Source organism: Rissa tridactyla, chromosome 2 (genome assembly GCF_028500815.1).
Source record: "Rissa tridactyla isolate bRisTri1 chromosome 2, bRisTri1.patW.cur.20221130, whole genome shotgun sequence".
In the NCBI taxonomy this organism is placed as follows: domain Eukaryota; kingdom Metazoa; phylum Chordata; class Aves; order Charadriiformes; family Laridae; genus Rissa; species Rissa tridactyla.
The window spans coordinates 13,358,693-13,430,249 of record NC_071467.1 but is presented as its reverse complement, the minus strand read 5'-3'; the positions used below and the strand labels follow the sequence as shown (position 1 = coordinate 13,430,249).

General features: G+C 42.0%; 2 protein-coding genes across 2 annotated transcripts; one reads left to right on the top strand and one right to left on the bottom strand.

Moving 5' to 3' along the window:
* Window positions 1–4,421: 4,421 nt before the first annotated feature.
* ANXA13 (annexin A13) lies at window positions 4,422–30,282 on the bottom strand. Its single transcript, XM_054193521.1, has 12 exons — window positions 30,268–30,282; window positions 28,501–28,575; window positions 16,803–16,881; window positions 14,419–14,513; window positions 11,825–11,995; window positions 11,137–11,170; window positions 10,972–11,051; window positions 9,145–9,213; window positions 8,824–8,925; window positions 6,846–6,921; window positions 5,915–6,027; window positions 4,422–4,733 (listed from the first exon to the last, which is right to left on the bottom strand). The coding sequence occupies exons 1-12, from the start codon at window positions 30,280–30,282 to the stop codon at window positions 4,614–4,616; spliced, it is 1,029 nt and encodes a 342-aa protein (XP_054049496.1). The 3' UTR covers window positions 4,422–4,613.
* A 6,192-nt stretch (window positions 30,283–36,474) lies between these two features.
* FAM91A1 (family with sequence similarity 91 member A1) lies at window positions 36,475–64,768 on the top strand. The gene is made up of 24 exons (XM_054191298.1): window positions 36,475–36,658; window positions 38,482–38,566; window positions 39,291–39,442; window positions 40,352–40,409; window positions 42,071–42,138; window positions 43,366–43,479; window positions 44,514–44,604; window positions 46,853–46,915; window positions 47,623–47,729; window positions 48,140–48,178; window positions 48,284–48,396; window positions 49,313–49,431; window positions 49,854–49,966; window positions 50,163–50,249; window positions 51,422–51,554; window positions 52,254–52,402; window positions 52,876–53,010; window positions 55,133–55,246; window positions 57,065–57,137; window positions 58,406–58,555; window positions 59,065–59,172; window positions 59,460–59,583; window positions 60,599–60,668; window positions 62,082–64,768. The coding sequence occupies exons 1-24, from the start codon at window positions 36,587–36,589 to the stop codon at window positions 62,256–62,258; spliced, it is 2,514 nt and encodes an 837-aa protein (XP_054047273.1). The 5' UTR covers window positions 36,475–36,586; the 3' UTR covers window positions 62,259–64,768.
* The last annotated feature ends 6,789 nt before the right edge of the window (window positions 64,769–71,557 follow it).

Sequence of the window (71,557 nt, the reverse complement as noted above, 5' to 3'; positions counted from 1 at the left end):
AGACGGAGACTCCACCACCTCTCTGGGCAGCCTGTTCCAGTGCTCTGCGACCCTCAAAGTAGAGAAGTTCCTCCTCATGTTTAGGTGGAACTTCCTGTGTTCAAGTTTGTGCCCGTTACCTCTTGTCCTGTCCCCGGGCACCACTGAAAAGAGCCTGGCCCCATCCTCCTGACACCCACCCTTTAAGTATTTATAAGCATTGATAAGATCCCCCCTCAGTTGTCTTTTTTCCAGACTGAAGAGACCCGAATCCTTCAGCCTTTCTTCATAAGAGAGGTGTTCCAAATGATGCACGGGATGTTGGACAGGTAACGGGCTGGTCTGAGCACCATATGCAAGTGGGGAAGTGGATTCATTTGCAGGTTGTGTGACCCAGCACCACTGTGGAACATGATGCTGCAGGTTCCCCATAGACCTTCAGGGAGGCTGGAATCGTTGGGGGCTGTCAAAAACCGTCACCCTCTGCAACTGCTGCTGTATGAACTCCGTCAGTGGCTAGTTTCTAGAAAATGGAGATGCCTACCAAAGAACAACCGCTTTGCCGCAATGCTGTATACTCTGTATACGCACCCTGCTCCTTCTGCTCTCTCTCCTGAAGTGCTCGGGATTGCTCAGTTTTGGAATTAGGATGGCTGAACCTTTGCTCCAACCCAGAGCAGCTCTTCTTATGTTTTAATGTAATGGGATGATGAAATGTCTATTATCAAGCACTAAGCAACAGACTGGAAAAAAGCTGTAATCTAATCAGCCAGCAGACAGGTGCACAGAGAAGATTGGCGATGTCAGATAACTTCTAAAACTCATACACTGATCCTATTACAATTCAGGTGAAAATGAACAAATATGGGTAAGGAAAAAGGACTGTTCAAGGCAGAAACTTTGCTGAACTTATTCAGTGTTACGTGCGCTGCCTCAACGCCTACCAGCTCCCAGTTATCAAGAGAGAGATCATCCCTTTCCCCAAATTTGCAGTCTAAATACATACAGGGACAAGAAAAAAATGTTCCTTATTATGGTCTTTATAAAACTGGGAGAGGGAACAAACCCCAGAATTAACATTCCTCACTGTAAAAAGAGACAATTACAGGGATCATAATTAATCAGATGCCACGAGCTGGAGAGGATGGGAAGATGCCGCAAGCAGCAGTGGTGTCTGGCTGGGGTGACAGCCTTCCGCCCAGGCTGGGAGAGCAGCCAGCACTGCCCGGGATGCTGCCGGCCCCGGCAGCGTGGGGCTTGGTCAGTGGGCCCTGACCAGGGTGAGGTGGGCACCTGACACCATTTTGCTTATTATAAGCTGGAGGGGAGAGAAATATGGGATCAGAAAGGAAGACTAATGTGTTGGGGAGTTATAAGATTTATGTATTGCGTATTTACGCATCCATGTAAACATATATAATGAATATGTGGATTAAAAGAGTAAAGATATGTCTACACTAGCAAATTACTATGAAGAGATAGCATGGATCAGGACTGTTCTACTCAACACATGTGTCTGTATCTCACCCAGCTGATACCACCACCAGGAGACCTAACTCCACATGCGATGTCTGGGCCAGACCTGTGAAGGAAATGTTTCCCTACACCCAGCACCCAGTTTTGGACTCATCCTGATACTCCCCACTGAATCAGCTTCCCTGAGTCCTGTCCACGCTCAGCCAGAGCCCAGCGCGGATTTACTATTTGCTTCACTGGGTTGGGAAAAGAGCCCTTTTACCCTGTCCTCTAGCTCGCTGGTTGACATCTTGGGTTTACTGAAGGCAATGAAACTCCTCAAGCTAGCAAGTAGCGGAGAAGACATTGAAAAGTAAACAGAATCCAGTGTGAATATGGGGAATTGATGGACAATTGTACATGACAATAAGATGAAGTCCTTCGTGTTACTTCAGGCAACAGAAATACAATGACTATTCCACACAACACTGCCAGGTGTGGTCTCCTGCTCACAAACTACCTAATTCTCCTAGAGTCATGGGAAGATTGGGTTGGGGAGCCCCTGGGAGCTCACCTAGTGCAACCTCCTGCTCACAGCAGGGCTAACCTCGGAATTAGGTCAGGTTACTCAGGGATTTGTCCAGTTGAATTTTTGAAATCGTGAAAGGTGGAGATTTACACAATCTCTCTAGACAATCTGCTCCAGTCCTGAACCACCACCAAAAGACTTTTTTCTGTAGGTCCGATAGGAATTTCCTTTGTTGCAACTTGTGAATGCTGCCTCTTGCCCACAGAGGTCTGCTAACTTCCTTCTGCTGCAACTAGTTGCCAACTGTCTGCTCTTCTTCCTATTCTTTAAGTCCGGATGCCCTTATGATCCTTCTCTCTCATTCCTCTCTAACTATTGCATTACTCATTTTCTATTTAGCTGCTCAGCAAACATAATTTCCCTGAGTGCCCTATCACCACAGCTGTCCTTCACATTGGTGTGATATTTAATTGTGAACTAAGGCTTAGTTTAAGACTTGATCGAGTCTGAGTTTGGTTCTGATTTTGTAGGCGAGGTAGCAGACTACATCTGGAAACACCGGTCTTGAAACGTGAACTTGAATTGTGAGCCCCTGACCTAAACTTTTGTTATAGAGGCATAGTGACAAGTTTTACTCATACAGCACTGGAGACACAGAGCAACTTCACAAGTGTCACTGCCACCACTCTATGTATTGTGCCCAGATAGAGAGATACAGCATGTAATTCAATAATGACTTTGGCCCAGTATGCGTGGGTGTGAAGATGTGTGGGATTCTGGCATGGTTTCAGGCCAATCTCTAATTAAAGAGTGAAAGATTAAGATGAAAGCAATTGTACTCTTCCTTCTTTAGTCAGAATGACCTACTAGCGTTAATTAAAACAGTCTTCAGGCAAAAATAAATTTGGCTGCCAAAGTTATGCGCTTCACATTAAATTAAGGTTTAAAGTGTGCTGAGCTTCTAGAGGTTTCCCAGAAGCCACTCATATAGCTTTAGGCACTCTTATTGGAATATTTTAAAACAAATCCTTTGCCTAAACCAGCTCCTTCATGTGCATTTCAGACACCCGCTGGCTTTTTCTTCAAACTACATCCTTTGAGAATGGGTGCCGGCCAGCTTATCTTGGATTGAACATACAGTGTGACCTCTGGAGGATAAAATATCACCGTGAACACTGGACACCTAAGTAGATTATTCATCTATCCTTTCTATAGTCTCTGGTTACAAGAGCCCCATGGCAACAGCAACAAGAAGATACGCAGATCCTGCACTGCTCCACTCTTTCTGGGTCTGAACATTAAAATGCCTTTGATAAAGGAAAATCTGGAACCAGATGCTTCATTTCAGGTTCAGTATCTGCCTCTGATATTTTTAGGTTGCTAGAAATCTTGCCAAAGGAGGATCAGGCCTCTGAAATGCTGGAACATCCTGTTACACCTGTGTGACACACAGATCATCCTTCTTAAAAGCACTCCATCCTTCCCATCTCCCATTTATTTTGCCCCATCTTTACAGACTATAACTAGGCGTCCAGGTACTAGTGCTGTGACGTTGACACAAGCTGGGAGAAACAGGTCCAGTGCTTCAGAAATACTGTTTTCAATGGGAATTTCATGCCATCAGCCATCACACCTCAGAGGATCTAGGTCTGAAAGACCCTTCCCTTTGCGGAGCAGTACACTCAAAAGGGGGAAAGGGCCAGACACAGAGAAACGCTTACAAGCTCATCTCCTTGACACAGACTCTCCTCTCTTTCTTCTTATTTGTCAGGCCCTGTCATGTTGTTTTTCATCTACATCTTTTGTCATTTGATTATAGAATTTTAGGGTAGTTCGGGGAGGAAGGGACCTTCGGCAGTCTCTAGGACAACCTCCTGCTCAAAGCAGGGTGAGCCATGAGATCAGATCAGGTTCCTCTTGGAAACCTCCAAAGATGGAGACCATGCAGCTGTCCTGAGGCCCACATCTGCCTCTGTGGGAACAGCATTTCCCTGCCTGACCGATCCATCTCATGAAGCCCCATCCCTTCCCCAGCTGTGCTCCTGCACCATATCCCAGGAGGTGGTCCCAATGTGGACTGCAAGTCCTTATCTCCTTCGTGGAATAACTTAGGAGGTGACTATGCTGAGAGGGCAACTCACTGACAGGGAAACCACTCCGACCTTCCCCACTGGTAGCAGGATTTTAATCACGCCCTGACTTAAATCATTAATTCACAACACTCAGGTTGTTTAAAGAGCTGTGATAATGGGCTGAGAAGAAATTACCATCCATTTTCTCTTGGCAGGACTGTAACGGCATGACATGGCACCCGTCAAATTGGGGAAAGAACAGGGATAATTTTCAGAACCAGAAAAAGACAGAAAATCTACCCAGAAGAAACAATGACAGAAGATTCCTCCACATAGGCAAACACAAAGAGGTCAATTTAGATTTAGTTTTTTTAACATGCCTTTATTGCTTAAGGACATTTGGCGAGATAGCCATAACATAAACCTCATGTCCAACATTACTTGGCAACACATTTCCCAGCTGGAAAGAAAATAAATTGGATTTTTTTCTTTGTGCTAATGCCACATTTTTTGGATGCTATTTTGGAAACTAATCAAGAGGTGGCTGCTCAGCATGCCTCTTCATTCTTGATGGCTTTTTAGTGCAAAAGAGCCAGCAGCAACTTTCTGAAGTCCCCAGAGGTATCAGACCGGACAGCTTCAGCTAACGACTTCTTGTACATTTGCTGGAACTTCTCCTTTATTGCTGGCAGGTCGCTCTGAGGAGACACCAGGAGTCTCTTTAGAAGAGTGGGATGTGCTTTGAGTAATATGCCCTGCTCCTACCAGGACCCCTGGGGTCTGCTCCAAGCTCCACCGCAGCCGGTGGGAGGAGGAGAGGAGAAAGCAGGAGGCCTAAAAACTTTGGAGGACTTTCAGCTTAATGTTTGGATTTAAGGTAAGCTCACATCAGATGGTGTGGTGAGGGGATGCTAGCTGCAAAGAGGGTCTGAGCGGAGAGCCGTGCCGGGGTGGCCAGGGGCATCTCTGCCCAGTGCTCAGCGGTGCCATGTGGGCGCAGCCTTGGACAAACTCACACCAGTCACTGCCAGCTCCTGAGGCCACTCCGTGGTGGCAAGCAGGGACAGAGGCACCTCAAGGAGTACGGCTAAAAGGGAGTTTTGTTCCACCCACAGAAGTAATTTTCTGGTTACCACAGTGGGGAGAATTAAATGCCTTGTCTCGAGCTTTCCTGTGAAATGGCACCCATGGCACGGCTTGATCTTTATCACTGGGGTTTTAAATGTTACTACGACTGGACCGTGTCTTAACAGAGAGACTACCCTGGAGACTAATTTCTCACATTGCCGATCATTGAGAAATAGGCTCTCCTTGTCCCTGTGAATGACTTCTCCTCTATGTCAAGGCTGAAACAGCCCTGCAGTTACAACCTACACAGCTTACAAGGAAGGAAGACTTAAAGACTGTGTTTAAGATCTCAAATGTTTTGTGCAGTTTTGTGCTTTTTAAAATGACAATTATCTCCTTTGGCTCTTTATTTTTCTTCCCTTCTCCCCATCTGTTTTTCCCAGCTGGAATCAGAGAGAATTGGCAACATATGTTTATAAGCAATTCTCAATTTGGGAACTGCTGCTTTATCATTACTTAACGAGGAATTTACTTTTAACATCCTATTGGGGCCAGACCTCCCCATGGGCTAGTTTTAACCAGGTACAGTTGACTCCACTTGAAATTGCCTGCATGCTTTCTGGTTTAGTTCTTTTGAAAACAGAACTAGATGCAGTATCAAAATTAGAGTCGCCCGGGTACAAAAGCAGAGTGTCACTGAGCTGAAATGGGTTGACTGAGCACATGAGCTACCAGGACTCACTCCATACCCTCTACATTTGTATTTCTCCCAGAGCTGATGTGAGGTATTACAGGTCGCAGGGTACCCTACCTCGGCCCTAGTCACAAGGATGCGAATCAAGGTCTCTTCGTCAGTCCCGGCTCCTTTCATTGACTTGTGCAGAAGTGTAGCGAAGTAACCTGGGCAGTCTTTGGCACAGCTGACTGGAGAAAACAGTAAGAGCCTTCATTATACTTGTATATTTATACTTTGTGATACATCTTCAATGAGAAGGAAATAAATAAGGAAGAAATAAAGGAAACTCCCTAGGGTTTGTGCTCAGACAGACATATGAGCTGGTGGGGCTTTCATTCTGTGACCGGTCCCCCATCGGTATGCAAGGAGAAGTCTTAAAGTCTGAATGGGGACGTACGTTTCTCCACGGGGAAAGCATGTTACACAGGGAAATGATCAGCACTGAGTACTCTGCCATTCCCCAGTGAAAATGAAATGAATGAGAACAAGCATTTGCCCCTCTGGAGTTCCGCTTGCCCATCCATTCTTGGGGTAGCTGCTCACTCCACAGCTCACAGGGGCAAGATTTGGGAGAGCCCGGTTCCAGACTGATAACAGCAATACCAGAAAGCTAGCCAGAGCCAGGGGACAGGCTTAAGTGCTGGTTACAGTCATCCCCAGTGCTAAATTGCTGTCAAGGGCCCTGTACATTTCCGTGGTGGCTGGCTAGCACATTTCCGATGATGCCCAGGCATCCTCTGGAAGTTATCAACAGCCATGGCCTTGGGAGCAGTTTGGAGATGGCCACCCTGTGTTAGAGGGCAAATAATTTAGCTGTGTGGAGAAAAGCTGTGTCTAGCAAGTCCAAATCACTATTGAAAACTGGCTCTTCTTTTCCTGGCAGATATGTCACCTCAGTTTAGGGTTATCTCGATGTCTGTCACCAGGCTGTACACAATCCCCAACAACCAATGTCAGATGATGGCAAGAACTAAAAAAGAAAGCTCTTGACACTTTTTTTTTTTACCAAGGGTGAGATAAGCCTTCTCCAGATCTCCAGATGTTTCACTTTTAATGGATTCTTCTATGTCCTTCCCACACACCTATGAGGACAACAAAAAAGGAGCCATCAGAGCTGTCTGTACATGCCATCCCACTGCCATAAAACCAGCATCAGACTTAGGATCCAATGGCAAAAGGCCAATTCAGATCCTTTAGAGCCTTTCCAAGGGAGTAATTCAAGGGCAAATTAAGTTCTCCTCCGGCGTAAGCACTCACGGATCCACTGGCACCAAGTTAAGAAGGTCTATGTGGCCAGGTAAGGCACAATGCTTAAGAGATGGATAACCTAAATCTAGCAGCCGCATGTATCTGAGGGCTTCTAGGACAAAGAAGCTGTAGCTTCTTCTTGAGTGACCCCTGGGCAGGAGAAACTGTTCGAGCTTCCTCTAACCCCTCTATCAAAGGCTCTGGATGCCTCCCACAGAAATAAGATAATTTTTGGACCTTTACCAGCTCTATGAAGTTTTGTTACTTATTGTCTTTGGCTTCCCAGGGAAAGTTTATAAGCACTGCAGTTGTTCCCAAGTTTTTGTATTATTCTCTAAGAAAGGGGAAAAACAGACTGTCACTTCAAACCAGAGTTTATCCTGACTTTTGTGAACTTCATGAACATCAAAGCTTTTTACTTTGCTCTGTTTTGCCTATCAGGATGGCCCTACATGGTTCAAGACTCTAGTGGACTTTTAGGTCAGAGCTGGGAGACCACGGGTACAAGGCGGGAAGGATTTGGGCTTAAGTTCTGCAAACCCTCAGCCTGGTTTAGATCTGGGCCTATTTATCTTTCCAAATGCAGAGAAGGTCTGATGTTTGCATGGCTCTAATCTTGGCCCACTTCTACTTCAAATACAGCCAGGCAGGATGTGGTAGACCGGTTTGGGCAACCTGATCTGCTTGGCTTTAGGAATCAAAAAGCCAAGGTAGCTTGGCTATTGGAGCATTTAACTGAACCCCCAGGGTTTGGGCCACTCCGAGGGAGAGAGTATCAGTTAGTGACTGGTTTTGTTCTCCTGCCAGCAACAAACCAAAACTTGGATTAAGCTGCAAACATTTTTCCAACTATGGGTTCCTTATTGTGCTGACACTGAAATATGGCCTTGACTGGAGTTTTTTTCCATCTTCAGTGCCTAGGGTTACAGTTTCCTGACAAACTCAGAGGAATCCTTGGGGAGTTCAGGACTATGAGCCAGAGGCTGGAGCGGGGGACCCTCTCCTGAGAATAAGTATCTCTGCTGAGCTTCCACCTTGCTGCCAGGAGAAGGATTTCCCATTGCTTTGACTTTCTCAGGTCATTTCCAGGCAAGAGGTCTCAGTGGAGGTCAGCTCCAGGCCCAGGTGTGAGTAAAATGTCCCTGGTGGGTGACACAGGGCAAAGTACCAGACAGCCGGGATCCTGCTGCCTACCTTGCCTTATATTTGGAGACAGAGGAGAGTGAATCAAAGTACCTGCACAGGCTGTCTGCCCAGCGCGGGCAGAGAGGAAGAGGCTGGAGATGTGCCTCTGCCCAGCCAAAATGAGCATGTGAAGTAGGGGGATCAGGAGGAGACACCTTGACAGGCTCTGCTTTGGAGAAGGAGAGGAAAAGACCAGAAAAAGCAAAACCCTGCTTCAGGGCAGGAGTTTGTGAACTGGTCTTCTTGCAGGAGTGGGGACACCCACCATGGCGCAGCTGTGGGAAGGAAGCAACATCGCGACATTTATTTGGCTGGATGTTGCGTAGGTTATGAAGGGGAATAGGTTCTTCACTGGCAGAAGATACAGCTTTTATTCCCTATTTCCAAAAGATCAGGATCCAGTTGTATGAAAATGTTTTCCAAGATTCTTGAAGCTTTCAAGAACTTTTAAAATGGCAAAGAAAGGATCTCTTGCTCTACATGTCATTTTAGGGTCTGCAAACTACACGTCAGGCCCTACGCAACTCACATTGCAGAAGAGAATAACTCACCTTTTCGTAGGCTTGAAAAGTAGCTCTCAGCTGACTATAGCTTCTCTTTGCTAGGACCACATTGAAAGCCAGCTCCTCTGTGCCCCACCGGCCTTCTCCTGCCTTGAAGATTACATGTTATTTTTTAGAAGCATTTGCTTATTCACAGTAGACACAAAAAGTCAGCCAGAGCCCTTGATCCACCAAGCTCCAGCCTGTGCCCTCCTCGCTTCACGCCGTTACACTGCCATTGCCCCCCTGCTTGGTGTGTTTAGTCACCCCCCAGGCAGCCCTTGCTGCGCAGCACAGGGGAAACAGGGATTTTTCCACAATTGCACTTACTTTATACAGATCTGTGGCGTCTTGCTCAGCGAGATCCGCATTGACCTGTTGGGTCTCATCTCGGCTTGCCTACAGGAAAGGACATGACAGTAAAAAAAACCAGACCAAGCGCTGATTACATTTTGTAGTGGAAGGGAAGATTGTCAGCTCGTGGCCCTCAAATATTTTGGTTATAGTTTTGCTGCCATCTGCTGACAAACGCCTAGTAAAGGGGCACGGTGGGACTTGGTGGTACAGCTTGGAACGGTCTGTTCATGTTAACCGCAGCCCCTGATTTTCCTGACTTTACAGGTGAAGCCTGAATGCTAGGGCTTATCTCCCAGTTTTATTTGCTGCGTGCTGGGACCCTAATGAGATTGCAACTCTGAGATTGCTTCTCTGGAGCAAGAAGGGACTATCGGGGCTCAGTAGCTGCACAGCAGTAGACTGTACTCTGTGGATGCTCCCCTCTAGCTGGTCCCCCTTGTCCCCAGCGTCCTTGCCATCCCGTGCTCCCGCTCCCTCTCCCAGCTAGCACATGTCCAGAGCAGAAAACAAAATCAGCAGAAAACCTGGTCTGGGTTTAGAGTTAGCCTGGCTTTGAGGAGGGCCAGACCAGAAGAGCTGCAGAGGTCCCTGCCCACCTGGGTTGTTCTTGTGTTCTGCTTGCTGCTGGGTTTCGCGGGTATTTTTCCACCGGTGGGAAGCGGCAGCATGCGTGGGCAGGCACTGGGGTGGGAATGGGGCTGAGCTGTGTACACATTGCTGGGGCAGGACCGTCCCACCACGGCCTTTGGTTTCATCCCAGAGGGCTGAGCTGCTGGACACATACAGCAACCCGGGCTCAAACCACAGTGTTTCTTAGGAAAGCAGCTGGTGTATCCACCGTCCAGCTACTGAAAAGATGTTCCTGGTACCTGCAGTGAAGTGCTGCTGGTTTTTGTGGTGCTGGATGTGCCCTGATAACTGCAAGATATTTTCCTGACTAACCCATGTACTCTGAGCATTCACTAACACTGTAATTCCTGTTATTTGAAATTACGAAGGACTAATCTATGACAAAGATCTGAATAATTATGAAAAATTATTTTCACTCCTGAAAATATACCCCAAGTGGTGAAGAGAGCTGTATCAGTGCTCTCCAGAATGGGAATCTAACTGCGGTGTATTTAGTGATGTGACCTTTAAAGATCTTTAAAGCTTATTCTATTTAATGAATCTTTTCATTTCTCAGGGCTGTCTGATCAGACTGGCCATCATGTTGCATTTCTAGGTGTGATCGTATTCTTCTTAGTTAGTTATATTGTGTCTTCATGGAGATATTAATCTTTTTCTTTATTTTGTGTAGGTAGTTTAAAACAAAGTGTGTTCTAATGGAAAATATGCTTTTTTGGTCAATGGAAAATTAACTTAACAGCAATCTCTTTCTTATTTATTCTATATCTATCTGAATTGTAAATTCCTTAGCTGAGATGGAAGTAAGATTTTGCTGGTTTGGGGCAGAACTCAGCATAATGTAGCCATGACCTTGAACAGGTATTCTAGCCATTACCATGGTATAAATAATAATAAAACAATTCTCTTGTCTTCAAAGTATTGGAATTTATAAAATTACCTGTGATTTTACATAGCCCCTTTAGTTATATTAAAAAACTATAGATATAGAAGGGTCTCAACCTGAAGAATGCCTTTTGCTTATTATAATTACCTCATTATTATATTCCATATCATAATTACATTATTGTAAATACCAGCTAATACTTATTATGATTACCCAGCGTAGATAGGATAAAGAGAAGGAGCTGACCCTATCAGGTAGACGCGTAAGAGGAAAGCCCCCAGCCTTACCTCTAGCACAGTGACTAATACCTTCTTCAGGGAGCCACTTGTGTCACTTTTAACATCAGACTCTAGATCCCTATCAAAGACTGTGGAGGAAAAAAAAACATCTGTGAGGTCTGACCCAGTGATAAAGGCGTTAAATGAAAGTGTTTGAACGACAAAACTACTTACGCCGTTTGTATGCCTCCTTTATGTTTACAATTTCCTAGGCAGATAAATCAAATAAATAAATAATCAATTTAATAAATATGGCAAATGAAAATAAACAAATGTAATTAATTAATAAATAAATAAGCGACCAAAACCCCAGCAAGTCAGTACCATGCTTGTGTTGCTTGAGGCATAGGAGGCATGGAGGGGGGAAAAGCCGAATTCCCACTTCTCGCTCAGGGAAGAGACACGGCACAAACCCAGCCTGGCTCAGGACACATCCCGATGGATGCCTGACTCATGCAGGTGTCCCTCTGGTTTCAGCTGCGTCTAGGCATAAGCTGAAGGGCTTTTTGAAGAGGATTGCATTCCTGAACCTGGCAGGAGCCACCTCTGAACGGCAAGAGTATTGCCAACGCTGCCTTTAAACAGGCACCTGGGGCTTTCTCTGTCATCGGTGTTGCTTCTGTGCCGTCCATGGGAGATGGGAGTAGGACCAAGGAAGGAATTTTAATCATACTACAATTAACTCCTCCAAGAGTTTCAGCCTCAGTATGGCAACCTTATGGCTGCAGCCACGACAACAGGCATTTCAGTCATGGAAGCTGGTCTGATCCCTCCTCCTCGTCCCCGGGGGGATGCTCTTGGTGAGCTCTTTGCCCTGCGACCCAGGGAAGGTCATGCATAAAAACTACCTGGGTGTCCCAACCTTATTGTTTCGTGTGCAGAGAATCTCAATCAGCAGCGACTCATCCGTCCCAGCGCCCTTCATTGCCTTCCGAAGCTCTCGGGCCTCATACTCGCAGGGCAGGTCCATCAGAGCCAGCACAGCCTTTTCGAAATTCCCGCTCAGGTCTCCCTTCAGGTCGTCTTCCAAATCCTGCGGGGACAGTCAGAAGGGTTAGTGCAAAAGCTGAGCTGGGGTTTTTTATTTGTTTCAGGGAATTTCATTATTTCAAAGCTTCTTCTGTACCAAAAAGGGACAAAAACATAAAAAAGGCTTTAAATACACGGACTTTTTTTCACAAAATAAAATCCCTAAAAATTTTTGTTTCATATTGAATTAAACGACGGTTCCATCTTCAAATACCAGTCAATATCAGTCCAGTTTTGACTCTTACTTGTTTAAACAACTACTTACTTGTGTAAGTAACTACTAACTCGTTTAAAAACACTAGACTGCATAGTCTAGTATTTTCAAAAGCTTAACAGGAGAGTTTGCTCTGAAACACAATGCAGAAACTTTCTGCTTCAAAAGAGCTGCAACAGAAGGGATCAAACTTACTAAACTTCTCTTCCAGTTTTGGTTAAAATTGATTTATTGGAAAAAGCACCAAATTTGTACAGAGTGCTTCGGTACCAAGCAATCAGCATTTTTTCCACCAAAAAAAAAATCAACCTTCTACTAATGATCTACTTAATTCAAAATTTAATAAGACCCCAGAGAAGAACTCGCTAGTGTATGCATGCTGAGAAGGATGCCTGCTGATGATTTATTTGAAGCTCTATCTGCAGTCAGCATTTCCTGTAGTACGGGAAGTATTTGACAAGTTCAGAACAAAAAACCAGAAGCCCAGCTCAAAGTCTATTGTTCTTAAATACCCTCTTACACAATCACAAGTGAACACTCAATCAGTTCAAGTCAGAGGCTGACGTGGGTGTCGGAGCAGTTTCAACGCGTGCACCATCAACCTCACTTCCTTGAGCAGCAGGAGCGAGAAACGGTACAACTTGTGGCTCCTTAGAATCAGAATCACAGAATTGCCGAGGTTGGAAGGGACATTTCAGATCACCGAGTCCAACCATCAACCTAACTCTGACAAAACCCATCACTAAACCATGTCTCTAGGCACTATGTCTACCTGTCTTTTAAACATCTCCAGGGATGGTGCCTCATTCACTTCCCTGGGCAGCCTGTTCCAATGCTTAATAACCCTTTCAGTATAAAAATTTTTCTTAATATCCAATCTAAACCTCCCCTGGTGCACCTTGAGGCTGTTTCCTCTTGTCTATTGCCTATTACTTGGGAGAAGAGACCAACCCCACCTGGCTACTACCTCTTTTCAGGTAGTTGTAGAGAGCGATAAGGTGTCCCCTCAGCCTCCTTTTCTCCAGGCTGAGCAACCCCAGCTCCCTCAGCTGCTCCTCACAAGACTTGTTCTCCAGACCCCTCACCACCTTCTTTGCCCTTCTCTGGACCCGCTCCAGCACCTCAATGTCTTTTTTGTTGTGAGGGGCTGCCCAAGCCCACGAGAAGGGTTGCTCCATGCTGATGTAACTGGGATGTCCCATGGCATTTTCTCATTTCTAATGCCTATTTTTATTAATCCTCACTATAGAACTCAATCTACAAGATTTATGTAACCAAAATCTTTATCATGCTTGCTGTAACTGTTACATACTGAAGACGGTGACGCACTGGCACAGGCTGCCCAGAGAGGCTGTAGTTGCCCCATCCCTGGAAACATTCAAGGTCAGGTTGGACAAGGCTCTGAGCAACGTGATCTAGTGGGAGATGTCCCTGCTCAATTGCGGGGGGTTGGACTAGATGGCCTTGAAAGGTCCCTTCCAACCCAAACTATTCTATGATTCTTTATAGAAGGCTTTCAGGTTCAGTGCTGCCAGTCCTATTAACATTGACTAATGACTAATGAGCAAGCTGACCTTAAGAAAATACCAATATAATAACAAGCTCTGCAGGATTTAACTGTTTATCTAAATAATATATTGGGAGCTTTATTTGTCTTATTGGAAACTATTTTTCTTGCACACAGAATCATTAAGGCGTTCTACCTTTCCTCCTCCAGAAATCAAGTACCCAATGAGAATTCTCAGGTTTGCAACGTGCATTCTACTTCATCACTGGAAAATATCAATACTACGTCTGTTAAACTCAACAAAAATATAATGGTGTAAGATCAAATAGTCCTTCTGAATTTGCATCTGGTCTGAGAGGGATTCTGACTTAAAATTTCCTTTTTACACTAATTCCTTTTTCTGAATGTGCTGAAGATGAACACAAGCTGAAGTATTTTTTATTTCAGTTATGAATAATTTTCTAGCTCTCCCAACTTTGATTAAAATGCTCTGATCTGGTTAAGGCTGATTTCAAGAAGACTCTGAGGCCTAAGATTAGAAATATAATTGGTATTTTAGGAGATAAAATAAATTGCTGAATCAGAAACTAACTGGTGTCCTCCTTAAATCCACTGTGCCCTTGATATTTTCAAGAGCAGAGGCCTGTAGGCTCTATTTCTAGCAGGCGTGCCGTATGAAACAGGGAGGCCATTTATTTTGAAATACCTTGCTATACAGAGCCTTGTACTTCTGTTTTATTTGCTGTCTCTGCTCCGCTGTTCGACTTGACAACACTTCAATAATTTTCTTTTCATCGGTTCCTGAAAAAGAAGTTGCGCATAGGAATTATTTAATCAGGAATCTAATCCAGAGGAAAGAAAACATGATCTCTGAAGAGAAAAAAACCTGCTCTCTATATATCCCCACCGGTGCCAACTTTAGGATTTGTAGCATCTAAGATTCTTTTGAGGATATACTTAACTGTAGTCAGCTACAATGTTCAGACCATAAAATAAAAGTTCACTATCTCGCGCTGCTCTTATTTTATCAGGGAAATCGAGTCTTCTGTTCGAGAAGGTCAGACATGGCTCCTAAAGTCAGGGTTATGGCAGTGCCCATAGGCTGACATACCCGTCTTTGGTGGCAATGCTTGTTTGAGTAGTCCTGAGGGATCAGCCACAGGATCCAGTTCATTAAGTGTGCGAACGCTTGTGCTGGCACAACAGAACGAACGGCGTGGGGCGAGAGGCCCGGGTGGGTGGGGCTGTGTTTAAATCAGCTTCGTTAACCCATAGCCTGAATGTCCAGCCTGTACAAAATGGGTTGTGCTTTGCATTGAATGGAGTCAGGAAGAGGAGCCGGAACCGGCCGTCGTGGTCTGAGTCTCTGCTGATGCTGTTTTGCTCGGCAAGAGTAAGTGAGAATGAATTGGGAGTATGGGATGCCCCGGTGATGGGCACCAGAGCAGCTGCATCCCCCGGGAACCCGCGGGGAACTCAACACACAGCATCCCCCCAGCAGGAAGCCCTGGGGCAGCTTTGAGCTGTAACTTATGCGATGGATGGAAGCAGCTCCCTGAAGGCAATGACCTTGTTCTTGTACTTTTCTCGCCCTCAGCCATATAAACAGATGTTTGCACTAAACAAAGCTGCTGGAAGGCGTTCGTTACGTGTGCGGTTAAAGGGAAAGGACTGCAGTGATGTTGCTTGGATGCCTGAAAGACACAATAGAGTAGCTATTGCATTAACACATGTGTCCCGGTGCGCTTCCATCTGAGGGCCAGCAGCTTGCCTCAGGCGTTATTTCTTCAAGGTAAGTACTGAAATGGAGAATGGGTATCAGGAGAGACCTATGACCCTGCATGTGATGGGCACTGCCAAACTACCCGTAGCATATAAAGGGTTTAGATGGCAGAGCAAAGGCATCAAGCCATAGGCCAGGTCTGCTGATGCATGCACGTCACGCTGGTGGACACTGCCCCATGCTCTCCTTGCGCTCTTCCATCTGTTGCATCCACCTACTGGGCTCTGGGCCATGCCTCGTCTCAGGCTCTCGGGAGCAGGGACCAACAAGGGTTTCTAAGGAGCTACCAGTACAAAGGATAAAAACACAAATGATATTGGCATTCAGCAGCAACTGATGCATTCTCATCCCTGCATATCATCCACCAGGTACATACAGGACATGTTTAGGGCATCTTGTCCAGTTTCTTCCTGCTTAGAACTGAGGCAGAAGGCATGGTCCTATTTTAGAAGGAAAAGCACTCCTATCTGACAATGTGGGGTTAAACTCTCAGTAGGAGAGCCCTCTGGGGAACTGTCTTGAGGGGCCTCAGTTGATAGGACAGGAAGAGTTCCTGATATTCAGCACTTAACTAGCTGGTTCTGAATGTCGGTGCTATACCAGGAAGAAATGCTTAAATACATGTTTACTGTGCAAATGCCTGGAGTGAATGAATAACTTCTTGCTCTGGTATGCTGCCTGGCAGTTCTTCCTCTGCTGGACGTTGTCATCTCCGGGGACCTGAGGATCCCATGAACGCTGTGCATTCCTCATTCGCATCAGTGCACGCTCAGCCAGCTTACTTCAAACTACCTTAGAAGGTGGTGGGAGCCAGTATTTTTGGTTAAAAATCACTGATGCAGATTGAGAGCACCGTATGTTCCTTTTAGGAGATGGAGGTGCAATGGGCTCTGATGAGCATATAGAAGTGGTGATGTTTTTTGCTGGTCCTTGAAGGTCTGGGAAAGGACATTTAACCATGACCTTAATCCGACCTGAGTAGCTAGACCCCATGACTGTCATATCAGCCTTGACAGCTTGGTGTTCCTGTCACAGGGAGCAAATATCATGTTTATCCCAATCCCCTGGAGCCAAGCAATTAACAAACTAGATCTTACCAGTCTTTGAGGAACAAGCTGGCTTCCCTTCCCATTTACGTTAATCATATAAAACTCCATGGCTATGCATGTTCTTTGAGTCAGTAAGTGACAGAAAGCATAAAGATTACCTGAAACCAGTTGGAACAGTTGTTTTGCCCTAAATTTATTTATATGCTCCTTATAATACCGAATTGCCCTTTGTGTAAAAAAAAAAAAGAGCTTTCTTACCCGCTCCTTTGCAGGCACTATGTATTTTCTTGGCATCTCGGTCTGCATCAAACCCATGATGATGGTGTTTATTGGTTGACTGGGAAAACAGAGGCACAACAGATACATGGGAAACAATTTTGCATTAGTCTCTGAACGACAGCAGTTTGGGCCAGGTTCTTGCTTGATCTTCATTCACATCATCTAATCCATGAAGTTCATGCTGGGCTTTGCTGAAATACTGGATCTATCCCTAGGGCTCCTAGAATGGATCCACAAATAGCTGCCACCACATGACACACGGTGCTGATCCGATATAACTTCGTTCCGCCAGTTCAGGCTTACTCAAATGATTTAAAGGTAATAACTTCATACCAGGCATTTTCATGCCAGATCAAATATTATTTGTTTGTACCACTTTAACAATAGGCCAATATAAACGCCTTATCAGATGTGTACAGAACCAGGCCCGTCTCTGTAGTACGTTCGTAAGTACTAGGAGTTTACAATCCAAATCAGCTGAATAAAACCTGGTCCTGCAAACCTTTCTTGCGTTGATGCATTCATGCAAGTGAGATAATTGGAGATATGTAACATGATAAAGCTGGTGTTTTGTTTTTTTTTTATTTTGGCAAAATAGCACATGTGGTTACCTTGAGCTAAATCTACCAGGGAAAAGTCCACAGCCACAGCGGCAGTTTACAGCCTGACATACCAATGTAAACAGAAAACGATGCCCGTTCCTGCTGTTCTGACAAGCTGTGAATCACAAGGGCTGAAATGCTGGTACACCCTCTATTCTGCTGTTTCTCGGACAGGGGTAGAAGTATCTGAGACCAGGAGGGCAGCAACATTTTCAACCTCTGTGGTATCATGAATCAGTTATTTTAAATGCCTAAACTCTAAAATAATGCTGTAAAATAGGTTCTAGGCTCCTCAATCAAGTAGAACTACATGCAGGCCATCGATTCGGGGGGCGCTGCAAGTGTTTTGGCATTTCCATTCAAATAGCAACACATGGATCAGGCTATTGGCTTTGCTGGGCTGCCAGGGCCTGGCACCACCACTGTTAATTAAGGGTTAAGATACTCCAGGGCATGGCACTCTGCTCTCCACTAAATTAAGGGTTATGACACCCCAGGGCACGGCAGTCTGCTTCTAAGCCCTCCTGAAAATGCCACCATCCTGCTGAAGAGCAGAATAGGCTAAATGGCTGATTGGCCCCCTTGTCTTTGGGGACAGCACAGGGCAGAGACAACTCCTGAAAGACATTAGGCACAAGATCATTCTGCTTGTGGGATAAACAGAATTTAGCCATATGGCTGTGGGCCGTGCTCTGCCATGTACCCACCTGGCCAGAGGACGCCCTGTTTTATTTACAAGTATAGATATAGCCCGGAAGCGTGGTTGTTGGTATTCTTCAAAAGTTTCATGCTGTGATCTACCAGCTCTGGTAGAAGAGCTACAGCTCTGGATAAAGGAGTCTCCTAGCAAAAGATAAAGGGTATTATCTCAAGGAGAAATCCCAAATCCAGTCCCTACCCTGCTTTACCAATGTACCTTTGCGATAGACCAAAGACCACGTAGGTAGCTGGCTTTTCTAATGCAGTTAGCAGCTAGGATACAATTTACTGTTAATAGTAGTGCAGCCATCTCACTCAAATTGAAAGTTATTTTTACAACAATGGCAATTAGTCAGGTACAATAATAATGCAATAATTTCTCTCGATCTCTACAGCACAAGCTAAGACTTTCATTGCCACATCGTTATCGCAAATGTTGCTTGTAAATGTGTATCCTGCTGTATGCTCTGACACACACAGAGGCTTCTCTGAACCTTTCATATCAGGTGGAAACAGATGCATATAAGTAACTAGTATTTTCTAGAGGGAGATTTTATTTAATGGTCTTCAAATTTCTCAGGAATTTTCTCAAAAAGGAAAGGGAAAAGCACAAAGTTAGAGAAGAGATACACTGATCGCTGTTTTTATAGAAAATGAATTGCATTCACATTTTTCTATTACGATAGGGTGTACGTGCTTCTCCTTTGATGGAATCATGTACAAAAGATATCTTTTTGCACAACATGCTTGAAAATTAAGCAGCTCTAACTTCCTTCATCTCTTCTGATTGCTACACCCCCTTTTCCATTCTTGGGAGAATAAAATTCACCTTTGTTCTCTCTAATACCAAAACAAACGACGACAGCTAAACAGGCTCAGTGGCCGAGGAATCTGGGGGAACAGAATAATGGGATCCCACAATACAACCAAAGCCTGTTCTGGATATACAGCCCCAGGATGCAAATGCTGCATGCACAGCCAACCAGAGGCACAATGGGCCTTTTTGCTGAAGAGTCGTAAAGGCAGGGTGTTTATGCAAGGAGTGTGGTCCGGGTGCTCCTCAACACGTGGCAGAGTCAATGGGCATCACGGTCGTAGCCTCCAAGAGGATGCTCTGCTGCCCGTTCCATTGACTGTGCCCCACACACCGCCCTGTGCGGTGCCAGTACAGATTTCCCCTCTCCATAATACCAAGTTTAACAGGCAAAGTGTTTTGAACACTTCAGTTCCTACTTTAGCATATGGTTGTTAGTATTACTGGGTAATGCACTCCTAATTACTTCTTGCACCCACAGGACACTGTAAGCTGGACAGACGGGGTACAATATCTGAATGGACTAATGATGATGACATTAAGATATCATTATTTTGGCTCCATAGCGCTAGCACACTTTTCAGATGACACTCATGCCACTCATATGGTTGACCCTGCTGTCTGTGTCAGCCAGCCAGTACTGAAATTATTCTTAGAGTTGGTTAAAAAGCATTTCTTTGTGAGGGTAAGGACCAGATAAACAGCTGAAAAATCAGCAAAAAAGGGACAATTCTGGAGCACAAAATACAGAAAAAAGTGCTAACATATTAAATGCATAGATCATAGAATCATAGAATGGTTCGGGTTGGAAGGGACCTTAAAGATCATCTAGTTCCAACCCCCCTGCCATGGGCAGGGACACCTCCCACTAGACCAGGCTGCTCAAAGCCCCATCCAGCCTGGCCTTGAACACTTCCAGGGATGGGGCAGCCACAACTTATGCCTTGATGGCTGGTCAATTATGCTCAGGTTTTAGCAAGTCCCTAACTCCTACGTGCAACTTGTCATTGTGGCTGTTGTGTTTGTGTGTAGCACAGTTACAACAGGTAGCAAAATGGTAGCACCAGCAAGTGAAATAACATTGTGGATTTATGGGGACTCATAAAGACTTAAAAAAAGGAAGGCATTTCTTTTCAATGTGGAAGGGAAGGAAGGCCTGTTTCTTAATGATGTTCAGGACATGTTTGTTTTAAAGCACCAGAGGAATCTATTGAGTCAGCTCTGCTAAAGCCTCCGTCTTCAAATATATCACTGTAAAACATTAAATGATGCACCTGGGAGATATCATTCTTATAGTGCTGTGTGCAATACTACTATCAGCTTTATAGAGAGGAAGTCTGATACTCTGGTTAAGTGACTGACTGTTAAGGCCAAGTCCTGAGTCATCTAGAAAGCCCTGGTTAAAATTCACCACCAGCTGCGTCCCAGTCTTGTTCTTGCCCAATGACACAGCCTTCCCAGCAGGAGAGCGAGGGCTGTTTCAGACCTGTACTGCTTCCCACCCTGCAGATTTTGATGGATAGATTTTCCTGCAAGGGACAAATGACAAAAGAAATTGGTGTTTAATACCATTTGTAACTTGTAGGTATTCTTTTAAAAATATGGGCAGAGTCACTTTAATACAGTTCTTGTTTTAGAGTTAAGGTCTTCGATTAGGCTTGAGTAGTTAATGACTTATAAATGTTAAAGCAATTTTGGTGATAGCATGATGTGGAGCCTGAAATATCAGGTGGAGAGAATGCATAAAAATTTTGCAGCTGGACATAGGATGTAAAGGAACTTGCTCTCATAAATTGGTCCAGCTCCATCTACTCTGTTACTTCATTTTCTTCTACAATTCTCTCCAATACTTCCATATTTATTAGTGTAACCAGAGTTCTGCTGGTAAGAAACCCTCTTTTCACTTCCAGCCTAGCTGTCTTCATGGCCTATGTCCACTTGCTTTTTCTGCCAACAGCGTTCCTTAGCTTGAACAGTTTTTGCCTCACTCATACATATTTTTAGACAACAATCATTTGCCCTTGCAGCTTTGGCTAAAATTGCCACAGATTTATTTCTATGAAACTGGATAGATTATAACGGATCTAAAACTAAAACTTATACCTTGTTGTAAGGCACATTACGTAGTTTTTCCTACTGTAAATTACATTTGACTTTAAGGAGAGGTAAGATCAGTTTGTAGTTGAAGATGGTCTGCAATGCTTAGAGAAGCACTTGGAAACTGCTCTTTGATATTTCAGCATGTGGAGCCCTTATGGTGCACAAATAAACAGTTTAACAAAAAGGTCAGCAAAACCAAGAAAGACATGGCGGGGAAAGAAGAGCTCTGATGGATTCAAGGCATCGGTAGTTAGAACTGGTGGGATGCTGCAATACATTGCAGATATTTCTGAAGACAAAATCTAATATCTTCCTTTAGCTAAAGACAACTAAGCTTGTAGTAGATACAAAGTGCTCGTCCATCAGCAGACAAGAACAGAAGAAACACTACCATGAGCACAGAATTATAGAATCATAGAACCATAGCATCGTTAAGTTGGAAAAGACCTTTACGATCATCGAGTCCAACTGTAAACCTAACACTGCCAAGTCCACCCCTAAACCATGTCCCTAAGCTCGAGGTAGCTTCCTGTATTGCAAATACCCTACCTGAAAATAGCTGATAATACAGCTGAGCAATCACAGCTATTTTTCCATTTCTGTCATCTCAAGCAGATGCCACAACCATGCTCGGGAACAGAGGTTTATGGAGCAGTAATGTCAAAATACCAGAAAGGGTAGCTGCTCGGGATGCTGCTGACAGTGCTCACCCGCTGCAGGTCCAACACAGATCCATACGGATAAAGTGCATGGGAAAGTGCAGACACAGATGCTTACAAGCAAATTGCTGAGAAGAGCCAGCAGGAATGTGGCTGCTGACCAGAGCAGTCGAGATGCAGGTCTAATAGTGATGGGCGGAGCCCTAAAAAGGGCTGGATCGATCCAGGAATGTTGAGTGCTTCCTCCAGTCTTCATTTTTGCCAGGCCCATTTTATCTTTATTTTTGCCAGGTCCATTTTATGTGCTTTATTTAGTGGATGTCTAAGTTCAAGCTTCAATTTGATGGATGTTTCCATTTTTCTTTGGCTTAACAGAAATAAAAATTAAATCTCAAAATAGCAGCACATAGAAAGGGCAGACTGAGCCTGCCATGCTCTTTACAGCACTGACTCCTGCTCATGACTGCGGTCTGAAATAAAATTTAGGGCACTATTCAGTTGTCTAAACATAGGTATCTGGTGCCGTCAGAGGTGCCGCAGGGTAAGCTGCTCGCTGCCTGTCAGAAATAAGTGGCCTCCTGTGCAACCTGCATCGGTCAACCCGGTGCGGATGTCTCGCACACAAGAGGGCATCTCCAATGGTTATTGGAGCTGGGCTACCACAGCTATTTCATCAGTTTTCTTATTCTTCAGATAATTTTAATTACGTTCACCAAAATGCATTGGAGAAAAACGAGGTTTTAAAAAGAATGACACAAACCGGTTCCATGTGCAGCAATATGAGCTTTCCTTTCTACCAAGCAGGTGAGCTCAAGCCTCAGTCTTTTGTTCAGGAGATTTGTAATACACTCTCTCTCTCCTCAAGATTTTCAAGACACATAACAGGCACCTAATAATTTTGAGGTTAACACCCTGCTGGTAAATTCATCTAAAAAATGTCCAGTGGGTTCACATATTTCAGCTGAGGTACCAGATCTATACATACTGCAGTGCCATGCCTCCCGTTTCTTTAGGAAGCCAAGCCCCAAACTTTCCATAATGTCCCAAAGGTGAGCACAGGACTGCCAGAAAAACAAACAGACAAGCCAAAACGATTGAAAACCCATCCCAGATCGGAAACTGTGGAACCTGTTGAGATTTCCCAGTTCTCACCTATGAACAGTCACTGAGTCACCAGTTCAAAGGCCTTCAGGTAGCCTTGTCTCCAGCTAATGAACCAGTTCTCTTCCAGCCCAGCAATGCTGGAGCTGTCAGGACTGGTTTGGGCAGAGCTGATCTTGCTGTAGGCAATGGATAAGTGAGCTGACATCTCAAGGTGCCTTCCAGTTCTCTGATTTTCTGTATTCCTCTTCTGTGTGGAGAGGAGAATTTATTTTCCTTGTCTACCAAGAAATGTCCCAAACCATCTTGTCATCTTGTTAGCATAATAAACAACAGGACTGGGGTGCTTATCTCATTAGTTAAATTGTTTCTAATACACTGGGATCACGGAAGACAGCTTTTGGCAAATCAGCGCCTACATGATTAATTTTTTATCAACGCATATATACTCAAGATTAATTATTTATCCTGGCAGAAGCCTTTAATAAGCTATAATGCAACTGGAATCCAAGGGTAACTAGACTAACAGCACTGGATAGAGAGAAAAAAAAGGGCACGTTGTCTTGATCTTGTGGTTTTAGTCTTCTACATCACATGTTGTCAGAATAACATCCTGTTAGCGGAACAAACTCGGAGTTCTTACTCAAAGGGATAGTCTTAGTGACAAACAGACCAAATCTCATCACTCATTTCCAAGCATTTCCGTGTGTTAAGAAAAAAACACCAGAACAAAAACGGGAGTAGGCTGCAGTATTTTGGTTCTGATCTACTTCCAAAGACAGACTGAAAACATGGTGCCATGTCTGTACTTCACCAATAATCTGAGTTACCAGAACAGACATTTCCAGTCATAAATATTTTTTTCACTCTGTCATAATGCTACCTGAGGCCTTCTACCCCTGCATAAGGTATATTATTCTTTTATAATATGGTCACCTTATTTTAAACATATGCATTCCTAATAGAAAATATATCTGCCTGCTTGTGTCTGTTAAAAATGCAGGTGAGGCTGGAATGAACGCCAAAAGAAAGGAGGAAAAGCCATTTCAGCGGTAGCATCCGCCCTGCCTGATGAGCAACATCCCTCCCTCGCCCACAGCAAAGAGTCTGGAGATGGGTATTGCACACCTCGGGGCTGTGGGTGGAAGAGCTCTCAGAGCCAGTGGGCAGAGGATCACCCCTCTGCCGGGAGCCTCTGGCTTTGCTGTGGGATGGATGAGGGCCCTGGGCCAAGCTGGCAATGGGGTCTGGTGATCTGTGGCTGCTTTCTGTGTCAGCAAGGCCCCAGGACACCCAGGACATCTCTATTCCCAACCGTGTCAGCCAGCCTGGCATGGGGCTGCAAATATTCCTGGGGGATAAAAGTGTGACTTGCTCAGAAAGCTCCAGACATCAATCAGAAAGGGCAGAATTGCAGATAAAGCCCATTTAATTTCAGTGTATAGGTGCTTTCATGGGAAAAGCTTCTTAATATTAGAGGTCTTTAATATAGTGGAGAAGCAAAAGAAACAAAGATCAATTACTGGTAGGCAAGGTTGAGTCTCATCTAGCTAGCAAAGGCTGTTCAGGGATGAGTATATCTGGTCATTAGTGGATGGTGGGTTCCCCACCTCCTATCACCCTTGCATCAAAGAAAGATGTTCTTCTGCAAGTTCTTCTTCAGTGAAAATTAAATAATTGGGCTCAATTATTCAGGCAGGAATTTATGTGAAATAAAAAGGCTTTTAGCACATGGGTCAGAATAGATGGACACTAACATTTAAAGACAAACAGAAGCCAACAGCTGCGGCACATTGGCAGTGGGGCAGCGTCAGCAGGCACCAGGGTTTGTGCTACGGCAGTAAAAGGTGGGGTTGAGAAACACCTTTTTGACGTATGTTAATTGGCAAGCGCTACCTTAAGGACTGCCTGTGTCCTTTTGACCACAAGGTTTCTTCCTCTGCTGTTTTGTAAAATGTACCTGTCATTTTTGTTTGTTTGAGTAATTTTCTCAGTCAACCACAATATGTAACTGCAAAACTGCCATCTGCCTCCTTGACTGCTCAGAGAATGGTATCGGCGTCTTCGAATGCCATCCGCCATCTGCCAGGCAGGCTGTCACTCTCCCAAATCCTTACGGCGGTTTTAGGCGGAACAGCTGTATGACAGCAACACGCACTGTCAGGCTAGCTTGTTGCTGGCAGTCTGTTGCTATCAGGAACAAAACAGTTTCTATGTGAAGTATAATAGAATGGATAATACAATGTATGTAAGTCATGTCGACCAGACTTCATTACTCAACAGCCTTCGCAATGATTCAGTGGCTCCTTCCAAACTGAGAGGTGCAAATAACCTTGTCTTCTCCATCTAAGGCTAAAGCTACAGTGACAACAAAATCCTAATAAAATTAGTGGCATTTCCTTTTTCCTATTGCAAACAAGTGGCAACGGTGAAGGTAATTGCTCTAACAGTTATTTAAACTGCAAAATTAAAACCATCAGTCTCCTACGACATCCCTCCTGTTTCTAAATAGCTGTTAAAATATCACCTCATAAGAGCTTATGGATAATGTTTTATCCACTCCATTTATTCACGCTCATCACCATTAAGAGAAAAAAATTTGGGAGGGTTCTCTCATGGCTGGCTTTTCCACTGTCCAGTTTTAATGTGTCCACACCTTCTTGTGGCTGGTGGAACCCCTAACGCAGATCACTTTTAAAATCAGAATTAACTACCAGGGCACCACCCAGTGGGAACGCCAAAGGTGCAAAACTGCAGCTTTTATTTCTAAAGGGCTCAATTCACCGGCTTAAATACAGATACCTTTGAGATGTTGTAGAGCACCCGGCCCCTGCGTGGGGCTGGCAGAGGTGACACAGGGCTGACAGGGACCTGACTCCCTGGTGTGGCAGCTGAACCCAGGGCAGGAAAGGATGCCAGAAATCTCCAGAGGCTTTACGCCTGTGTTTAGACATGAGTCATGCCTCACATCACTTCCTTTTAATACTTATCGTGCAAATGGAAGCCACAAAAAAATGACAAATGGCTTTATTCAGCTGGGACAAATCTGGAATTCCAAGTGTGGAATTATTCTGTTACACCTGGGGTGGATTTGTCTACTTTTATTTTACTGAGCATAATGCCTGGTTGGAAAACACTTCACATGCTAGGCCAGTAGGGATAATGATAACCAAAATGATTGGAATCTGGCATATTCTGCCTCTTTTTCAGCTGAGACAGCCAATCTCTGACTTGCATACCGATGAAGAGATAGCTCGAGTGTTCTTAGGTCTTATTAAAAATTTTACACTCATTACCTCAACTAAGACTTGTGATGAGTTTTGGTAAGTTAACACTGATGGAACCGAAGTAAATTCTTGTGTATGCCAGCGTGAAAGCTAACATGACTTAATAATGCCTATGCAGGGCTGAAATACGTGGACGCAATCTTTGGGAACATCCTGCTGACTCCTTCATGTTTTCTAAAGCTGAATTATTTAAAAGGAGAAGAACTGGAAGGACAATGCACCTCATCAGGGAAGCCCCAAGATTACATACTTCTCCCCTTGATTGGGAGAGGTCTCATTGGTTTTAAAACATTCCTCTGCAAGATGCATTATCTAAACACCATCTATCTATTCATAGACACGTAGAAGGGCCGTTACTATACAGACATGGCATGTTTAGTGTCCGACAAACCAACTGTGTCTACTGAACTTGGAGGTTTCTGTGTCTAACTCCTCTCCACCTCACAGGGTGGAGGAAATCTCAAATAGTCCCAGCTCAGCTGAGTCACCCAGAGCAGCAGTAATCAGTCCGTTGCTTCAGTCAGTAGTCGTAGTTAACAATAAAGGCAGTGTAATTTTTCTGGATAGTAACAACAGAACTTGGCAGAATACACTAAAACTGTTTTATACAAAGAAGAGCATTAGACTTTAGATATTTTTGGAATTTTTTTACGGTTTTGTAAAACATAATTGTTTGACCTGTTTGCATGATGTAACACATAAATATAATGACCCTTTGATACTTCAGATGGGTTCTTTTTCTTGCCACAAACTCATAATAAATTTTTCACGGGTAGATGCTTGTTAACACCTACCACAGCTGCACTCACAGGACAGCCTCAGACCTAAAAGGAACAGCAAATGCCCTGGATAAAAGGGGAACCATGGAAACGAAAAGAATCCACCGCAGCTCTTCCCCAGTGTTGGGTGGCTGAACAAGAAGGTATATTTATTTTCTGCTGACTGTGGGCTTGTGGCCAGGAACTGAACAAGAATCAACTGTCACCGAATATTGGTCTGCCAGGGGAAGCAACAAATAGCAATTGTTGAGCTTTGTGATGAGATCATAAAAATCACCCTGTGGTAAGTAATACTTGCACTAAGGAAACATTTCTACAAGGATAGAAATGTCCATAGGCAACACAGAAGCCCTTGTGATGTCTGTGAGCTTATCCCCAAGAGGACCCCCAAGGCAGATGTGCTCTCCTGGTTATACTTACTTTTTAACCTTCAAGTTCTCAAACCACCTGTCTCACAACAACCTGCCACCCCCTTCTTACGTTACAGTCCTCCCTGGCAGAAGGTCTGGGCTGCTTTACAGTGAGAAGATGGAAATCAAGGGAGTCACAGAGAATCTCAAAAAGTGGTTTAAATTAAAAACAAAGAACTCGCACCCCCCCGAGATTGATCCAAGTCACAAACGTCACAGAGAACAGAATAATGCGTAAAGAGTCATCTTGGATTCTTGAGAGAAGGCTAAAAAAACAATTACACAATTTCACAAACGTCAAAATCCATCAAACTTTTCAAACCATCATATCATCAAAACTATTGGTGCTGTTCCCAAAATGTCCCCAGAGCACCTTGCTGACAGCAGAGCAGCTACCCAGATTTTCAGGTGGATTGATTCTATTTGTGGCAATTTTGAAGACAGCAGAGGTACAGATAAGCTTGACGGAAGACTGCAAACAGAGTAAATAATTAGAGACTTTAAATCTCTAAGGATGTACAGTCAAAAACTTTGTTTGATTGTAGAAAAAGGGACCGGATTGGGTTCAGAGAGCAAAAAGCATGTGGAAATATGCAAATCTGTAGCTGTAATGTTGCACCAGGTGCAGATCTTAATCGAGAGCTCAGTTTGTACGTGAAAGGTAAACTTTAGAGCCGGTTGGAAATTTTTGTTGAAAGTATTTTTTTTCAGTAAAATTTGTTACTTTTTTTCAAATTTCTATGTTTAGGAAGATAGTAATTTTGATGAAAGCTCCATTTTAAAATGAGACATTTTGATAGAGCTGAAAAGTTCCATTTTAACATCCACATAATGGAACCTTTTCTTTGAACAATGCTTAGCTTTCAGTGAAAACTTCATTTAATCATGACGTTTTTAAAAAAAGTTTTAAAACCTGAATCCATTTAACCAAATAAAAAAAACCCTCATTTGACATAGATCATTAATTTGACATTTATCCCAGCAGAATTTGGGCTATTAAAAAGATTTCACTCCTGAAATTTCAAAGCAGACAAAATTTTGGAAAGATGCAGCACTCAACAGAATGAAACAACAGAGTTTTACCCAGCTTTCCAGTGTCAGTCTTGACCATGAAAGAGGAGTTGCCTTTGTGCACTGCAGTGCCTCCCAAAGCCACCATAAACCACAGCAACACGTGCTGCAACACCACGGTGCCCCTTTCATCCTTCATTAAAAAATGTGCTTACTGGCTCCTCTGCTGACAAACTGGTAGTCCCTACGGTTGGTTTCCGTATATCCGCTGCGAGTTTGTAAGACTTGCTCTGGAGGTTTAAAAAACACAATACATAAGACACTCATGAACCTATGGTTGCAAAACATGAGATTAGGAGAAAGAACAAACTGCAGCTGAAAAGCTCTGTTAAGAATTTCATATTTTCAGGCTGTTCCAGAAGTGGTTCGCTGATGCAGATGCAGGCATTTCTCCAAGGTTACCTAAAATTTTCTAGGGACAAACACAGAATGATGCAATTCCCAGATGAGTCATGGGCTGAATCATGGGATTCTATTCCAACATGGGCTCACACCTCTTCCCACCGGAGCCTACAGCACAACTCCAGTTGCACCTACATCCAGGCTACCTAGTCCAGCATGGAGCCCAGACAACTACTAAACCTGCCTGAGATGCATGTGCTGAGCTCTCTCTTGACACAGATAGACCTCAACTGGCTAGTTTAAATCTAAACTGGATATGCTTGCTCTACACCGCATTCAGTGCGTTGTCCAGTGAAAGGCTCTCCAGGGTCAGCACCCTCAGGAGACGCCCGCCAACAACCCTACAATGTGTGCTTATGTGGACACGGGGGGCAGGAGCTTTCTCGGCCTTGTTTCCTATGCAAAGATAGGTTGCTGAGCTGCTCGCTTCTCTCCCCTCACACAAGCAGCCAGGCTACAAAAGGATGGCGTGGAGATGGGACCATGTACCCTTTCACAGGGGGACAAAAAGCTGGAGCTTTGCACAAATGGTATGGGCTCTCTTGCTCAGCCTGGCAAAGACAATGTCCTGGAGAGCTGGGCTGAAAGCAGCAGATGCTCAGCATCTTTCAAGACCTTGCTGAATTTGAATTAAAAAAATAATCACGTAATAAAATAATACAAATCTTAAAGAAACAAATGTAACATTAGCCTGTATCAGCAAACAGGCTGTTGTCTATTGATACGTACTGTAAAACTGCAGGTTTTCAGACAGCACGCAAGGATAAAACGTGCTGCTGAATAAATATTGCCTTTTATCCATTAGTTTTAAAATTGGAGCTAAAAAACCCCAGTTTCTTCAGCATAAGCTACTTAACTTCCAGAAGCACCAATGATTCACAGCTATCACACAAGCTTTTGACGATCAGGCTGTTTTGAGGTTAAATATCCTTATGCAGATTTAGCTATTTATTATTAAACACCCAAATGTTAGCCAAAATTGTCTCGGTCAAAACTCATACAGTAATTTGATGTAGTAAATCCTGAAATCTGGATTTTAATCAGGCCCTTCTGTGAGCACCGCATTGTGAGGCTACTCCTCTCCCTACTATTCAGTGATAAAGTTAGCCAGATGTTGAAAGTGTTGGCCTCTGGGACAGGAAGTTTTTCATACATCTTTAGGGAATTATTTTACTGTTCAGAATGTCCCAACACAAATTTGCTAAACTAACTAAAATGAGTTTTCCCATGACATCCTATGCATCATTTCTTTTTCTCAAAATTAAAGCGCTGCCCTTTTTAACCAAGCCACAATGGGTATTAAAACACCTAGAATCTGTGTTATAGTAATTTTCATTATTCATGTACTGCAATTAAGGATGTTACCACCTATATACAAGTTTCCCACCCACACTTAAAAGTAGATTTTGAGGTTAAATCTTCATTTGCAGCTGTATTAATGTCATTTAAAGTGAAAATGGACAAAAATAAAAATAGGAAATTGCTGCATTCTTGACAATCCAAATTAAATAACTACTTACGTGTGAACCGCCCATTTTTGCTTAGCTTGAGTAAGGAAGATGCAACTCTTCTGCTCTTCACTAAAACAAGCATTCAGATGGAACAGTCAACTTCTACTAGAGCAGCTATATCCTACCCAACCCTGGGTTAATCAATAACTTCTGTCATTATTTAAATTCTAGTCATTACAAGGTGGGGCATATTCATCATTACATGGTGGCTTTATTATCCCTACTATCTAATATCATATCCTGTTTGGTCATGGAGCTGGCTGCTTTCTCCAAAAAAAAATCAGGATTTCACAGTATAAGCCTCGAGATTATACATACTCAATTATCTAATTGTTATTACAATGATTTAAAACATATAGTTATGGTAGTGCCCAACACAAGCTTTCCAAACATTTCAGAAGAAAAGACGCCTCCTCTGAATGATTTATATTGGATCTTCTGGGATTTAATGGTACTTAACATGTCATTGAGAACCTTAACGTCTTACAAAATATTTCAAACAGAATCTCACTGCTTTTATTGGGTTTACGTGGCAAGGTCTTGGTGGCAGGGGTGGAGGGGGGCATTGCAGGGGTGGCATCTGTGAGAAGAGACCAGAGGTTGCCCCCATGCCAGACAGAGCCAGAGCCAGCTGACTCCAAAACGGACCCACCACTTGACAAAGCTGAGCCCCATCAGCGATGCTGGTGGTGTCTCTGTGATAACACATTAAGAAAGGGTAAAAAACACTGCACAGCAGCTGCGAGAGAGGAATGAGAAAAATGTGAGATAAACACCCCTGCAGACACCAAGGTCAGTGAGGAAAGAAGGGGAGGAGGTGCTCCAGGCGCTGCAGCAGAGATTCTCTTGCAGCCTGTGGAGAAGACCATGGGGAAGCAGGTTGTCCCCCAGCAGCCCATGGAGGCCCACAGTGGAGCAGATACTCACCTACAGCCCATGGAGGGTCCCATGCTGGAGCAAGTGGATGTTCCCTGAGGGAAGCTGCAGGCCATGGAGAGGAGCCCATGCAGGAGCTGGTTTTCTGGCAGGACCCGTGACACTGTCGGGGGCCCACGCTGGAGCAGGGGAAGAACATGAGAAGGAAGGAGCAACAGAGACAAAGTATTATGGACTGATTGCAACCCCCATTCCCCATCCCCCTCTGCTGCTCCGGGGGACGAGGTAGAAAAGTTGGGAATGAAGGAGTGAAGCTGAGCCTGGGAAGAGGGAGGAGGAGGAAGGCTGTTTCAGTTTTGTCTTTGTTTATCACTATCCTAATCTATTTTTAATTGGCAATAAAGTAAATTAATTTCCTTAAGTCAAGCCTGTTTTGCCCATGACAGTAACTAGTAAAGAATCTCCCTGTCTTTATCTCAACCCATGAGATTTTTCATCTTATTTTCTCCCCCTGTCCTTTTGAGGGAGGGGTGTGAGCGAGCAGCGTGGTGGGTACTTGGCAGCCAGCCAAGGTCCTGGTTTAGACCTCAGGTAGGACACCCAGACAAAAAGAAGACAAGAAAACAAGTACACTGGAATCTATAGCAGTGCAGGGCAAAACAAAAATATCTATGTATTTAGACAGTAAGCAAAAGAAAATCACTGTGTAACCGAAAGGATAGTAGTAATTCTAGGTTTTAAACGGTTTGATGGACCGTATTTTCCTGCAAAGACCTTGCTACCATTTGAACACAGTTAAAAAGAAATGATCAGCTTCAATTACGGTGTTCAAACACATTCAATGTAAAAATCAAATGTGAGTATGAAGAATTTTATGCAGAATTCCATACTTTGTGGTAACATACTGTCTCAAAAGCATCTTCAAAGCCTTTACTGAGCTGGGAACTACCCACTTCTTTCATAATATTTTTGGGGATAAAAGCATCCCAACTCACATCAAAGGAAATACTAAAGTTGGAGAGAGCAATTGCAGGGTTTCCCTGGAACCTGTCAGGTCGGAGGGCACTCATAAACTGAAATACAGACTGGTAATCCTACTGCTTTTACTGGTTGTGAGTGAAATACAGCAGCCTAGAAGTTGCAACTCATTACAGATTTAACACGAACAGCAGACTGAGTCATACTGTATCGTGCTGTGCACGCAAATGGTCTATCTAAACATGCAAATAGGGTATCAGTAGGAAAACTATGTTCTAGTCCCACTGATCAATTTGGTTGACTTAGCTTATGTACTGTGAGTTTAAAAGTTTGTATAATTAACAAAAATTAATGATTGTATGGTACTTTTCAGCTTTGTAAATAACAGAGCTGTCTCTCTGCAGAAGACTGAGGACCCTAGTCCTGTAAGTGACGTACCCCATGCAATGAGAAAGGGGTGTCTCTTGGTATCCAGTGAGTGGAGTCTGCCTCCACCTATTCCTTCTTTTGCCAGCAGGATGGAAAGCTGAGGGATGGGTATTATGCCATGGCAAGGTCAAGCAGGCTGAATGCAGAGGACAAGGTGGCACTAGGGGCTTATCAAAAGGGTACCTATAAGCATTCTCCTCTGACAGGTGGAGTGGGGGGAATTCTAAAAGGTGAAAAGGATCACACTACAGTGCGTAACTGTTGACTGACAACGCTGCTACTCGAGATTATTGCTGGCAACCACCAAGCGAGTGTTTGCTTTAAAGGTAACCACAAAATTGGTTAAAGACAAGGGGCCTTAACTGAGGCTAAATGGAAGAGGTAATGAAAATCTTCAGTCTAGTGCAGTGAAGTAATGAAGGACCAGGTGGTAACAGGTGAAAACTAAGTGAAGCTGAGCTTTGCGCTTTTTGCAGAGGGCTTTTTTGCGCTTTTTGCAGGGCGATGGTGCTTTGTCTGTCTGCAAGAGGAGGCAGAACTTGTGCCGGAGAGACAGGCACCTGGATTTCTGTGACAGAGAAACACAGTTTGTGGATTAAAGCACAGTCAACAGAATTAATGTCTTCACCAACCTTGACTGCAGTATTGGTACCACTCTTAGAGTGGTAGTGGTGCCTGGCATTCCTGTTCAACTCTCCTGACCCCTGGTGAACCTGTGTGAGACACAGAATTTGCAGAAAGTAAAGGCAATCACAAGAATTCGGAACAGTATTTGGAGATTTATCCAGACCAGACAAAAAGGGCAGTGGGTTGACTACAGACTGATCAGGCACTATCAGGGACGAAAAGATTTTCAGACAGGTTTACCAAGACATTCACTAACAGGGATAAGCTGCAGAAAGGACTTAAGCTTTCAAATGTCCACTTTGGACAGGAATTTAAGCAGTTGAAAACTGGAATAGAAGTCCTAAACAAACAATTCAGCCAGCCAACAAACTCAGCTAACCGAGGCATTTACAATGAATTTGTCCCCAGTTGGAAGTCAGTGTCCTTGAAGGAAGTCACTGTCCCATTCCTGGATATGCAAAAAACATTATTTGTAAGGAAAGAATTCCCTTGGAACTATTTGGTCTTGAGATCTGATCAACAGCTGTCAATTTGAATAAGCAGCTCGAGGGTACTGCACAAATCACTTCTGAAAACGAGACAAGAGTCATCTTGGGGAGTAGATATTCTTCACACGTTGGTGAAGGTGGCATGCAGATGATCAGGCCAGCCAGGACTAGAAGGAATGCAAATAAGAGATCTCATTGCAACTTCTCAATGTGGGTGCTCAGTTCAGAGGAGAGCTGCACTGATGCAGCTTAGCTTGCTCTTTCAGAGCACTATATTTTACTGTGTAGATATGCCTCAGCTACCTGGTGGTGGGAAAAACAGGCCTCCACCAGTCCATCAAGCTTGTTGAGCACACTGTTATCAACTTATATCTCAGGAAATAGAGGAAGTCACTAGAGGAAGCCAAGCTGCTACTTCTGATTTTCATAGAATCATAGAATGGTTAGACTTGGAAGGGACCTTAGAGATCATCTAGTTCCAACCCCCCTGCCATGGGCAGGGACACCTCCCACTAGACCAGGCTGCTAAAAGTCCCATCCAGCCTGGCCTTGAACACTTGGGGTTGGAACTAGATGATTTTTAGGGTCCCTTCCAACCCAAATCATTCCATGATTCTGTGATTCGCTGATCCTGAGGAGCAGAGCTGCGGGGGAGTGGATGTGGTTTTAATGGTATCCTAAGGTTTGGAAAAAAAGGATCATCAGTAGCCTGATCCTCAGTGCTCACTGTATTTTACACACATGATTTACACCAATGGGATTATAACTTCAGAGTCCAATGACCTCAATTGAAGGTGCAGGAGTTTAGTGTGTTTTATCTATGACTCATTGAGAAAGTGAATTTCAATCACCCATCTGCAAATTCTCAAAGTGACTGATAAACACAGAACGATTTTGTTGTATGGTGTCCTTTCTGGTAATGTATTAAAATTGTATTAAAAAACAAGTACATGCACTGTTGCCTTCTAATCACAGCTCTGATGAGTTATTCTGCCTCTCGGAAGATCTACCCTACATCAATAGTTTCTAATTGTCTTATTTCCTTTTTGCCAGTGCTATCACTGGAAAGTCTGAGGCAGATGAAAGAAATACAATAGAAGCCTCCAAGCTATCAAATAAAGTTTTTTTACTGCATACATTACTGTTATTCTGATCACCCGACTTTTTACCTTGTGGATTCTCATATCTGTGTCTTACTTATTCAGCTGCTGGTACCACTAACAAGATAATTTACCTCAGAACCATGCAAGAAAAAAATTTTCCTGCCCTACTGAGAGGTGTGTCAAATTTCTGATATTAAAAGCAAACAGACAGTACCAGACAAAGACCTGTACCATCTGGTTTATGTGGCAATGGGCAAGGCAAAAAGGGTTTCTTATTAATGTCTTTTCATAGTTTATTTATAAACCAATGTAGGGCGTGACACAGAAACATCATAAGAAACCTGACAACTAGGGTTAAAAGAAGGTTGGCAGACTGTGACTGTGTTCCTGGACTGAATCCTGCTGGTGACTTGAGCTGGCAGGCCTTATCTGAGACTCTGGAGATTGTGGGAGCTGCTCACCATCTCCTCAGCTGCAGGGATCTCTGTGCGTTGGCACCACGGGGCACATCCGCTGGCTGAGGCTTTATGTCTCTGCAGTTACGCAGAACTGGGATCCTGGACACCCGTGATGCCAAAGCAGAACTGGGTCTGCAGTTCCCTGGGGACCTACTCGAAGATAACAGATCACCGAGTTTCTTTCTATTGCAGTTTGTTCCCCTTCAGCTCCGTCACCACTGCTCCAAGGTTATTACCGAGCATGCAGGATAACAGCCTTAAAAAATAAATGGCACAAGCGATCCCGGACTCATTTGCTTTGTTTATTCTACTTATGTATCAATCATTCATTAAAGCGTTGCGTAGCGTTAAGTACACAGAGCCCTTTTCCCCATCTGCAATTCCCTGACACTTAAATGGTAACAAATTGCTTCTGCGTGGAAAGTTGGCACAGATTTTGACACAGGTAAGACTTTCAATGACTCACAAGAACGCAGATCCTAAGATAAGGAGGGGCACCTGCTGCTTTTTTATTTGAAGCAGCTTCCTCGATGATACTAATCCACTTGTCCAGGACCCGGTATGAACGGGATGGGCTGCTGTTGGTATTCAGGTCTCCAAGCTTTCAGCCCCCACGCTACACAGACCACACGCTGGGGGCACGCTCAGTTGGCACAGCCCAGGGCCACTGCTAAATGAAACGATCTTGCTTGTTCCTTGCCGTGAAATCCTTATTTGTGCTCCTGCACCTGCAAGGGCAGCTGCAAGTGACTACTTGGAGCAGTCACAGTTGTCTGGGTGTACTGTGAACTAAAGTAGGAAACTAAAGCGAGAACCGACCAAGCAGGTAACAGAAGCATTTTACGCTTGAATCCGTTCCCAACCACTGTGAGCCCGCAGACGGCTGCGCTGGTGTGTGCGGGAAGCAGCCGAGGTGAGGGATCAGCCCCTCACAGCACACGCGGGTGGCGGTACACTGCGCGTACGGCCTCGCCACTCCTCCCGCCCGCTGCAGCGACCGAGGCCTCCCCTCCGCCTACAGCAGCTGATTAACATCGACTGAAACAACCTCGCGGCGCTCCCCTGACGAAGCCGGGGGACGACGCGTCCGACCGGGGCTCTCCGGGCCGGGAAGCCGGACTCCGCCTCCGCAAAGGCCGCGGAAGGGCCACCCCCCGCCGCCGTCCCGCGCATGCGCAGCCCCAACCCCGGCACCGGGCCTATCCCCGCACCGCCGGAACTGACGTATGCAGGCGCTTCCGGGGGCGTAACGCGGAAGTGGCGGCGGGCGGGAGGTGGCTGCAGTGGCGGCGGGCCGAGGGCAGGGCGGCCCCTGGGCTGGAGCGCCTCCCGGCGACGGGGCCCCGCGGCGCGGTCTGGTCTCCTCGCCATGAACATCGACGTGGAGTTCCACATCCGCCACAACTACCCCTGGGGCCGGCTGCCGGCCAGCGTCAAGCAGGTGCGGGCGGGCAAGGTCTGGGCTGCCGAGCTCCCGGCCCGGGGAGGGCGCCTGGCTGTGTGCGGGGAGGTGTGGGGACTCATCTCTGCCTGCCCCAGGGCCACGGGTTGCCTGTGTCGGGGCGGGGGGGACGGGACGGGAAGATGGGGGCGGTGTGGGGCTTTCTGTGGGGAGAGGGGGGAGTATGATGAGGGTGTGGGGTCTGCACGTGAAAGACGGAGGGATAGGAGGGGTGTGTGGCCCCTCTGTGGGGAGAGGGTGTGTGTAGGGAGCGTGTGGGTGTCTGTGGGATATGAGGATGGTGTGGGGTTTGGATGTGAGGAGTGGGGCATATACATGCTTGTTTAGCGGGAGGTCTGTGAGGAGAGAAGGATGTAGAGGTGGTTTTGGCTCTCTGTGGGCAGAGGGAGTTGTGGGGGTCCTCTCTCACCTTGTACAGATGCAAGACCAGCTGAGGTGGGTATCCACCATGCAACCCCTCAATAGTGTGAGATAAACCAGGACAGGTGTCATCGGAGACTTGTGCAGCCCTGCATTTGGGTAGCCAGGGAACTGTTGCAGTGAGTGACTTGTGGAAAAGGAAACCTCATGAAATTTTGATTTGCTGTGTTTAATGGGCCTCTGACAGCAGAGGGGGGGAGGTATTGTGTCAAGTCGAGGGTACGCTCTCATCTCCAAAGTGCTGCTTGAAAGCAGATGCTGATAAACAATTTCTGCTCTTGCACAAAGGAAGGATGGAGAGGATGAGTAGTGTCTGCAGGCCCTGAGTAACTGAATTCCTTGAGTTTGAGATTTCAGAAGCTGAATGATGATTTCTCTTTACCTGTCCAGCTGAGTGCTATATTGTTGGCTATGTGATTCAGGGTAGAAAACATGCTAATATTTAATGCATTAGTTGCTTTAATGTAACTTCTGGAATACTGCCTTGTTTACTTTAGTGTTAGGATAGTCCTTAATATTTTTGTACTTGGAGCAAATACTTGGATCCCTCTTTGGGATATGAGGTGTTTCTTTTCTAATACCTGATTCTGTAGTATGCGGGCAGCTTACTTGTTTATCCCATATATGCAGTAAAGTACCTTTTTATCTAAGGATCTTTTAAAATACGAACATGAATGAGGGAGCCAGGAGAGGGGAAAAAAAAGCAAGAAACCAAACAAGTTGCTTGTTGCAGATGCAGAACAGAAGAGTAATATGAAGAACTTTGAAGGCAACAGCTTTTGAAATAATGCGTTTAAAGCATCAACCAAAGTTCTCTTTTTATCTTCTTTCATGATAGTCCAATAATGTGCTGTGCTTACGCCTTAATCTTGTGACCTGAGATCACTTGATTGCCTTATTTGTGTGAAGCTACAACTTGAGCTGTTTCATTATTTATTTTTTCCATTGTAAGTTTCTTAGGTGCAGAAATTGAACCTTCACATGTCATTCACCACGCTTGGTTTATGCTACACTAATTCTGGGCAATTCTTTAAGGCTGCGAGACACTGAATGCTTGGTAAAATGCTTGATGCTTCATGCCATCTAAAAGATGGTTTAAAGCCTCTGATTTAAGGATTAGATGCTCCCTTTTTTTATCAGAATGGTACTAGGAAAAAAATCTAAAGATTATTGCTTAAATCTGCATCCCATATACAGAGACTTATTTAATGAAAGATACTTTTGACCTTGTACAGAGACTGGAGATACTATTGCTGTATTGAACTGCGGGACTTCCTGAGTGATGACAACCGCTTGCATATGTTGTCTCATGAGATGCTTTGCAGTGGTTTAACTAAAAGGGGTTCTGTGCATGTCAGCTAAAAGGCCTTTGTGTTTTCAAGGGTCTTGGAAACTCTCAGAGGGAATATGAAAGGCAGGTCGTACTCTACAGCATCCGCAATCAGTTACGATACCGGAATAACTTAGGTGAGTAAAGAAGCTGAGTAACTTCGAATTGCTACCTGATTGTTCTGTGTGGAAGTTTGTCTTTACTGTAAAATTACAAGATCTAGCCCTGTTCAAAGGTCCCTTCTTACCTCAAAATGGATATTTTAAAATGATGAAACATCAAGAAAAGTCTTGACTTTTGAGTCCATTTGGCAGCTTTTCTAGTGAAGCGTTCTTTAAGGTTACTGAGTTGGTAGGTGGAATTGAATTCCTGCTGTGGTTATGCCGCCCTTTTCCTAGAAGTTAAGAGGTGTTAAGAGAGGATTTGACTAATAAAATGAAGCCTGGCACTAGGTGAGATGCAGACAGCGGCCCTGACTGACTTGAGCTATTGGCTATGACTTGTTTGCAGACTTTCAATTTATTTTGCATTGACTGCGTCCATTTTTCTTCTCAAAGTAGATAATAGTTTCGCTAATTAAAAGATAATTTTCTGCAGCCTGCATGAGTTCTGTCTCAGTGGGCCGCTTCCTGGTAACGAGTAAAGTAAATCTGCGCTGTTCTAACGCCATCTCTGAAGGCTCTGAGAGTACTGGTATCATATGTAGAAATCCTTGGATGCTGAGTGCCCTGTATCTCTCTCTTATTTTGTTTTTAATTTTCTGCCAGTTGCCATTATGCTTTTTTAAATCCTTTTGTTATAACACTTTTTTTTTAATTGAACTTCATAGAACTATGTAACTTTTTTTTTCTCCCCTTGTAGTTAAGCATGTCAAGAAAGATGAACGTAAATATTATGAGGATCTGCTAAAATACAGTCGAGATCATCTCATGTTGTACCCTTACCATTTGTCTGACATCATGGTAAAAGGTCTAAGGGTAACACCGTTTTCATACTACACTGGCATAATGGAGGTGAGTACAAAACTATGGCGAGAATACGTTGTTTTCTGTCCTAGAGATGTTGGTGATGGCCATTTAGTGCATGTGAGGCAGTGTCTTGTAGTTTATTCACTTTTGGGTAGGTTATGCTGACGAATAAGAAAACATAAAGGAAGCTTTCTAGACAACTGCTTGTACCTGCAGTTTTTTCACTTCTGCCCCTGTAACCTGTTCGAGAGCTGAACTTTGTGATGTGGAGCAGGGGTGGGACTCACTCTGAGGCCAGTCTCTCTCTTTTGATACTTGAGATTGTGACTCTTCCCTTCAAACTGTACAAGAAATAGCTCATTCTGTTAGATTAATAAAACAAAAAGCATTTCCATTTTTAAAACACAGCACATTTGAGTGGTTATTTTCTTTTTGTATTCCCTTTCAAAAAGGACACTTAACGAAGTTAGAAACTCTTTCAAAAGCTTGAAGCAGATCCTTTTTTATGAGAACAAAGATGGTTCTGTTTTCTCTCAGCACTCTGGCAGCCTTTTATTTTCATCGGTTATCAGAAGTGCTTTGTTTATTTTGTGTATACTGATAGCAGACGTAATGGATTAGTTGTTAGGTTATTCTGTTATTACCATTAGCAATTCCTTCTGCTGTTTTCTTTTTTTTTGTGAGGACAGATACAGGATTTTATCTTTATTATTCTGTCAGTCAGTATTTTTCTTTGTAAAGCTCATGTTAAACGAGGTCTTTTTTTTTTACGTATTTAACTTGTTGTGTAATGATTAATCAAGTAATTGGTAAGTTTGATAAGGTAACTGACTCTAATGTGTTTGTTTTAATTTCATTTTGTTGTTAAAAAAAAAAAAGGCAGGTAGAATTTTGGACCTGCTTCTCTGAAACAATGACTTTCTTGTTGCAACTAAGTTTTCTTGTCTTTTTAAGGACATAATGAACAGCGAAAAAAGCTATGATTCGTTACCGAACTTCACTGCCGCTGACTGTAAGTATTACCTAGCTGCATTACCGCTTTCAGTGAGTTGGAAATAAGGAGCTTCTGAAAACGGATTTGTGGGCATCTGTTTGCTTGAACATAAGCACGTGAATGAAGGTGTAGAAGCATTTAAATAGTGACATTAAGGAGCATGTGCTCTCCGTACGCAGTTCTGTCCATATGGTCGGCACTGGAATTGGGCTAGTTTGAGTACAAATAGGAGCGGTGCAAAACCTTGTGCAGCTTCTGTCCTTGCTTGTATTGCATTCTGGTTTGCTTGGACTTCTGGCTGGAAAGTCTTACTGGCCATTGTGCATCAGCAAGCTGAGCTATTGGTCCTCTCCTAGTGCATTTTTTGGCATGTGTTTTTGGCAGAAAGCTTTGGGAAGACACTGAAAGGCTGTTAACACTCTTGTGAATTAACATCAGCGTGGATCGAGAAATGATGTACCAGAAAAGAGACAGAAAAGAATCTCATATTTTATGACACTCCTGGATGCGCCAGGTTTTTTATCTTGCTTTCTGTTAGACTGTTGTGGGTGTGAGGTGGGAAGATTAGGAAAGCAAAAATGTTGAACCTGGTGGATGAGAACAATGTTAAGAGCAACAACCTGCTGATAAGTCTTATAGAGCAAAATACAAACTGCTGGCTTAGGGAGGGTGTTAATCAAACCTGCCACTGAGAAGTTATTTATAGCTAAAGACTTAATTTCTCACCTTCGGTATAAATTTATGTAGATTTCTCTTTAAGGATAGTGTGTAGTCAGGTGAGGAGTAGCCTGCAGCTTTTGAAAACGGTTTTGGTGGTTACTAATTTGCCTCTATTTCACATTTGGGAAACAGATCAGGAAAAATTCTTTATTCAGGGTCATGTAGCTTGTTGGAAGTCTAGGGTTACTCAGGAGTAAGAAGTGAGGAAAGGCTTCCCTGTTGTTGGTGTTTTGTTTATTTTTTTCACTAGCAATTCTGTTATTTTAGCAGCAGCTGCAGGTCAGTTGCTGAGGTATAATTAAGTTAAACGTCTTTATTAACATCTTATAATAAAAAACAGTGTCAAACAAGAACTTAACCCATATTCTGTCTCCGTTTTAAAACTAACAAGTAGTTTTCCAGGATCTGTTCATAGTTGCTTAGTGGTTGAAAGCTAGAGATTATAGAAATAAATTCTGGTTCAGTTTAACTCAACTAGATCTTAATCATCTTCCTTAGAGGTTTATGTGGCCTTTTGTGCTCTAATTCTTAGTTTACAGTTCCAATCCAGTGCTTGGTGTGGGATTTATTAGGGGAGAAGAAAAACTATTGACCAAAGTCTTTACGTACAGCTTTAGTTCTGTTAATTTGAAACATAGTTATTACCTGTTGTTGTGAGTGTAGGGGAGAAACGGGTTGGATTATTCCCTGCTACCCTGTGACTTGAGAGATACAGGGTATAGGATTTTTTTAACCTGTACAGAATAAATGAGTGGGGATGGATTCTAGTTTTAGATAACACGGTTCTCTGTCAAATTGGCTTAAAACTGAATTTAGCTCCTATAACTGTCCTTTTATTTTGGGAAGAAAGAGTAATTAAAGATATTATTATAGAAGTAGGTCTCATTCTTTGAAGAATGTTTTATGTATCATCAGTTTAAACCTGTTTTAAGAGAAATAAAACCTTACTTATTTTTCAGGTCTAAGACTTCTTGGTATAGGAAGAAACCAGTATATAGATCTAATGAACCAATGTAGGTCTTCAAAAGTAAGTTTATCTTTAATTTCCTCTCCCTTTTCTTCTCCACTTACCACCCCCCTGCTATTATTTCGTAGGAAGCGAAGAATAGAATAATTTCATACATCTTGTTACTTTAATAGTATGGCTAATTGAATGTGACATAATGTATTTCTAATTATGTTGTGTTTCCTGAAGGTGATAAAGAGCTTTTTAATTTAAAATCATACTAAAGAAAAAGATATTAAATGTTACATCTTTTTTTTTTTCTTTTTTTCTGCAAACATATATTTTCAGAGCTGTGTATATTCTATGGCACAGATAACTCATGTCTCGTGGCCAGTATAAACATGGAGTAATGCTACTGGTTCTGGAAGAATTATTCCATGTTGCTATGGGTGTAGTTGAGATTAGAGTTTATTCTGGGAGAGTCCTTCATCTCGGTGTAAGTTTTTGTAGTATGTATGTTTTTTCTGAGACAACAATAATGAGTCTGAACAGACGTCCTTGCTTGTGAACAGCACCTGGGGAAAACACTGTAACAATTGTTGATAAAAGTAGGCCCTTTAATTTGCAACAGTTCCTTTCTTACTTCAGGAGACTCATAAGTGCTTGTGCAGTAGCTTTACAGTGCTCCTTCAGGCAAAAGTGTGCTTACCAAAACATGAAGTTGATAGTGTGAACCCAAAAGTAATGGCTGTACAACGGTGCAGAAGCTGTTCAGGTCTATAAATAAACAGTACCCTCCAGGTTTACTTTTTTGCACTGACATTCATTGTAGTTTTTCTAGCACTGTGCTTATTGAGAATGTGGGATACTTTTATAATGTTCCTAAAATGTTTTTTTGTTTAAGATCGTTGAACTTCTTTAAAATGCCCCATTTGTATACTTTGTTTGCTGTGCTCTTACCTGTTAACATTAGAAAATGTCGTAAATAGTTTAAATTTGGACTTGATCCTAATGTGTTTGAACAGTGTGGTTTTTAATTAGTGACACATACAATATGGATGAAAATATGGTTTTATGGGAAGACTTAACAGTATCAGATGCAAATAATTTTTCTTTCCCATTTTCACATGATTTGAGAAAGGAGGGAAGCTTTTACTCAGTGACGAGTATTTGTGTGTGTCCAGTCTGTGAATATAATGTACTTAAAAATGGATGTTTATCTAAAAATCAGTTTATATAAAGGTAAATGGTTGTCTGCACGTGTGAAGTGCTCTTTATTACCATCTCAAATGGACTGTACCACTGCAGAAATTTTTCAGAAGGAAAACTGCTCATGATCTGTTACCTGTGAAACCTGTGGAGATTGCTATAGAAGCTTGGTGGGTCGTACAGTCTGGCTACATCACTGAGGATGACATCAAGGTATTTTAGTATGGATTGCATCTCTAATTTTGGTTGAATACTGATAGTCCCTGAAAAAAGGGGCTTCCCTTTATGTAGGATACACAAAGATTATGTTGCAGGTTTATAACAACTCTTTAATGGAAACAGAGATTGGAACTAATGGAAAAAGTGACGTTTTATTTGTTTACGTATTCTGCTCTCTCCCTCCTTTGTACTTTCTGCGCTATGTACAGTGAGGTGGTTTTGCATCAACCAGTCTGTGGTAACTAATATGCTTTGTAGGGAGCAAGCAACAAAATATGTTTTCTTAAATTCATATTTAAGCCCTGACGGCTCAGTTTTGACTGAATCTTCACCTTCAATATAATTAGAGTCAGAATGTTACTGGACTTTAGTTGATAGATATTTTCATTGTTTCTGCTCCTCGTGTCTCCTTTATCTTTTTCATTGTTTGCACGGGAAAAATTTGTGAGTTGTTTTAATACTTTCTTTCTCACAGTTTCTATTTACAGTCATCTAGTCATTTGATCTGGATTTAATTCCTTCTTTGTAAGTCTCTTGTTTAGATTGGAACAAATTTAAAGCAGTGATGGGATCTTTTTTTGGCTACTATTTGGAATATCTTAGGCAGTGGCTATTTATATTCTGACATCCCATCAACCCAGAGCGGTTAACCTGAAGCGTGTTACTTTGATATTGTAATGGACCTCTTTTTAGAACGGTTCCAGTTGTGTGGCTTAACGCTCACTTTGGAAGTTTTAAAGAGCAAACCTGTTACGCTGTGGACTTCACTTCCCAAATACCCGTGAACTAAGTACTGTTCCTAAAGCATGCATAATTTTGTGTGGGGGCAAGAGTAAAAAAGTTTAAGACTTTAACAGGAATTGGAGTGAATTCTTCAGTGCCAGTATTTTGATTAAGAACATGGGTTACTTCCTATATTCTCACATTACTTATGACTGATTTGAGGCTGAAATGTGAGGTTGAGTGGTATTAAGTAAACTGCATAGATTCATTTCTACAAAAGACTTAACATGATTTCTTTTACCTAGATTTGTACTATATCGGAGAAGTCTGCTATTGATAAGATAATTGATTCAGGTCCTCAGCTTGCTGGTTCATTAGACTTCAATGTAGTTCACAGTAAGTTTTTAACAAACATTCCTTTTCTGTTTGTAGATCTTGCTCAACAAATTCTGACAGTAGTGTCTGAAAACTAGGAATAAAAGGGGATGTAGAGAGCCGAAGCATAACAGGTGGTGGAGGAAAATACGGAAAAGCTTGTACAGACTGCAAGCTAGATCTTGTAAATTGTTTAACAGTGACTCATTAGCAGCTGTTGCTTTGTTATTGTTTGATTCAACAAATTATTTCATTAGAAACTGTCAGTTATTGTTGTGGGGAGGGGGGATGTAGATGAGGACAAGCAAAACTAAAATTAATGTCAGACTTGGTAATCCTGGGTGGTAAAACTTCGCTCCTTGATTTTCAAAGGAGGAGAGGTTTTGTAACTTTGTACTGTTTGAACACCATAAAAATGGGCTTTAAATCTAAGGGGCTGCCTTGTTTCTCAAAGGTCTGCAAATGTTACAGAAAAATGGTATGCATGTGTCTCCCTATTTCCATGTAATAAGTATTAGATACAGACAAATCATATTAGGCAAGGGATTGCAAAAGGACTGACAAACACCTTCTTGAGAAGTCTGTCTGTAAATGCTTGTCTTACTACAAGCAATTGGAGCTGTGCACTGTAGTTTTCCTAAGAAATTGAAGCAGAATTCCACTGGCTGTTACTGAAGCAGAATAAAACAATAAAAGACATAGTGAGGTAGGTGAAATTGAAGCTCTGGAGTGGATCTGAAACAGTATAGGGCTTAAAAAAATTTAAATTCCAAAAGCACTTCATGATCTTTCTCTATACATAGCTTGGTGTTGGTTGCGGAGACGGTTTACAGCTCAGGTTTAGTAGGTTTAGAAGGATCTAGCGTACCTTTCAACTCCAACTGATGGGTAAAAAAAGAATGTACAGACGATTAGTGTAATAGTCTGCCAATAGGATGGGATTTTTATGGGGAAAGAGGACTGTTTAGTCCAAACTACGATGCCATCAACACATTTCAGGTCCAATAAGGAAGGATGTAGCAGCTATGAGAGCTGAATCTGAAGGGAAGACAGTGAAAAGCACTCTTAGCATGTTGATGGCTTGTAATGTCCATTAAAGCTGGTTTGTATAGCTGAGTTTGTGTCACTGCCTGTGCTGTACAGCAGTTGTATCAGCATGAATTCAGGTTACATTTTGGTTTAATGCAGGCATTTTATTTAAGAACTGATTTGGTGTAGTAATTTTACTAGATGTACTATAGATATAGACACACACACTACAGCTGGGCTGGGCTCTGTATGTGTGAAACATCCTGACAATTCTACTTCAGGTGTTCAATAACACTTCACCTGAGGGTGGTTGGTACACTTCCTCCCTACTGTAATGAATATGTAGATGGAGTGACTTTGGTTAACACACAAGGAACCACTGACTATAAATTTGGCTTATTTTATACTGTGTAATTTAGCTTTGTGCTTTACTGTTAGAGTGTAGCTGTTACAAATTTTAGACTATAAAGATAACCATGCTGAAATGTTTTGCCCTTCCTTAAAAATTTCCCCCTGGCTCATCTACTCTGCAGAACTCAGTCGAGATGCTTAGCACTCAAATCAATCTTACGTGGGGAAAGTGTCCTTTAAAATCTACCACATTATTATCCTCATTGTATGCAGTGTCCCTCTGTATCTGCTGCAGCTTAGCTGATGTCTTGTGGTGAAATGCCCCAGAATTTATTTTTGCAGTTGTGTAAAAAAAGACTTTCTGTGAAGGAGTGTGGGAAGGACATGTGAGGACCATCAGAACTGATGTGGTTTAGTTTTGTATCCTTGCTTCAAAGTGTGCAAGTTCCAGCCTGAGTTAGGGCAGAACCAAAATGTAGCCAACGTCCTCAGCTGACAAAACTAATTCAGTAGAAAAAACCCCACTTCTTGACAGTACAGTGATGATGGTGAAAACTAAGTTACATTTAGGCGGGCACACATCCATCTTTGTCAAATGTAGCTGCTTCAATCTGTGGTTGTTCTACTGTCCTCAGTTGTCCTGAAAGTACTTGTAGAACTCCAAGTGTACTGCATCAGATTACGAGTAAAGAACTTTGATTTAGGGAGACACCTGTTTCATATTAGATGTGGTTTATTGATCCATGCATTGCGAAGTAGTATGCTATTGTGGAGGCTATTAGGAAAAATTACTTTAAATTCTGAATCGGCTGCTGGGGAAGTCTACTTTGTATCATTAGTACTCTGGAAAATGCTTTTTTTCTAAAATGATGTGCTTTTATTTATAAAGGTTTGTATAACAAAGGATTTATTTACCTTGATGTACCAATATCTGATGACAGCTGTATAGCAGGTAAGTACATATTTAATGGTATTATACCTATGTTTTCTTGGTTTCATTTCAGTTAACCTGTAGTTGTCTGTCTTGGAAGCTGCTTATCTCTGTGCATGTGTTTGCTTAAACAGAACATTTGAGCTATGAAATTTTTTCCCGACTAAATGTTTTCAACCCTATTAAAACATTGTTTTTTATTGTATATAGGATTTATTTCAACTTGAATTCTTATATTTGCTTATTTTGTATACATATTTAGGTAAGGTGAGATTCTTTTAAAGTTTTGTGGCATGAATTAATAAGTTACAGCTTTAGAGAATAGCTTTGGGAGTCTCAGCTGTGGAGTGTGGGGTGGGTTTTTTGTGTCCTGCTCCAATCAGAGCCATGATTTACTCTCCATACATGTTACAAAATCACATAATGGCTGGGTGACTGGAAATTATCTGTAGTGAATGAGCTGGAGACTGTAAGATTATGATGCAGGGTAAAGTGGCTTTAGTTTCTATAAGAAAACACAATGACAACCATTACTTTCTTAAGGAGTGGGAGAATTTTAAATACCAGGTATACTGTCTTTAGTCTTTTATTTTGTGACTAGAAAATCCTCAAAATTACAGGTACCATGAAAACTAAAAAAAGTGTAAATTTATGTTTCTGTTTTATGCAGTTTCAGTTTAATAAAGTTGTTATTGAATTGTAATTTTGCTAGTAATTTTTCTTTTTAGTGCCACCACTTGAAGGTTTTGTGATGAACAGAGTGCAAGGTGATTACTTTGAAACACTCCTGTACAAGATATTTGTTTCAATAGATGAACACACTAATGTGGCAGAGGTAAGTAAAACTTACCCTGTGTCAGGGAGTAACCTGATCTAGTGGGAGATGTCTCTGCCAAGCCAGGGGAGTTGGGACTAGATGATCTCGAAGGTCCCTTCCAACCCAAACCATTCTATGAGATAGGAAAACATGAAAGGGCCCAAAGCACGCTGCTGAAAATATTTAAGGCAGAGATATGGATCCACATCAAGTGTTTTTATTTAGAGGTATTGCCAGCCTTAAGATCCAGCCTGTTTTTTGTCTTCAATGTAACTTTTCTAGTTCTTCAGGCTTGAAGGAGTACCTTCAATTCAGTGAAACAATTCCTTCAGATGGAAAGAAAATCAACAAAAATCAACAAAGTGGTGAATTAATTACCCTGCATTGTTAATTCTGTACTGTTGATTTTTCTTTTTTTTTTTTTTTAGCTTGCAAACGTCCTAGAGATTGACTTATCTTTAGTAAAGGTATGTGCATATAATACATCTGTTGAACTTGATGTGGAAAGTTCACTGTCTTGCAACCTGGTTTCATATAGCAGTTCCTTATTACATGTATGTGTGTTTCTTCAGAATGCTGTGTCCATGTATTGTCGGTTAGGCTTTGCTCATAAAAAAGGCCAAGTAATAAACCTGGATAATCTTCATCCGTCGTGGAAGAATGTTCCTTCGGTAAACAGACTGAAGTAAGTGTCTTCATTCTTTCACAAGGCTTATTTTTGTCATTGAAGGGAAAGCTAGAACCAAAATCCAATTGTAAAGCTGTGGGTTGGTTGCTTCGACTTCCGCAACAGCAACTCTCAGTTGGCTTTCTAATGTGTATAATTGTAAGAATACTTGATCCTCTTTTTAATCGGAAGATATGGAGTAGTAGTTTAGCCTGTAAATTCAATGTATGACTTTTGTTTGCGGTTACTTAGTACTGGCTTTTTGACCTTTAAATGCCTAATTGCTCGCTTTTGAAACAGGCAAGTGTACATTTGCTTTAAACTGCCAGGGACAGAAATAACAGCTGTTACTGTGCTAGTACAGAGACGGTATCTCTTGGCACTGCTGTCAGTGGATATGTACATAAAGTTTGCTTGCTTGCTGTCCGGTACCGTTGCAGTTCTGTCATTGACACTCTTGCGTATATGTATATCTATGTCAAATCCTGGGAGAGTGATGTTAATACCAGTCAACAAAGAGTTCTCCAAATTGGAGTGCCAAGTTGCGTTAATTAAGAATTGTCAGGCACTTCTGTTCAATATCTATTAAGCCATTTAAAACGACTGCTATGCCTGAGTTTTCTTTAATGCTAATTCAGACTGTGAGAACAAAGTGAATTAGATTTTTTTCCATTGCATTCTTCTTCAACGATGGTGGTTAGCGTTTTTCAGATCTCTCTTTCAAAATCTAGTATTTTCAAATCCCCAAATAAACTTTTCTGCTGAAGCCAAAACAGGACTCTGAGGGACATCAAGCTTGACTGGTTTAGGGCTTAGAAGTATCAAAAGGTATTAATGGGTTATTCCTGTGCATGGACTACTAGCAGTGGAAGGCAGAGATACTTCTCTGGTACTACCGTGACCGATAGATGTGGATTTTAATTCACATTAATAGGAGTACTTTGGACCCTCAAAAGATGCTGCTTTCATGGGACAGTGGGGAAAACAGAAGTCCTATACAGGAAGCTGGGTCATCAGCCACAGATACAGATACCAACAGTCAAGATGATCCAGGTTAGCACTAACAGTAAATTCTAATACCTTAGGATCAAGTATTTTTATATTTCTAGAGTGTAATAGGCTGAAAAGGGGTCTAGAAACAAGTAAAACTCAGATTGTGCAGATCCTTTTTTCATCTGGAATATGCTGTGGGGGAGGTGGTGTCTACTTTGGTTTAAAATTCTTCAGCCAAATAGCTGCTTTTCTTGAAGATGAGTCTGATCGGTATTATGGGTATCAATTGACGCAAAGATACCAACTTCTGAATTAGGTCAATCAGTAGTTTAGTAGTGATAAGGGAATTCTGTTCTACTCAGTATGACACAATAACTAACGGGTTTTTTCTTCTTTTTTAAAATAGATTTGACTTAAACATGATGATTTTATTTTTAAATAAAACAAATGTGATCATATGTTTTCTTTTTGTTTTTTATTAGCTGAAACAGCCAGTGTGAGCAGCCTGAATCTGTCTAGTGGACACACAAAGCGTATTGCCTTCCTGTTTGATTCTACTCTCACTGCCTTTTTAATGATGGGAAATCTTTCACCAGTATGTCAAAATTGTTCAATGTATTATGCCAAGAAAAAATATGTAGAGCTTTAAAATACTTTGACTTCAATATAATACAGTTTTAATTATTTTTAAAAACTTCTGTATTGCTTGTTTTTAAGAAATGTTTTTGCTTACTAAAACTTTTACTTGCTCGTTCCATTCTCAAAGAATTAAGACAGTTTTGTTTTTCCAGAACTTGAAAAGTCATGCAGTCACTATGTTTGAAGTTGGCAAATTGTCAGATGAGAGTCTTGACAGCTTCTTGGTGGAGTTGGAAAAGGTAATCTGTTACGTGTTTGACCAAATGCTTTTTCAGCACTTGAAGTGTTAAAAGGGTCAAAACCCCCCAATATTTTCATTGTGTAAAATCGCTTATTTAGCAATAGAGTGATAAGATCAAGCACCTTATCATACTGAACCAAAGTGCTTCAGTTAAAATGTTTCTTATTGACAGCATTCATACCTCTAGTGACTTTCAGGGACACACCGTGCATGTATATGAGTGTGGTGAGTCTGGTGAGCAAACTGAGTTAATGAACAGAATGGTAGGGGTTGGACGGGACCTTCAGAGATCATCTAGTCCAACCCCCCTGCCAGAGCAGAGTCACCTAGAGCAGGCTGGACAGGAACGCATCCAGGCAAGTTTTGAATATCTCCAGAGACGGAGACTCCACCACCTCTCTGGGCAGCCTGTTCCAGTGCTCTGCCACCCTCAAAGTAAAGAAGTTTTTTCCTCATGTTGAGATGGAATTTCCTGTGTTCCAGTTTGTGCCCGTTGCCCCTTGTCCTGTCAGTGGGCACACTGAGAAGAGTCTGGCCCCATCCTCTTGACACCCACCCTCTAGATATTTATAAGCATTGATGAGATCCCCTCTGAGGCTTCTCTTCTCCAGGCTAAACAGACCCAGGTCTCTCAGCCTTTCCTCTCGAGAGAGATGCTCCGGTCCATCGATCATCTTCATACACTCCTGGCTCGAGTCTATGTGTACACACACCTGCATTAGGGCTTGTTCACTGGAAATCACTTTCTTTTTAGTAAGGTGTTAATGTTTCTGAAAGTCTGCATACCATTTCTGTAGAAAACTTTGACCGTTATTTGGTATGTTTAAGCTATCCGCCTTTTAAAGATAGTTCTAGACAGACAATTGTTAACTGCTGTATCATTTTATACCAGTCAGAATGACCGAACATTTAAATACTTTTACCTAAAGACTGTGTCTTAGTTCTGATTTATAGGTGTTATCTTTGTGTTCTTTTTGATTGTTTGACTAGCGTGGCCAAGACTCGCTCCTCATTCAATAGTTGCTGTAAACCACCTTTGCATATAAGCTGCAGGGTTGTTACTCAATTACAAAGCTTTAAAATGCTGATTTGTTAATCTTTCCTTCTGTGCAATTGATGCTTGTGGAAACAGCCTGCCACTTGTATGCATTTATTGTGTTTGTTTCTTAGGTCCAAAGCACAGGTGAAGGGGAAGCACAGCGGTACTTCGATCATGCACTTACACTGAGAAACACAATACTGTTTTTGCGGCACAATAAAGACCTGGGGGCACAAGCTGTACAGCCTGATCAACCAAATAATGGTACTGTGATCACTTCTGAGGAAATCCATCTAAGTTTGTTTACTTAGCTGCCATGGATTCAGCTTTCTTATTAAGCTGCTATTTCAGAAAGCAATCCTTATCCTACTTGTTTAAAATATTTTGAAGCCAAAACATCACTTTTTCATTGTCCTTTGAACCTGCGTTACTGGGTTTGCCTGTTGAATGACAGATTTGGTTGCCAAAACTTGGACTTAACATCGAAAGCAACAGATTAAAGCGTAATCGTGGCAAGAAAAGCTGAACTTGAGGAAGAGATTGGTTTCAAATCATGTGCTTCTGAAGGCCGTAATAAAGGAGTCATTGCTTATTCAGAGTTGTTCCATCAAAGAAACATTTTTCAAGTCATGAAAGGGAGTGCATTCTTCTAATGGGGTAGATTTTTTTATTTTTTTTTTTCAAAAAACCTTAATTAACTTCTGTGGTATCTCTGTGCTAATTTCCTGGGATCAGGTAGTTGGTGAGGAGCAAGCTGTAGCTCTGTGCCACACAACCCTGTATGACTGGCTTTGCTAAAATTATGTACAGATTTATTAAAATTCACCCCAATAATTTAAAACTGAGTTGTGGAAAATACTGTATTTGTGGCTTAGCATGGGAGGATAGAAATACTGAAATCATATTTTGGTTTGTGTGTTCCGTCTTAAGTGATAATTTAAGAATCTTACATTTTCAATATAGGGTTTCCCTTGGACCTCTTACGGTGTGAGAGTTTGCTCGGCTTGGATCCAGCTACCTGCAGCAGAGTTCTCAACAAAAATTATACTCTACTGGTTTCCATGGCACCACTCACCAATGAAATTCGGCCTATTAGCAGCTGTACACCCCAGGTGAAAAAATACTGTTGTTTTTTTCTTTTTTTCACCCAGTATCTACTAATGTAATATCTTTCTTAATAGCTTTGTTTTGGATACATCTTTTAGATGTCACTTTAAGTGACTCAATTATTGGCATGTAGAATAGTAAAATAGTTTTTCATCTTAAAAAAAAAAGTCTAGTGAGGAAAAATGTGAATACTTAGTAAATTTAAGTTTGTTTAATTTATTAATGATTGACCTGTTCAAGTAGAGTCAATGACAGATATTCATTGTTCTTGAATTTGTATTCATAGAAAATACCTTAATATCGCCTTTCTGTCAAGAGTCTTGCAATACTGGACTGAGTAGAATATCATCAGTAGCAGAGTAACACATTTGAACAGGATTTGTAATTCTTTGAAACTGTTGATTCTTAAATGATACCTGTGCATATAACAGTTGCAACAGTTAAATTGTTGCTGATTTCTTGAATAATCTGTCTTCAGCATATTGGACCTGCAATACCAGAAGTCAGTTCAGTTTGGTTCAAACTCTATATTTACCATATAACTGGACAAGGACCACCCTCTCTGTTGCTCTCTAAAGGAACACGTCTTCGAAAACTTCCAGACATTTTTCAGGTAGTGTATGCATGGATTTATTCTCCCCCCTTCTCCAGATGTTTCAAAGATACGCTGTATGCAGTTCAAGTCAGAAGTACCTTTTCTAGAAGCAAGTTTTACGTAGTGTGGCATCTTGGTTTGTTTTCTTTCTAGGTTCTGAAAAAGGAATGCTACTTACGTCTCTTTTTGTTACAATGCGACTCAGGTGTATTTGATGCCACCCCTTTTGATTTTAGTGTAAAATGTGGTACTGCAGTCATGAATTTAAGTTTGTAAGCCCATCCCTAGAGTGTGTTACAAAGATGTAGAAGAGCTGTATGAAAAGATAGACACTTAATATATTGTGCTTTTTCTAGTATCATGTAAGATAGGATACCTCTACATATAACTTTGCCTGGTTTAGAAGATGGCTAAAGATGGTCACTTCCAGTTTGGCCACTGTAGAAATCTGTGAAGGAGACTTTGAAGTTCTAGGCTGTAATTTTCCCTGCAGTTTAAATAATTGCACTAGGTTGGACAGAAGGTCTCCTAGCCCAGGAGCCTGGCTCTAGCAGTGCCAGAATAAGCACAATATGTAATATTTCCTTTTAAGACCTTTCCAGCCTTCCCCATGTTCTGGTCTGGAGCTTCCTGAGCTGTATGTGATTTTGTGTATGTGGAGGTTGTGACTGGAATTCTTGCCTCTGCAGTAATCAGTTCCTCTCCCAAATTCCTTCCAGCCTTGAATTCGCCTAACTTTTTAGCATCCATACAGTGCTTTGGCAAGGAGTCCCACAAAACAGTGGAGGTGATCAACTCATGCCTGAAAGACTCGTGTTCCCTTCTCCCATTCTGTCTCTGAGATTCTAATAAGGACAAGTGTGCCACACAGGAGTACTGTTAGGTATTCTGTATTGTAGGCAAACCCAGGTGGAAGTGGTCATGGCAACTTCTAAACTTGCCTGAACCAAAAATCCTTGTATCTATTGACTTTGATTTGAAATGCAGCAGATGCTTATCAGCATTTGGGTCTTGCTGCTTACAATGGAATTTGTAAAATAATATTGTTCAAATTTATAATTGCAGAAAGGCCTCTACAGTTTTCATCTCATAATTTGGAATAGATACTTGAGGAGCTAAATATATTACAATGGTATGGAGACATCCCGAGAGGGATGTGTATTCTTAGGTGTACCTACATCAGCAGTCATCTCTGGCTCTAAGATTTGTAGATTTATGTTCCATTCCTTAAACCTCTTTCACATGTCCCTTCCCTTTATGATTTCAAAAAATTTTGTAGATACTTCTAAGACTTACTTTAAGATAACATAGGATTAAGCGAATCAAGGCTTCCAGCGTGGAAGGTATTTTGCAGTCTTCATTTGGTGATGAGCTTGATTCAAACCTTAGCCTGTCGTTAGCTTAAACTACCAGTAAATGTATGGATTGTGTACTTGTTATTAGTAAAAAGCATTCAGTGTGGTATCCTTGGAAAACTTCAATCCCACTTGAATCTCAGTGTGCTGATAAGTCAGGTTTTCTTGTACTAAATGATCTCCCATTCTACACTGTCACAAACTTATTGCAGCTTTTTTTTTCTCCTCTGTGTGCATGTGTGAATGCTTCTCTCCTGCTACTGTTTGGCAGTGTAATTTTCTTGGGGGAACTCTCTAGACGTTTCCAGAAATCTTATAGAGGTGCAGGGTAATTCGACCTTGAAAACTGAGAAACTAGGAAATTACTTCCTAGTCGGTGTTCTTCCTGTCCCTCCCCCGTGGATAGGTATTTTGGGGGTTGATATACCTTTGTTCTCTGTTGACAGTGTTAGTTTATCTAGCCTATATTTTACTTTTAAGTTTGTGTGATGATTTTCATCTATTTGCTAGGAGGCTGCTGTGATGGCCACATAGTTCTACAGGAATTGGTGACAGACGCCTCCTGTTCAAAATAGCATATTAACTTTGAGGTTTGCAAACTTCTACCTTTACCAGGAATATGACCATGGGTGATCCTTGGTACAAAGTGTAATGCTATAGAGTTGTAGGTACCTGTGGTAACTTCCTAACTGTAACAATATGCAAATGCCTAACTCTAGTACTTCACTTTATGTGCCTGGGTAGTCCGTTACTACTGTAAATACTCTTTAATTTCTCTCTTCTAGGGTTATGATCGCTTACTAATAACGTCTTGGGGTCACGACCCAGGAGTAGTTCCTACTTCAAATGTGCTCACGATGTTGAATGATGCTTTAACGCATTCTGCTGTTCTAATTCAGGTACAGAATACTTTGTATAAATGATGAAAACATGCATATTTTTTTTGAGTTAAGCTGCTACATGGTACAGGAGATCAACAACGTAGGAGAGCTAAACTTTTGCTGAGAGATGAAAAATATGTTTAACGTCTGTAGCCAGTGCTGCTATGGTTCGGTGGTGGTTAAGACATGGGTTTTGAACTGACTGCATATTACATATGAATTAATGTACTATGGGCAGACACAATAGAGTTTTGCCAGCTAAAATGAGATGTGGATTTATAAGAGTGTTGGGGATATAGGAAACTGGAATGAAAGTGAAGAGCCCACAAGATTTTTAGATAGTAGTGCTATAAGGTATCTGAGTGTATGAACTGTTATTCAAGAAATGCACCCTTTCAGAGTGCTTGGTATTCAGCTCTTACAGTAAATCATAGCAAAACATGCTCTTTATCACAAACAGGAAAAATAGAATGAGTTTTTCTATTTGGAAGAAGTAAAATAGCTTCTTCTTCTGTTTCATCACTTCACTTGAACTCTCAGAATTAATCGTTCAAATAAATAGATGTTTAATATTGTAACAAACATAAAATTACATAGGCCCACTTATGACAGGCTTGACTGCTCAAAAATGTTCTGTACTTAAGGATGTAAACTCCATTTTGCACCAAAAGTGCTCAGTGATTATGAAATCTGTTTATAACTAGTAATTGGAGAGAAAAATTGCTCATCTTCACTAACGTTTAACTACATTGTGTTTACTCATGTGCATTTTAGGGGGAAGGGTGGGGTATTTTTTTTACTTACTATTTTCAGCTAAGCAAAACTTTAATGATCTGCATATTTGTTTCATCAGCTTGACTGGTGCTCCTGAAAAAGGGAGCACAAGTATCACAGAATCACAGGGGTTGGAAGGGACCTCTGGAGATCATCTAGTCCAACCCCCCTGCCAGAGCAGGGTCACCCAGAGCAGGTTGCACAAGAACGCGTCCAGGCAGGTTTGGAATGTCTCCAGAGACGGAGACTCCACCACCTCTCTGGGCAGCCTGTTCCAGTGCTCTGCCACCCTCAAAGGAAAGAAGTTCCTCCTCATGTTTAGGGGGAACTTCCTATGCTGAAGTTTGTGCCCATTACCTCTTGTGCTGTCCCTGGGCACCACTGGAAAGAGCCTGGCCCCATCCTCCTGACACCCACCCTTTAAGTATTTATAAGTGTTGATGAGATCCCCCCTCAGCCGTCTTTTTTCCAGACTGAAGCGACCCAAATCCCTCAGCCTTTCTTCATAAGAGAGGTGTTCCAGTCCCCTAATCACCTTGGTAGCCCTTTGCTGCACCCTCTCCAGCAGTTCCCTGTCCTTCTTGAACCAGGGAGCCCAGAACTGGACACAGTACTCCAGGTGCGGCCTCACCAGGGCAGAGTAGAGGGGGAGGATGACCTCCCTCCACCTGCTGGCCCCACTCTTCTTGATGCACCCCAGGATGCCATTGGCCTTCTTGGCCACAAGGGCACATTGCTGGCTCATGGTCATCCTGTTGTCCTCCGGGACTCCCAGGTCTCTTTCAGCTGAGCTGCTCTCCAGCAGGTCAGCCCCCAACCTGTACTGGTGCAGGGGGTTATTCCTCCCCAGGTGCAGCACCCTACACTTGCCCTTGTTGAATTTCATAAGGTTCCTCTTTGCCCAGATCTCCAGCCTGTCCAGGTCTCTCTGTATGGTGGCACAGCCTTCCGGTGTGTCAGCCACCCCCCCAGCTTTGTGTCATCGGCAAACTTGCTGACTAAGTAGGACTAAGCTAAGATGAGTATATTTTTCTGTTCCTAATCTAATTTCTTGATGTTTAGGGACATGGCATGCACGGAATGGGAGAAACAATGCACATACCTTTCCCATTTGATGAAGCTGAGCAGCAGGGAGGTAACTGACTGTCTTTAACGTAATCTCTGCACTACCCTATTTAATTTTCTTGCATGTTATCTTCTGCAGTAAGATGCAATAATCCTTTGAATACAAATTTTCTTGTGCTTATGAGTCAAGTTAGATGAGAAAATTGAAAGAATATTTAAATGGTTGACAAGTCTGTTCTGAGCTTAGAGATATGGTCTTCTCCTTTCTATCTTCTCTGTCCTAATTAGAATGTGTTTTCTGGCCTCTCTTCTCTCCTAGAACAGAGGTAAAGAAGTAACTTCCACAAATACTTCCAAATCTTTCTTTATGCATACTTTCTTATTAACTAGCGTATTTACTAACTGCATAAATAAATCTGTGTATTCTATTCATCATCTCTTAACTGTAAGACGGGTGAGACCAAAACTGAACAAACCGTCTTAACTTAAATTTAAATTTCTATCTTAATGAGTACCTCTAGGAGCTATTATGGAGATTTTTCCCCCAGGAAGAGCTTTGCTAGCAAAATTTCCTATTCCTCCAAAGTCTGCCTAGTTCAGCTGATTTCAAAAGGGGGAAATTAACATGTTCTGAAATACTTCTTGAAGAGCAGGACACAAGCTTTGGGGAGTTGAGGCCATGGAATTCCCAACTGAGGGCTGTCGTGAAAGAATGAATTTCCGGATATGAAATCTAAAATTATTTAAGCTACCACTTAGAAAAATCTGGGCCAACTAGAAGTAAAGCTATATTCCTAATTTAATTTTTACTGGATTCAAAATGAGTTACTTCACTCTCTCTGGGTTGTCTGTGTTCTTCTGACTTGATGCTAGGTGAAAAATCTTGAAGACAGAATTTTTTAAGTTCTAGCATGAACTCCTCAATGTTGAAACTACTTTTAACCTCTAATGCTGTATTCGAAGTCTTCAGAACTTCAAGTATATGGAGCATGTATTGAATTTGCCAAAAGACTCTGGCACTGAAAGAGCTGGATGTCTGATTCCTAGCTGAACCTTTCCATCTCTACTGTCTGTATGTGTCTCTGAGAGCATGATCCTCCTGTGTTTGTATTTTTGTTTGGCTCTTTTACTGTAGTATAAAATACCAAGTAGTGCTTGGTGTGGGAAGACTGTGGTCACTTATACGTTATCCCAGATCTACCAACCTGATCACTAAGCTGGAGCATTACAGGAGAGAAAAATCCGGATAAAAAATTTAGCATGGACTAGAAGTGAACTCTATGGTTATGGAGGAGGCTTCTTGTGAATTAAGCTGGAATATGTGTTGTTTTCTACTAGATTTCTCCCGTGTGAACATGGGTATTCATACAGCTTTAAAAATACTGAGAAACAAAGTAGACTTGCAGCATTTTTGTGGCTATGTCACGATGTTGAATCCTTCAAGTCGGAACGCTAACAGAAAGCTGAGCGATGCTTCTGATGGAAGAGGTTAGTTGCCAATAATTGTCTTTTTTGGCTGTGTTCATGTAATTTCACATACAATTGCTTTAGCAAAGGTGAACAAAGGATTACAATTCTTTGATTTGTAACTCTACAAAATACTATCCGACACAGATAGGAACCCATTTTGAGTGTAAATCTATTGGTGGTAGGCTTACTTCCTAATTCTTCTTTATTACTAGCTCAGAAATAGCAAATACAGACTGAAGAATCAGTGGACTAGATCAGTCAACAGAAGAAAAAGAATAATTTCAAAATATTAAAAGTAAATTTTGTCATTTTTATATGCCAGAACCTAATCTTTCATAAATGTGTTGAGGATCCCTAAGTGACTCTTCAGTCCTAAAATGAATCGGGCCCTGTGTTTCTGCATATCCCTTCCTCCAGTTTTATAGCTATATGGTCTTTGGGCAAAGTTTGTGTCATCTTCCTTACATCAGGTGGTTACTAAACTTATATTCAGCTGCATGTTTATATAAGAATTGCTTTACCTTTAGGAGAGGCTGATCTAGTATCGGGATCTGATGTAAATGGGAGCACAGAATCATTTGAGATGGTGATAGAAGAAACTCCGATGGATTCTGCAGCCAAGCAAAGCCTTGAAGGTAAAAACATGACGAATATCTTGTACTAACCGTTTTCAGTCCAATGAGGTATCTTGATTTTAAGGATCTGAACACATTGTTGTCTGCATTTACTATCCCAGACAATAATCAACACTAACTGTTCTTCCTTCTTAAAATTCAGATTCCCTTAAATCTTTGAGCAACTCAGTAGATGAGCTATCTTAAAAAGTATGAACTGTCCAATGGAGCCTGATCTGAGATAACTGGTTCTGGGATCAACATTCTTGCTTTGTCTTTTCTTAAAATTTGGTTGTCTTTTTCTGTAGTACCCACAACAGAACTCGAGTGGGTTCCCCTGGAATTATGCTTTGGCATTCCGCTCTTCAGCTCTGAGTTGAATCAGAAAGTCTGCAGAAAAATCGCCACTCATGGATTATGTAGAAAAGAAAGGTGAGCTGTAATTTATCAGCTACAGGTTTAACAGGGTGTATGTGTTATGTCCAGAGCTTCTGCAAAAATGATACCTACAACTTGATGACTATAGGAGCAGAACTGAGCTAAGTTTCATAGGGTATCTAATTCTAGCGTGTAAAGTGGTCTCTTCTTGGCTCATAAATACCAGCTATAATGTATAATCTAGTAGTCCTTGGTTGTGCTAAGATTAAGATTAGTCTCTTTTTGTAGTTTCTGCAAGGTGAAAATTAATTCTTTGTAGTAAACTGTCTATGAACAGATCAGAAAAGAAAGTAAACTTGTGTGACTTGCTACTCATTTCCCCTTCCTAGCTTAGCACAGGCTCCTCCTCCTAACCCCACTGCCCCTGTGCTGGGGGAAGCTTACTGCTAATGCTTTGATGTAAAATGCATTTAGCTTATTTACTAAGTTTAGTCATCGCTTATGATCAAGATCTGATTTTTACTGTAGCTTTTCTTTATGAGAGGTTAATTTTTCAACGGTGGGAGTTTTAGGTTTGCTTTTTTGTTTGTGTGGTTGTTTTTCTTTTTTCTAGGGCATTGCTCTGGAGACCAAAAATAAGACTGCTTGAAAACACGGCTTAAGGATTTTATTATAGTAGTTGACCTGCTTTTTCACAGTGTGTCACTAATCTGCTTCTCAAAAGTCATGTTACCAGCCTGTCCTAGATAAGAACGAGACATGATAAAGTCTAATATATTAATATACCTCATGTAAAATAGCGTTTTTCAATTGCAGTACTTTCACTTCAGCACAGCGTAAATGATAGGGAAAATACCGTTTAGCTGACTAGACTCAAGAGCAGATGAGTTGAGTCGAGCATCTCTTCAGCGATGACGCTATTACCAAACTTTCTGTGTGAAAGCTTTGAACTTTGTCAGATGGTGTTAAATATTACTAGAGTTACTTGTGAGCAAGTTACTATGGTGGTACTTTACTGGTAAAAAATTGCGGACATGGGACATAGCTTCTTCTCTTTTGTTTTTGACAGCCTTCAAAAACTCTTACATTCCAGTAGAAAGCTGTCTCTTCAGGTCCTTAATTTTGTTCATTCATTCCAGGTAAGGAGCAATAATCCAGATGTAAATAATTCTTTATGGTCTGTCATCCTTTTTTGCCCTCCTACTTGCTATTCTTGTCTGTATGGAAACATACATGGTTTGTTTTATTTGCTTTTTCTTTAAATGGTAGCTGTATTAAGAGCAGTATCAATCTCACTCTACTGGTAGGAAAGAGTACTTCCTGGTCCCTTTTCTAGCCTTATTTAATATTTGCCTCTTGACTTCTGTGGTTGCGTCTTGTGTGTAGTTTCATGTATTTTATGGGACTTGCACAGAAAAATTGTTCTTCACTCCTCTGTTATAGCACAGCCTACTCCGCTGGTTATTTGGATGCTTCTTAGATATATTAGGGAGATTTACTTCAAACCACGGTTATGCTAGTCTTTCTGAGATTTTATCTGCATCACAAGTCAACTGTGTTCCCTTAGGAAAAAATAAAACACATTGACATGTATTTCATACCAGTTACTTTTTGCGCTTGTCCTAAGATTCTCTATAACTTGGTGTTGAATGAGTATAAATACGTAAAACTGCATACTCGGGGAGGATTATTTTTTTTTTAAGACCATAGATAGAGAATAGGCACCTTGCGTAGCAAGCAAGGAGGAATGCCGGGTCTGCAGCCTGCTCTAATTCTGCATGGAAATGTATGCCAGCAAGGCATGTCCACATGTAACTTGGAATCTGCTTAGTTGCTTATAGATACTTTTCTATAAAAATCTATCTTTTTAATAAGGTAAGGAACTTACAGGTTACTTAATGAGTTAGTGTTATGGATGGTGTGACTCTGAAACCACTTCCTCCTGAGAACACTGAAAATTCCCAGTAGGTTAGAAGCCTCGAAAGCTCTTGAAACAGTCTCAAGTGACTCCTGTCCTAATCTCTTAGATGTTATCTCTGAGATACGCTTTTCTTGATGATGATCTGTATAGAGAGGAAAAAAGAAGGTGCTGAAGTGATTTTTTTTTTTTTTTTAAGCTGAGAAAATCAAACTTCTGGGAAACAAAACTACTCAAAAGATGGTCAAATCAGTGCATCTAAATATATGCATAGCTCTTAGCACAGTATGGGATAAATAGCAGTATGATAGCTGTTCCGAAGATTTTTATAGCTCTACATACATTTTGCTAGGTCTTTCCTTTAATTTTAAGCCTCAGGCTTCCCTGAAGGTTTCTTGGAAGCCAAATAATGCATACAAGGGTGCATCTGAGGCAGCTGTATGTTTATTTCATGCTTCCCCCTGTTTATTCTGTTTTTACTTCCATAGCGATTTGGTATTTATTGGATTAAAGTAACACACTTCAGAAACGCTAAGTGTATGTGCAGATTGGATTAGCCTGTCATATTCTACCTGTTAAATCCTTTATTGTTTGTCTATTTTAAGACACTATGTTTTCTTCCTTTTGCTTTTAGGAAGGTATTTCAACACTGGATCAGCTCCATGATGCTGGTTCTTCAAGTTCGCTTTTGCAGCCTATTTCTGCAGATATGGGTGTTCCGCTTCCTGCCAAGAATCTCATGTTCAAAGAAGGTGTACTCTCTGAATGGAACGGCTGGTCTCCTTGCTCAGTTTTTTTCAGCCACAGCTAAGGAACAGGTCAAATAGGGATTCTCATGCATCGATCACTAATTGCCTTTCTTCTATTATGGTTAATTCCTAGTGCCAACCACTAAGAAGTGTACCGCTGCTGCAGCATAACCCATGTAAAAGTAGTGCTACAAAAACGTGTTGTGTTGCAGTATTGGGGAAGTGCTTAATCCGTCTAGAACTTGTTACTCATTACTGCATATCTTGCTGCAACAGAGAGCTTTTTAGCTGTCAGCACTATTTTTATCTTGAGACAATCTTTCTTTTATAACTAAACACGCCCTTTCTAGGCTTTCTGATGATTGTTAAATTTCTATGTTGTCACCACGAAATGGCAATAGTAGTTTTCTATGTTCGTTACTCAAACATAAATTCTGTTTAGTTTTGTACTGTATTACTGAAAATCTTTCTGTATAAAGGTAAGAGATTTGGCTCTTCCTCTGAAAGCTCAGTGATACCTACTGTTTAAAAAAAAAAAAAAAGTATCACAGTGATATGGGGCATTTAAGGCTTGTTGAATTCTGTCGTTCAGCCTAACACTGAGGCCTTGACAAATCGGTACAATGGGAAGAGATTTGATGCTTACAGGAGGCTGAGATAGTGCAGACTTGAAGGCCTGCTGATGACTTAAGGCTGCTTTGAAGATGAGTGGTACACTTTCATCTCTGGCAGAGTTCGATGGCGGTGTGGAATTATGGAAGGGCTGACGTGGGCAGCTCCGTTCATGGGGTACTTCGTGGTAATGGATACATCTTGCTCTTTGTATGAAACCAGAAGTGTCTCAGACTGGATCGCACCGGGAGTTAGTCCCTCATTGTTATTTGAAGCTGGTGATGATTGCTGTGGGAAAACTCCTAATGTTGTAAGTTGAGTATAAGGTACATAACTAGATCTGTCCTGTTGATTAATGTTTGAAAGAACAGAGCTTTTGATTTTTCACATGACAGTCATTAGCAAAGGAAGATAACAGCAGAGAATGTGTAGGCAGAGGCTTCTGAATCTGTTTTCCTTGAACAGCTGTTGATTATGATAAACATCAACAGTAAGCTGTTTCATCTAAAATCGTGTTCTGGCTCTATTTGTAGGGGATGATGTTATGTAGCATGATTTCACTTTGTTTATATTGGGCATTAAGTTTTTGCCAGCTTAAAAGAAGTCTGTCCCATTTAGGACACGAGGAGAACAAGAGATGTAAAATGTTAAGACTTCTAATGCAGCTGTCTAAAGCACTCTGCCAACTCTCTTCTTTACTGGAACTGCCTTGTTTTAAACAGTCATAATTAAAAATGAGACTTAACCATCCTGTCATTAGTAGCCTACAACACATAATGAACTAAGAATTTGTGGCGTACGTGATGCTGGACAACAGCAAGGAGAAAAAGGGCAACGTGTGGGTTTGTATCCTGTTCTGTATGGCTGTAAGAAAAAACGTGGCAGACCTTTGAAAAGGACAAACATACCATGATGGGATAATGCAGTGGCTTCAGTTACAACTGTGAAAATTCCATTCTTCTTCTTTCCTTTGCTTTATATACATTCCTAAAGTGTAAGTGTGGGACTTGCGCTCGAAGAAACTGGAAGTCTGTAGTACTTCAGTTTGCTCAGTGCTGCTTTCTTACATCTGTTTTGGTTTTGTATTTTACCAACAGCAGCTGAACTTCGTATTTTGGATATATTATAGAGCTAGAGTATCTATATAAAGTTGATCATTTACACTACAGTGACTTTTATACTGGACATGCATACTCTCCATAGTGTTTTAAGTTGCCTTATTTCCTTCGAAAGAAATTAAAGAGGAATCTGCTAGAAATGGCAGAGGAAACATTTACTGTGAGAATTGTTATGTGGAGGTTAAGCCGATACCTAGCTCTGTAGAGGAACTAAGCAGTAGGTGATGGCTTAACACTTTCAGTACTCTAGGTGTTACTTTACGTGCTACAGTGAGCTGTAGTAGATGAGCTAGTTTGGCGTATTGTATCGAATTTTGCCATGCGCTGTCTATACTAGTATGTAAAGTGATGGTAGCACAAGTTGTATGGAAGTTTGGAAATGGATGCAAATTTCTTGTTCTCACTGCGTATTCTTCAGTGTTACTAAGTGAAGGATACCCTTTGTTATTAGGTTGTCTAAAGTAAAGTTTCCAAATAAAAGTAGCCTGCTCTTCAGAGTTGTTTAATACCCATAAATCTTATAGTTAATGGTGAGAATTCCAGATATGTTGCAGTTTTTTAGAACTCAGGCCAGTCTAATTTAGGTGCTTCAACACTAGTTTAGGAGTTTAAATGTTCAAGTCTGCATATCTGAAGTTTATTGAAGAGATTGCAACCAAAGAAGTCCGTAAAATACCTGAAACTCAACTGCGGCTCCAGTGCTTGGGATGGTCCAGAGGCTTTACTCAAATTATGTGACTTTTGTTTTAAATATGGTGTAAAAAATAAGATCTCAAAGATCTTCATACCAAAAAAAAAATCTTATTTTATATTGTATTGCAAATAAAGACGAATTAAATCAATTTCTTTTCTTCAGGTAGTTTTATTGACAGTGGGGAAAAATCACATGCGTTGCACATGGTAAAGCTGGTTTAAGTTTCTGTCTTCAGCAAGACTTTTAACTTGCAGAAGAGAGATGGTTTTGTGCTCTGGCACAGCCCAAGTAGTAGTCAGTCTAGATGGATGTACCTGAAGACGTTCAGGAGCCAACTAGAAAGCGTGTTATGTTTGTTTTCAGGTTTTTTGATTCATGACTTATAATTTCACAGTTTTCTTTTTCTTTTCCCTCATTGTTCTCAAATTTTCCTTTGTTTTCTTGTTCGGTGTTCCAAATGGTTTGTATTTTGAAGGTTTTAAAGTACGACTGTAACTGAATACAGTTGCGCTCTTCAAGTGTGACATTGTTAATATTATACATGGAATTGTACAAAGTCTGTGTTCAGTTAAATTATTGGCACATGTAACAAATGTTTACAAATAAACTGTGGTGTAGGTCAAACCATGTGCAGAATCCTTCACACGCAGTAGTTTTCTTCTTGGGCACAGGACTAAAATGTCACTCTGTCACTCTAGTGCTTGAGACTACCAAATGTCATCAAAGTATCTTTTTCCTGTCTGCGTGCAATTCCGCAGAAATGCAGTTTTATCAATGGAAACTCCTTATTGTAGTGTAGTCTTTCCCATGCCATATGCTTAACCCCTAAGGAGAAGGGAAAGTACAAGAGGATGGCGTATGTGCTGTCTCCTTCAGCCATGGTCTAAACCTGTAGTTTTGATAATGGATATTTGAAGGGACTTGCGCATGTGGTGTCTTATCCATTTTCTTTGACTAAAGACATTTTTGACTGGGAACTTGGAAGAAATGAGACCAAAATTGTTATTTATTTGTTTCTTTAAAGTAATCCCGGCTGAGGATTCATCTTAGCAGTATAAGTGCAGAGAGTCTCACTTTGATTATAATAGAAAAAAGAAATACAGTCCTAGATGGTGAAAGAAGCCTAATAACCACCTCCTTGGGTTTCATGGAATCACTACAATAGTTTGGGTTGGAAGGGACCTTAAAAGGTGATCTGGTCTAACCCCCTCTGAAGTGAGCAGGGACATCTTCAACTAGATCAGGTTGAGTGGGTTTAAACCTTCCTTTATTCTGTCTCAGATTTTCTTGAGAACGTGTATGTAAACATATATATATTATCTTTTTTTACCCCAGGGCCTTTTGTTCCACTTAAATACCCCAAATGCATGCCTCTGGCTTTACCATTGTGATAGACCTTAAGGCTCCTTTTGGACCATAGTTGAAATGTATCTGGTTTTATTGTTCAGCATTTAAAGGTGATATTAATCCTCCCTCATCCCCTGGAACAAACCCAAGCATTTTTAATGCTCCTTGTAGAAGGCGTTGGGTGACTTTGAGATCACGATCACTTGGTTAGGAACTACTTGGTACAAGATGCCTTCTAGAAAGGGGCCTTCTGGTGAGCTGGAACTGGGCAGGCTTTAGGAATTGAGCTGGGCTTGGAGACTTGACGTACTTCTTGAGCTGCAATGAGGTACGTAGCTCAGGGTTCCATCTTGCACAGGCGGAGCTGATGTGCGCACGTGATGCAAATTTGAATCACTGTCTTCAGTAACCCAGGCTTTAGGGGTGCAGGTAACTCCTTGTGTCCTTGATTCTGTTGTTAGGCGGATTCTGCACAGTTTCACGGAAGTGTGACTATGCGAGTAGGATGGTGGAGGTATTAGTTCATGATGGCTTTAATGAATACTGATGTTGGATTCCTGCAAATTAATGGAGACCTGACTTGTTTAATTGTTGTCTCTTTACATTATGAGTCTGTCCTGCATCTCTAGGCTCCCCCCTCCATCCTTTGCTTTCTCTTCCACCCTCACAGCCACTCCAAGAAAACTATTGTTCCATGTCCAAGCAGAACCGTGAGAAAAACCTCAAAATAGGTGCACAGGTGACCTGTGTTTTCTCCTAATATCTTTCTGTACTACAGCAATATAATTTCTTACAATTGCTTATTTGGTGGATTTTTTTTCCCCTGCAGAGGATATAAGGAAAAGCATTTGTTTTTTGGTGGTTTTTTTTTTTTGGCAATTAAGACAGTCGAGGACCGGAGCAGGCTACCCAGAGGTGTTGTGCAGCCTCCACCCATGGAGGTGTTCAAAACCAGACTGGATAAAGCCCTGAGCAACTTTAATCTCACGGCTGACCTTGCTCTGAGCAGGAGGTTGGACTACAGACCACCTGAGGTCTTTTTCAACCTCAACTATTCTATGCTTCTGCTTATAAAGTGTATGAAGTGATTTTTATGTACTTGTTTTTAAGTAGGGTTGAATGCTAGACAAAATTCAAATTGTGGGTTTGGAGAACACTAGTTTAGCAGAACATAGAGGCAGTAATACAGCACAACGCGCTTCTGTAAACCTGTATAGATCATTACTACTGAACTACCGGCATTAGATCAGTTCATGAATGTTGTGGTTGTGTGGTCCCAGCTGCTTTCTGGGAGCAAAGGAATGAATTGAGTGATGAGAAAACCTGATGGTAATAAGATGACTGGGGTTAGAGACCACGGAGACAGAGGAGTGCTGAGGACTGAGACCTCCTCGGAGGAGAGGGTGGATGGAGATAGGGATGATCAAACACTACAGAGCAGGAGAGTGATGCTACTGGAACAGTAGCAAGGAGGCATGTGGCCACAGCAGCTTGGAAGTTGATGTGCTTCCAGGTTCTGTTTTACCTGCTGGTGTCCGGTATGGGGGAATTTGGTGGTCTTTTTCCCTTATGAAAAAGGAAATACTAATGAATTTGCTGCATCCTTTATTTCTAGATGTAATGTGCCTATAGGAAACATCCTAGCTGAAAAAAAAAAAAGCACTGTGAGAAACTGTTCGGGGATCTGTTGCAAGGCTTTTATAGGCTGTTTTATGGTGTCTTCTGAATTTTGTCTGCATTGTATGAATCAATGTTAAGATCACTTGATAACAGTGGTTCTGTGTTTGTCTTGCTTCAACCTATTTGCCATTTTGTTTGTAAGTGATAAGGGTTTAGTTCTTCTATGGTTTTACCATTGTAGGGCTTGAATTTGTTTTTCCTGGGCTGTAGCTTTTGCTTGCTTTCCTTCTATAGACAGAAAATCTTATCATGTTTTCTGCGATATCCATTTTCATCTTGGTGTTTTGTTTCCTGCGGGTTTTTGTGCTGCAGCCTCAGCTTTTTGCCTGCGGCTGGGCTGCGCATCCCTCTCGGGTGGTTTCTGCTGCTCTTGTCGCGCATGTGCAGAATCTAACCTTGAATCTCTGCTTATGTCTTTCCTGTCATTAATAATGTTCACGTGGGATTTTCTTTTCTAAAGCCTTTGTCAAGCTGATAGCTTTCTTTCATTGCAAGTGACTGCATAAAATCCTATATGGGGGCGAGAGGACCTCTGTTACTCTGTTTTCCCTCAGAGTACACATGGGCTTTTACCCTGGCCATGAGTCTGGCACTTATGCCGTCTGTCTGGAGGGTAGCACTGCACACATTGGTAGCTCTAAATGTCTGTGAGTTATCTCGGAAGAAGCTATCACTCGGATTCCGAGTGAGCGATTTGGCTTGGCAAGACGCTGTTTTGTTGTTTCATCAATTTGTAAGTGTGTTTCTTCAAAGGCTGCAGGACGGTGGGGTCCCCAGTCCTGGGAAGAGGGATATTGAGAAACAACAGGAAGAATTAAGTCAGTCATCAGGAATAAAATGTTCCATGTGACATCAGTGCTAAAGTTGCAGTGATTTGTAAGCTGTTCTGTAGCGTGTACAGCCTGTGATGTGTATAGTGTGGATACGAGCCACGAGGCTTAGTGAATAGAGTCTTGGCCTGGCGTTGACTGAAAATAGTCATTGCAATAGAAGGAATATATTCAACTGGGGAACAGAAATAGACATGAAAAGAAGATAATGATAAGAAGGAGGAGGGAACAATAGTTTAGGAAAAAGTGCTGGGAGAAGGGGGGAAGTGTCTGTCTGACCTGTTATATCCTAGAGCTCACTCTTACAGAATAGGGAAATGGAAACGCACCTCTTAGTTACAAATCCTCGGGGACCATTCCTACCCCCAAAAAAATGAGAAAGAAGTTAGACACAGAACTGCAAGGTGCCAAGAGTGTGAGCAGACTGGGAAGCAGGGAGTAGAAATAGAATTGGAAGGTGTTTTCCTGGCTTATATTTCCAGCTCTCCGAACTCCTTCAAACAATCAACATGAATTGGCCCAGATTGTATTTTCACCTGATGTATAAAAACAAAATGCATTTTGAAAATGAGTGATGAGGTATTACTCTGATCATACTCTGAAATCATATGCTTGTTTAACTGGACTGTACAGCGTGCGTGATGCAGTCGGACTTACCAGGCAGAGGTTTCTAGACACACAAATCATAGAATCATTTAGGTTGGAAAAGGCGCTTGGGATCATCGAGTCCAACCATCAACCCCACTCTACAAAGTTCTCCCTTACACCATATCCACCATATCCCACATCTGAACGAGTCTTAAACACATCCAGGGATGGTGACTCCACCACCTCCCTGGGCAGCCCATCCCAGTGTCTGACCACTCTTTCTGGGAAGAATTTTTTCCTAATGTCCAGCCTAAACCTACCCTGCTGCAGCTTGAAATGTCTTGCCCTGTAGGTTTCAGCACTTCTCTTGTTACTGTCTTGACTTCCAGCAACAGGTAGCGTCAGGAAAAAACAGTGGATGTGTTTTTGTTTTATGGTGGTTTTTTTTTTAATTTTATTTTATTAAAAGTATTATTCAAGTGGATGTTCTTTGCTAAGGAACGCTACTGAAGTAAGGCAGTTTTATAGAATTAACAGGCAGAGCTCTCCGTACTGGATAAAGAGGCTTCAGAAAACAGACTTGGTTAAAAAGTTACTTGCAGAATACCACATATCTGTTTATAAAACTATCTAAATAACAGGACTAAGTCTTTGTCAAATATTGATATGACAAATGACATTCATAAGCTTTAATGAACTTGTTGATTCCATAAGCATTGCTATATACAACGTCTTTTAGGTTAAGCATTAGCTCCAGGTTGGCCAAGTTCTGGCTTTTGAAGCAGAGCGAGGAACCTCCGAGAAAAGGATGGGGTGTAGGACTCTGTTACTCCTTACGTGCAACTGGTTTGCCTTCATGTCGGTTTGTTTGCTGTAAACCCAACAAGAGCAGACTTACTTTAACTTAGCTTTCCTGGAGGACTGGAGTCCAGCTCTGGAGAGGTGGTTCAGCGCTGAGTAACTGTGTGGGACTCGAGTGTCTGAGCAACATGAGGCTCAAACCTGGGCCTAAGACACCTTGGAAACAAGAGGAGGAACGTGTCTTAGCCCAAGTCTGTTTACATAAGGTTTTTTTATAGTTGTGATTGGGAGGGTTGAAGAGTGGGTTTGAAATGTCTTTTTAATGCGCATAGATAGAAGGTCAGCATGGAGCATCCTCTCTTTTGGACCTGGTACTCCCTCAGATGCCTGGCAAGTCTGACAGTGCTAGCATAGTCATTTGTTTTGGAAATAAATTGGGATTTGGATTCAGAAGGCAGATGAAGCTTAGTTTGTGTAGCGTTCCTTGCACTTCTCGCTCTGCATTGATCCTGACTGGCAGTTTGTCTAGGCTGTCTCTGTATTTCTGACCCTGTGAATTACCGGAGACAGCTCTTTTCCTTGGCACTTGCTTCCAAGGCAGTCCGATAAAGTATTATTAGCTGAATTTCCATACATCAGTTTCTAAAGTATTAGTTGCTTTGGCTAACAAATCTGATTATGTTGGCCCATATTCTTCATTGGACCAACATTTCTTGCCCTCTTCCTAGAGAGCTGATTTTACAGCTATGCAGAATATGTCCCGAGGGGACCGAATAGATGGCAGTGACGAAACTGAAGGTTCATCCATGGTAACACACATGTGATAATGTTTCGGAAGGGGGAAGGAGATAATTGTGTTTTCATTTCTATTCTTCAGAGCGGATGTGTCTCAAACCCATTATTAAACAGATGGCGAGATCTATGATTGCAGTGTTCTGTGTGCTTGTCTTCAGGCTAGCTGTGCAGGAGGCGAGGGTGCTGTGGGGGATGAGCGAAGCAAGGTAAAATAAAACAGAGTCAGTTCCTCCAGACAGGATGGTCCGGAGATTATTTTTTTGACTTGAGTTCATGCATTGAAATAATGAATTTATCTATGTCAAGTCTGTGGACTGAATTGATGGAGCCAACAGCTTGAAGTGAGGTGAGTTGGGCAAAGGCAGCCGGCCCCGCGCAAAGCCCAACAGCAGCGGAGAGCTTGGATTTGGCTACAAAATGTACCCAGGAGGCTGCATAAATACAGGGGGGGGCCCTGAGTCGACCTCTGCTTATGGAAACTGATGGAGGGCAGTGAGTGAGAGAGACTGGGGTCCATCAGCTTGTGCCGAAGGAGACACCTGTGTGAAGCTGCGCATGGCCCCCTTCTCCGCACGCTTTGTGTAAACTTGCGCTGTAGACCAGCAGAATTGGAACTGGTTGGGAAATTTTTACAAGCAGCCCTGAACAGAAAGGGAACTTCATGGAAGAAAACTTGCTGAAAGGGAACTTTGTGGGCCTGAGATGCCTGCATGTGTGCGATGGGCCCTTTCTCCCTGCAGCAGAGAGATGTCTGCCGGGCACCCAGTCCCTGCTCTGAACCAGGTGTGCCATTGCTGCAAAGTATGGTATGCTCTTCTTTGCTGTAACTAGTGTAATTATAGATAACCTTTAAAGGTTCCTTCCAACCCAAACTTATTCTTTGATTCTGTGATTCT

Bases quoted from the DNA above. Each gene is read 5' to 3' on its own strand.
- FAM91A1 (XM_054191298.1), top strand. From the start codon at position 36,587: ATGAACATCGACGTGGAGTTCCACATCCGCCACAACTACCCCTGGGGC. The intron at 51,555-52,253 runs GTACTGTGATCA...TTTTCAATATAG, and splicing joins GCCTGATCAACCAAATAATG to GGTTTCCCTTGGACCTCTTA. The intron at 59,584-60,598 runs GTGAGCTGTAAT...TGTTTTTGACAG, and splicing joins GGATTATGTAGAAAAGAAAG to CCTTCAAAAACTCTTACATT.
- ANXA13 (XM_054193521.1), bottom strand. The intron at 14,514-16,802 runs GTAAGAAAGCTC...CTTCTTTTTCAG, and splicing joins TAGTGCCTGCAAAGGAGCGG to GAACCGATGAAAAGAAAATT. The intron at 11,171-11,824 runs GTTGGGACACCC...TTATCTGCCTAG, and splicing joins TCTGCACACGAAACAATAAG to GAAATTGTAAACATAAAGGA.